This window comes from Lathyrus oleraceus, chromosome 5 (assembly GCF_024323335.1).
Source record: "Lathyrus oleraceus cultivar Zhongwan6 chromosome 5, CAAS_Psat_ZW6_1.0, whole genome shotgun sequence".
NCBI classification, from domain to species: Eukaryota; Viridiplantae; Streptophyta; class Magnoliopsida; order Fabales; family Fabaceae; genus Lathyrus; species Lathyrus oleraceus.
Window position 1 is genome coordinate 93,420,413 of NC_066583.1, and position 72,089 is coordinate 93,492,501.

Consider the following 72,089-nt stretch of genomic DNA (forward strand, 5'->3'; position numbering starts at 1 on the left):
TGGATATACCTTGATTGCTAAGGTGCCTATGTCAAAGAATAGAATATTCCTCTTGAACATTCAAAATGATGTGGCAAAGTGTCTCAAGGCTTGCTATACCGACTCTTAGTGGCTATGGCATCTACAATTCAGACATCTCAACTTCGATAGTCTAAAACGTTTGTCAAAGAAGGAGATTATGAGAGGCTTTCCTAGTATAAACCACCTAGACCAACTCTGTGAAGGATGTCTAATTGGGAAGCAATTCCAAAAAAGCTTTCAAAAGGAATCAATGTTAAGAGCGACAAAGCTGTTAGAGCTCATACACACTGATGTTTGTGGACCAATCAATTCAAACTATTTTGGTAAGAGTAAATATTTTCTCCTCTTTATTGATGATTATTACAAAAAAACATGGGTTTATTTCTTGAAGGAGAAGTCAAAAGTGTTTGAAAAATTTAAGAATTTCAAAATCCTTGTGGAGAAAGAAAGTGGCCTTTCCATTAAGGCCATAGGATTTGATCGAGGAAGAGAGTTCACTTCAAATGAGTTCCATAAATATTGTGAAGACCATGGAATCATCTGCCCACTAACAATGCCAAGATCGCCACAACAAAATGGATTGATCGAGGAGGAGAGTTCACTTCAAATGAGTTCCACAAATATTGTGAAGACCATGGAATCATCTGCCCACTAACAATGCCAAGATCGCCACAACAAAATGGAGTAGCAAAGAGAAAGAATTAAGTCATACTTAACATGGTACGAAGCATGCTTAAAAGCAAGAAGATGCCAAAAGAGTTTTGGGCCTGAAGCAGTGGTATGTGCGGTTTACATGAAAAATCATTCCCCAACAAGAAGCGTGCACAAGAAGACACCACAAGAAGCATGAAGTGGAAGGAAACCTGAGATCTCTAAACTCAAAGTGTTTGGAAGCTTGCCTATACCCATGTTCTAGATGAAAAGAGAACAAAACTTGATGACAAAAGTGAGAAGTACGTATTTGTGGGCTACAACTCAAGCTCAAAAGGGTACAAACTCTATAATCCAAATAGTGGAAAGATCATCATAAGCCGTGATGTGGAGTTCGAAGAAGAAGATTGTTACGATTGAAGTGTTCAAGAAGACATGTAAGATTTTCTTCCTTACTTTGAAGAAGAAGACAAAATGGAACAACCAATGATAGAGGAACACATTACACCACTTGTCTCACCGACACTAAGGTTGGATGAAACAAGCTCAAGTGAGAGGACACCACGACTAAGGAGCATTGAAGGGATTTATGAAGTAACCAAAAACCAAAACAACATTAATTCTTTTGTGTATTTGGTTATTTATGGGAGATACTATTTTCACTTGGATGTCAAAGAAGTAACCTATCATCACACTGTCAACTTGTGAACCTGAGTATGTCGCTGCCACATCATGCGTTTATCATGCAATTTGGCTAAGGAGTTTGTTGAAAGGGTTAAAGAAACCACAAGAAGATCCTTTGGAAAAGAATCATGTATTTCATGAAAGAAGTAAGCACATCGACACCCGTTACCACTTCATAAGAGAATGCATCGAGAAGAAGGAGGTGAAGTTGAAGTATGTGATGTCTAGAGATCAAGCTGCCGACATTTTCACCAAGTCACTCAAGTTGGAAACTTTCGTGAAGCTAAAGAGTATGCTTGGAGTCACAAATCAAGTTTAAGGGGGATGTTGAAATATTAAACTTGATTTGGGCCTAACCTTATTATTTGGTTTTTGGGCTTAGTCATTATGGACTTAGTTAATTTTGGGTAATGTTTCTAGAAAACTTTTGTAGTGTTTAGAGTGTCTAGATATTTCTTAGAGTTTTAATATTTTCTAGAATAATCTTGGAATTTCTAGAGTTGAGAACTCTCTAGAATTAGTGTGTTTAGAGTTCTCCTTATAGTACTATAAATATAGATATAATCCTACATTTTTAAATCAAACAAAAATACAAAGTTCTCTCTTCCACAGAGAATTCTCCTACCTTTTAAATTTCTATTCAAGCCTCTAATATTCCCACATACTTTTCCTAAAAACAAAAGACCTTGTTTCCAAACTGAGTCCATTTACCCCTTATACCACTTGAGAGGCTCTTTGGGGTATTCATGTCCATTCTGTCTCGATGGAAAGTTATTTTTCTTCTTCGGTCTAGTACTAATTCCATCTAAGATTAATTATGTGTTGGTGTCGTTAAGGTGATGGGTAGTGGACTTTCAGGTTTCAAATTAGATGGACTCCTTGATAGGGTATGGGGACATGGGACATGAGCGTGTAGATCTGGAGTTTGAAGTGGAGGAAATGCATGTTCGTGTGGGAGCAGAAGTTAGTTACAACCATAATGGGATAATGTTATCCCACGTTGAGGATTCGTGATGGTGGAAGCATGACTTTTCGACCATGTATTCAATTAGTTATACTTATTATGTTCTTGTTGAGGCTGTCTGTGAGGGGATTTTCATTCAGAAGAGGTCATTCAATTTTTGGCAAGTTTGTAGAATATATGGATTCCCACTAATGTTCTAGTTTTTTTCTTGACAATTTCTTTTCTTTAGGATATGATCTCAATGCACCAATATTTTTTTTTAAAGGAAGAAGGCTATTTTAGGTAATAATATTGTTAATTTGTGTGCATTTTGCGTTTCTAAGGTCGAATAAGATGATCATCATTTTTGTCACTTGCAAGTTCGCAATCATTGTTTGACTTGGGATTTTTAGATGGTAGGAGTGAGAGTAATCCTCCCGTCGAGAATTCACACTCTTATTGATAGTATTTCTTTGTCTTTTTGCATTGGGAGGATTTTTTTAGATATAGTTTAGTCTTGTGAAGCACGAGTACTCCATTTTAGGCAAAGTACCGGTACCGGGTACTGGTACACGTACGGTTCTCGTATGGTACGTATCGACACCGTACCTATTTATTTTTTTATTTTTTTTAAGTCGGTACTCAAACGGGTACATATGAGGTACACGAACAAATTTTTTTTCTTCTATTGGTATAGTTTTAGACTTTTTTTAATGGGCTTTTCAAGTGCCGATGTAGAGTTTGGCCGATTTGATTCGTTGCAAGATCGGTGGATCTTGAAACCAAAGGAATGATGGATAACTTATGGATCTTAAATCCCTAAACTTCAATCCATTGCATTGAATCTCCTTTCATAACCAAGTTCTTCATCTTTTGCTGAGAGAAATCGAAGCACATATGGATTTCTACTCGTGTACCCGTACCTAATTTTTTCTAAAAATGATGTATTCTGTACCAGTACCCGTATCCTTGCAACACATGTTTAGTCTTTATTTAACATTTGATTGAGATGCTCATTTCGAGGTCACATATCGATCTCATCTTTTCAAGGAATATTTCACTTTCATTGTGGAAGTGGTTCCATGCTAAATCTAGAAGTTATTCATACTTTAATTCTGGATGTGGAGCGTTCCATAATAGGTATCTACTGATGGGGTTGATTTTATTTCTCTCCTCTTTTGTTGGATATCTTTGGCATATGTCTTTGTGACTGCTCCTATTGAGTGATGGAGTTTAAATAGATCGCAAATGTACACATTATTTATTTATAATTATTTAACCATTAGTGTTTGTTTGTAAATAATGTAATAGTAGAAATTTTACACACAAAAAAATCATTAAAAAAAACTTTTTAGAATTTCTTATTCCACCCTATGTGGTGAAAAAACACCTTATGAAAAATTCAAAATGTCCATCAGATTTTGAGATGCATCTCTAAACACACTCTTGTACCATTTTATGACGCACCAAATGAATGTCACTCCAGAGTAAAACAAAATTTTATTTCAGAGATGAATCTCCGGATATTTTTCAACAAATATATTTATATTTGAGGAGTTAAGTGGATATTCTGGAGATGTATCTCCGGAATAAGAGAATATGGCCGGAAATGCATCTCTAAAACCTCCACTGATACAAGATAGAACTTTTGAGGTTCATATTTGTCTACAACTACTATAAATATAAGATCTTCTATGATGTCTTGTGCAAACAGAAAATGTCGCGAATGAACATCATTTGGTATGTCGCAAATGTCTCATTTTTAGCGCGACACCCAGACGAGAATTTAAGATCAATTAGTACACCCCTTTTGTAGATTAGTAATACGGAGTGCATAATCTCCTACCTTACAGAGATAATCGAAAAATATGAAACTCGAGTACCGTTCACCGTCAATTAACAACGAAGCAAGATTGAGTTCAACAACTATGAGCTCAAGACGAATGAAGATGCAAGATCTATATGAAATACATTTTTCTGTTTCGAAACAAAAGTTTCGATTGAGGTGGAAGCGACGACTTCAAGATCGATCGAAAATATTGTGAAGATGTTGAAGCGTCCACCTAGATATTGAAATGTAATGTTTGATTTTATGTTAACATCACCTATTTAATGTTGATTTTATGTTATGAATGGTAATTTTATTTTGTCAAAATACAACTTTCTGGTTTTCTCACTACTACGAAAAACACCTATCACAACGGTTGGAAAAAGGATGCCACCATGCTGAACTAATTGTTGCGAGGTAAGGTGTGATTGTATGTATGGTGCTTTCCACCACGGTTGTGCAACCGTGATTATAAGTCAAGTAGCACGCTACCTACCACAACGATTACTTTAAATAACCGTTGTTGTATGTCTCAACCTATCACAACAATGACTTTAAACAACCGTTGTTGTATGTATCAACCTATCACAACAATTACTTTAAACAACCGTTGTTGTATGTCTTTTAATAAAATAAAAAAATGCAATAGTAGAACAACAACAACAACAACAGTAAGAACAACAAGAACAAAAATAAGAACAACAAGAACAACAATAACAGGAATAACAAAAAAACAACAATAATAACAACAACAAGAAGAACAACAAGAACAAGAACTACAACAAGAACAACAATAATAATAACAACAACAAGAATAACAACAAGAACAAGAGCAACAATAACAATAACAACAACAACAACAAAAAGAATAACAAGAACAACAACAACTAATATTCTTAACTTGAATCCATGTTTTCCTTGTCTCATTCAAGTTAGAGAAGAGGTGATGAAGTTCTGAAATTTGTTAAAGAAAGAAATGATGTTTTTAAGTTTTATTTATGGAAGAAATGATATTTTCAAGCTTGGTTTAATGGAGAAATAAAGTGTAGTATGTGAGTGCAACTTTCCGTTTAGATGTGTTTTATGATGTCAAAACTAGGAGAAACTTTAGTGTTTTTGTACATTGGACGATATCAACTGATTCTAGGTGTGAATTATGCATTTTAGCAGTAGGAAGGATGTCAACATGTCTGGAAAAGGTCTAGAAAGGATTCATGCATCAAAAATTGAGTTTTTGTGTGAAAACACTCTATAGGTCGACACATACGACTATAGGTCGACCTATATAAGATTTTCTTCAGCATAGGTCGACACATAGAATGCATAGGTTGGCACCTTCCATTTGCTTCCCCTTATAGGTCAACCCAAGACCTTTATAGGTCGACACATAACTTTGATAGGTCGACCTATAGACCTAAAATCTTGAATTTTTGCGTTCTTTTCAATTTCTTTTGCATCCTTTTTGCTTCATACTTGCATTCATATATATACTTGATACATGCATAATAATTAACAGGGTTTTCTAGTGAGTAAAACCTATACGAAATCGGGATTTCAAAGCATTCTCATCATCTTCAACCTCTTTTCTATGCATACGCACAATCAAACTACACATAATCATTTTTTCCTTGGGTGACCATCTAGATTAGAGTTCATAACGTCCAATTAGGTTGTTCTACCAAGAATATTGGGTTTAAAACTTTCAGAATTTCAATGAAGAAAACTGTGCTGGGTTTTTTCTTCAAGATTATTGAGGACTTGAAGGTTTGGGACAAGATGATGCAATTCGAATCTGATCTAGTGAAAGCCTTGGGACGAGGGGTGTCTTGTAAGGGAGTAGCGTGAGAAGGTGGATCATTTTGGTAAATCTTGGGTTTAAACAATTGTGCACTTGGGATTAATTCGAACGAGTGAAAACCTTGAGGCAAAGAGTGTCTTTCAAGGTAGTAGTAAGAACCGGTGAATTGAAGTGGCATTGTTGGTTACTTGTTCATGCGCTTGAGATTAATTCAACCGGGTGAAAGTCCTTGGACAAGGGGAGCCTTGTAAGGAAGTAGCAACAACGGGTGAATTGAAGCGGCATGGTTGGTTACTTGATCAAGATTGATCAAGGGTTTTGGAGGTGGTAGAATCAACAACAAACCTATGGTTTATAGGGTTAACGTTCTTTATCTCTTGTATACAAACATTTTGCAAAGTAAGATTTATTAAAATATCTTAATTCTAATTCGAATTGAGGGCACCCGTACCCATAGAGAGGTCGAATGTGAAACTTCCTAAACAAATCATTGTGTACTCTCTCTCTCTCTCTCTCTCTCTCTCTCTTTCTCAATCTCTTTTAATTTTGTGTTTGCAAATTACTGAATTCATTATTCGTTTGATCAATTTGTTTGGGAATTATTTTTGTATAAATTTTGAAATAAGTCTTGTTGGTATAATCATAATCCATTTGATTGTGATTGGTTTTTAACATCAACAAAACTAAGAAATTTTCCAAGTGTTATCGATTGCATACAAGGTGTTCGATAAATTTCATTATTGTGTTTTTGTTGTTTATGATCATTGGAAATAAGAGTTACGTATAGCGTTGCATTCAATTGTTTGTGATTAATCATTGTTGAAAAGTTTGTGTTCATTATCATACGCTTGTGTACCTTTACGCATATCCGAGCTTTTCGATAGAGGTTCGGTTAGACAATTTGATTCAGGTTGTTTCCGTTGTGCCATAAAAATTTTCAAAATATGTTTTTGCCAAAAGTTTTAATTTGTGATCCATTCATCCCCTCTAGATCGAAGCTTATCGTCTAAGAAGTGGTATCACGAGCTCCGGTTAATTTTGTGCTTAAGATTTTCTTTTTAGAAGAATGAATACCGAACCTAAGGGAGCATACAATAGATCACAAATTTTCACCGGCAAAAACTATGTCTATTGGAAAGCTTGTATGCATATTCATGTCAACTCGGTTGATAAGGGTATATGGAACGCCATCATGAATGGTCCTAATGAAATTACTATGACCAATGGTGAAGGCGTTACTGTACCTAAACCGAAAGCACAATGGGATGCTAATGATAAGAAATTGTGGTCACATGATTGGATGGTACAAAATATTTTAACATCTGCACTTGGTGTTGATGAATATTACTGTGTCTCTAACTGTGAGACCGCCAAAGCTATGTTATCAAATCGATTGAATGCACTAGGTAAGCCTATTTCCATTGATATTTCTACTAATAAGGTTTTGATATGCCTTAATAGGGAATGCAACCCAAGGTCACCACTATCAAAGAGGCAAGTGATCTTAAACTACTTGATCTCACTACTTTCTTTGGAAAATTGGAAGAACATGAGGAAGAACTCTCTTGCTTAGAAAAACATGAAAAAGAGTATGAAAAGAATGTGAAGAAGGAGAAAGGTAAAGTCAAGGAAGTAGAGATGAAGTCTATTGCTCTAAACACTTCAAGATCAAAGTCCTCAAACCATTGAGCAAAGTGATTGTGAAACGAGAAATGACAAGAAATCCGATGATGACGACATGGGGTAAAACTTATCTTGTCATTTATTGTTACAAGAAAGATTACACTATTGAAAATGCAATTTTAGGAGATTCTTTGTTTCTAAAGATGTTTTATTTTCCAATGATTGCCTAAATGCAACCAAGGTTTCAACAATCCTCAAGAACCCAATGAAGATTGGGTATCTAACACTTCTTGTTGATCTTGCAGGATAAATGTCTTGGCTCTATGAAGAGAGTATGTGATCTCTATTGTGGAATCTCAAGGCATAACATGGCTGACATCTCCTTATTGCTTTAACTATGTGGCAAGCAATATGGATTTTGTTATCAAGGAGGTTAACTTTTAGTGTTTCGTTATTTGGTAAAAGTGTGTTGATTATTATTAATGTTTTCTATCCGAGAAATTTTGGGGTAGGTGTTTCTTTTCATGATATATGTATATCTTCAGAAGACATTCTTAAAGAAACCGAAAAAGGAATTGATTAGCCTAGTGCGGTGGAATATCAGAAATGAGAAGATAACAATTGTGAAAATGGGAAGGTTGAAAGTCCAGCTGTAGTGGACTATCTTCTTTTCACTTGGAAAATCTCAAATGATCATATAATCAATAATCTTCTTGAATATATTATTAATCGCACTTTCAAGTACTTGTACAAAGAGAAAAGTGGTAAGAGTGTTTTGGTTTCGATTGTGTTTATGGCGCGTTTTGCATTCATTCCAACTTTTGCTCGAGAGTTCCTTGTGGAATGCAACTGCATCCTCTGTCATTCGTACGATGAGGTAATATCGTTTCAATCTTTTTCTTGCTTTGTTAATAAGTATTTCTTTTACCTGTTTATTTATTAAAGGTATATGATGTGTTATGTGTATTATATATGTGATAAGTGTTCACTTCCGAAAATTTCAAGTGTAACCAATGTGTGTTTTCATTTTACATGTTTATAGTGATCTTATTCTAATTTCTTCACATTTGATCTATATCTTTTATAATTTCATGCCTACATTTGCATGTTTGCAGGATTTTAGCTATCAAACCATGAAAATTATCATAAGCATGTGTCTCTCATCCAATTATTAATGCATGAGTAAAATTGAGCCCTTAAAGTCATTCCAAGTTCACAAGTGTCCAATTTTCCAAGTTTTGGATATTATGTGCCGACACGAAATTCGTATAGGTCGACTCATGAAATTAAGGTTTTGAATTTGTCAAAATTCCTTTAGTATGCGTCGACACATGAAATGGATAGGTCGACACATAAAATGATTTTCTGAATTCTCGGCTTTTCGCTTCAGTACGTGCCGACCTGTGTCTTTGATAGGTAGACACATGAGTCCATAGGTCGATTTATAACCTCATCTTTTGGTCATTTTTTCTTCATTTCCTTCACTCTTATACATGCACAAAGTTTCTCAAAAATATTCATTTCATCTTGAACCTTGAAAATCCTTCAATTCTCATTATATCTTGCTTGGTTAACTCACTTCATATCATTACCACTCAAATATTCCACTTTCATAAATCTCTTTCACAAAAACTCATAAAAAATCCTTATTCGCCCAAACTCACCAAAAATCCAATTTTTCACTTGTTTGTAGTGTATTGTCAGTTTTTTGTGTGTTTATGTGATTGTGTGTCTTGCTTGAGTGTGTGGGTATTCATAAATCTCTCATACTCATTCACTTTTCATTCAAACATTTCATCAAACACATGGTATGCACAATTCATTTAAACAATTTCCATGGCTCATATGCTCTCCAAGATCAAAGTTGATGCTAAGGGCAATGGTAAAGCTACCACGTCTGCAACTGCTATTAGAAATCCATTTACTTTGATTTCAAACAAATATGTCAAGGATTTTGAGTTGAAACTTAAAAACCGGATTTTTGTGAAACAATATCTTTGGAAGTTGATTTACGGTTGGATGTTTGGATATACCTGATGTTGTTAAGCTTGTTGAGCATCAACGAATTGATTATTTCCCGCAGTAGGCTCAGGATTATAATGAGGATCTTATTCCTGTATTTTATTCTGGGCTACATGATATGCAAGGATCTTGCTTCAAGTTCTCTATAAGTAACAAGGTTTATTAGTTTACTAATGATCTATGAACATCCTTATTTGGTATTACGGTGGTTGATCTTGACGATGATGATGAGGCTAACCCGTTTATAACGGATGGTAACACTCATGTAAATTTTTATTGGGGTATTCATTTGAATGAGCTACCCAAGGCTCCTCACTCCGAGGAATATTATGATCCTATTACGACATATCAATTGAAGATGGTGCCAAGAATTCTGTTATGGGTGGTATCTCATACCTTGTGGCCTAAGAATGGAAGATTCTCGCGAATTGACTTTGCTAAGATTCATTTGGTATACATTCTGTTGCACAAGGTCAAAATAAATTGGCCTCACTACTTTGTATCTCACATGTTTGTTGTCAAAGAATGCAACAAAGGGACTTTATTGTGCTATGTCTCTATGATTGCTAAGATTCTGAGCCACTTCGACATTGGCATGATGGATATCACCTATAAATCTCCTGGTCCGTCTCAAGAATTTTCTCAACAAACACTGACTAACATGAACTACTTTTGGGACATCAATCGTCGGGTGTAGTATCTACGCATGGGTAAGCATGGCAGAAAGGTTTACAATTTTGATGATCTAGTTGAATGTGGTAAGTATACAACTGAAGCTCATATGGATGATGAGCAACCTATGGGAGTTCATGATGATGTTCCTGAGAGAGATGCTACAATGCAAGATGCTCCTCAAGGAGGTGATCATGGTACCGATTTTGGTATTGATTTTGCTGATATGTACTCTATCATGACAATGCTTCAAAATATGCAAATGAGATAAGACGGGAGGTATGTTGAAAATTGTAAAAGGCGAGATGCCTTTGAAGCTGCACAAATGGAGAAGTTTCGTCTGATGCAGAAGCATATGTCCACTAAGGATTCCAAATTTGAGGCTTTTGCTTCATATGTGACAGAGAGTCTAGTGTCCTTACTGACTAATACGAACGAAAGTCGTGTTGTTGTTTTGGCTAGGATTAATCACTTGATCTCGGCCTAAGAAGCGGATTATGGTCATTATGAATTTTTTTACCGTGATATGTGTGACTTTTTGGATTCTCACTATCATAATGAAGGCCAAGGTTGGTATATGGGAGAAAGACCAATGCCAAGAGGACGTGGAAGGAGATGAAGTGATGATTGGTTGAAGTGTTTTGAATTATCTCAGATTATGTCTGTTGGTCTCATGTGTCATCATGCATTTTGTTGAATCATACTTTGAGTCAGTATGCATCTTTATTTTGTTTGGTTTGTTTTTGCTTTTTGGTTTATGGATTGCAAATATTACTTATCTGTTTGAATTTCAGATAATGATTGTACTATGGTTATTATTTTTGAATGATTATGGTTATCATGTAATATTACTCTGTTTATTAATATAGTGTATTCTCATGTGTGATAAGTTCTCATGTATGATAAGTTCTCATGTATGATAAGTATATGTGAGTTCACCTCTTATCTTTGCAATTGCATATGTATTGTAGATTGAATATGTGATACTGCTAATAGTGTGTCTTGTCTCTTTTTGATGTTGTCAAAGGGGGATAAGTATATGAAGTTATGATGCACACATTCGGGGAGAGCTTCTCATGGAAAAGAAACGCATCGTCTCATCTCAAGTTTTGCCATCATAAAAAATGGGGAGCATGTGAGTGCAACTTTCCATTTAAATATGTTTTGTATGATACCAAAACTAGGAGAAACTTTAGCGTTTTTGTACATTGGACGGTATCAACTGATTCTAGGTGTGCATTATGCATTTTAGCATTAAGAAGCATGTAAACATGTTTGGAAAAGGTCTAGAAAGGATTCATGCATCAAAAATTGAGTTTTTGTGTGAAAACACTTTATAGGTCGATACATACGACTATAGTCGACCTATAAAAGATTTTCTTCAGCATAGGTCAACACATAGAATGCATAGGTTGACACACATGCTTCAATATTGAAGCCTGTAGGCACTATCCATGTGCCGCCTCTTATAGGTCGACCCAAGACCTTTATAGGTCAACACATAACTTTGATAGGTCGACCTATAGACCTAAAATCTTGAATTTTTGCATTCTTTTCAATTTCTTTTGCATTCGTTTTGCTTCATACTTGCACCCATATATATACTTGATACATGCATCATCACTAACAGAGTTTTCTAGTGAGTAAAACCTATACGAAATCAGGATTTCAAAGCATTCTCATAATCTTCAACCTCTCTTCTATGCATATGCATAATCAAACTATATATAATCATTTTTTTTCTTGGGTGATTATCTAGATTAGAGTTGATAACGCCCAATTAGGTTTAGTACCGAGAAAATTGGGTTGAGAACTTTGAGAATTTCAAATAAGAAAATCGAGTTGGGGTTTTCCTTCAAGATCATTGAGGATTTGAAGGTTTGGGACAAAATTATGCAATTCGGATCCGACCGAGTGGAAGCCTTGGGACAAGGGGTGCCTTGCAAGGGAGTAGCGTGAAAAGGTGGATCGTGTTGGTAAATCTTGGGTTTCAATAAGTGTGCATTTGGGATTAATTTAACTGAGTGAAAACCTTGAGGAGAGGAGTGTCTTGCAAGGTAGTAACAAGAATTGGTGAATTGAAGCGACATTATTGGTTACTTGATCATGCACTTGGAGTTAACTCAGTCGGGTGAAAGCCTTGGGACAAGGGGAGTCTTGCAAGGATGTAGCAACAATAAATGAATTGAAGCGGCATGGTTGGTTACTTGATCAAGATTGATCAAGGGTTTTGGAGGTGGTAGAATCAACAATAAACCTAGGGTTTGTAGGGTTAGAGTTCTTCATCTCTTGTATACACACATTTTGCAAAGTAAGATTTATTAAAATATCTCAATTCGAATTCGAATTGAGGGCAGACGTACCCATAGTGAGGTTGATTGGGGAATTTCCTAAACAAATTATGCGTACTCTCTCTCTCTCTCTCTCTCTCTCTCTCTCTCTCTCTCTCTCTCCGTCTCTGTCTCTTTTAATTTTGTGTTTGTAACTTGTTGAATTCATTGTTCATTTGATCAATTCATTTGGGAATTATTTTTGTATGAATTTTGAAACAGGTCTTGTTGGTGTAATAATAATCCATTTGATTGTGATTGTTTTTTAACATCAACAAAACCAAGCAAATTTCCAAATGTTATCGATTGCACACAAGGTGTTCGTTAAATTGTATTATTGTGTTTTTATTATTTTTGATCATTGGAAATAAGCGTTATGTATAATGTTGCATTCAATTGTTTGTGATTAATCGTTGTTGAACAATTTGTGTTCATTATCATACGTTTGTGTACGTTTACGCACATCTGAGCTTTTCGATAGAGGTTCGGTTAGACGATTCGATTCAGGTTGTTTCCGCTGTGCATATTTCAAAATCTGTTATTGCCAAAAGTTTTAATTTGTGATCTATTCACCCCCTCTAGATCGAAGTCTATTGTCTAACATGTTAAATGGAAGATGTTTGGACGTAGAAGATGAAATTCATCTAAGTTGGAAGTTCATCTAAGTTTTTGGTTTCACGCGGATCACTAATGGTAGTGCCTTGAGCGTTGATATTCATAAAATGAACAATAAAGATTTGTCTAAGAACAGTGAAGAAACTCAATAAACACACTTATATAAAGTGACTTAAAAATAAATAAAAACAAAATTGTAGGTTTCAACCTATCACAACGGGTACTTTAAACAACTGCTGTTGTATGTCTCAACCTATCACAATAGTTGCTTTTAATAACCGTTGTTGAATGCCTGTTAATAAATAAATAAAAACATAACTGTAGGTGCTAAGATTCGAACTTATGATCAAACACCACTTTTCACCATAGATAAAAGTTCCAACCGTGGTGAAAAGTGACTTAATAATAAATAAAAAATAAAACTGTATGTGCTAGAATTCAAACGCATGACCATACCCCACTTTTCACTACGGTTGGTACCTATAATTGTTGTGAAATGTCTTTTAGTAAATACAAAAAAAACGCCCAAAATAAATTATTACCACGGTTAACAAGAAGACCATTGTCAAATGGATGTTACGAAACGTCTATTTTGTAGTAGTGTCTGTTTCTGTTTCTAATTCAATATGCTACAGAGATGCATCTACAGACAGGTCACGAAAATTCATCTTCGGATCTAAAAACACCACATTTCTAGGATATGACTTAGAATTGGTCTAGGTATGTGTGTTTGGAGTGCATCCAAAAATATATCTCTAAAATCTGATAATATTTTTGTATTTTCACGTAATATGTAATATTATAGTAATATACATGGTACTTTAAGAAATGTCATATTTTTATCCTTATTGATTCTCTTTAATTACTTTATTTTATGCATTTTTAAATTTAATAATTCATAAAAAAAAATTGTATTTAACGATCTTTGAACCAGTTAAAAAGATCAAAACTAAACTCTATATAGTTGCAGGATAAAGAAAGTCAGTCATAGTTGAAAGTTTTAATTGATATTGCATAACTTTAAAATTCGACAATAATATATGAAATTTAACAAGATTATGGAATGAAATATATTATACACTTTTAAAATTTTATAAGTTTTATAAATTTATTATATTAAACAAGAACTTTTAATTTAAGAGTTACATTAATTTAATACGACTTGAAGTTTAATGATAAGAAATATATGAATATAATTATCCTGTTTTCTTATATGGATATATGAGTATATATACACACACAGAGACAAAGAGAATGGTTCAACTCAATTTTTGTTGATGAATGAAAGTTAATTTGACTGGATTATGCAAGTTGGTCAAACCCATCTAAAACCCTCTAGGTAATACTATTAAAGTCAAATACGAAAACTATAGTCAAATAATATTAAAATGTCAAATAATAAATCTTATTTTGTGGTTGAGAAATGAAATGTATTGTGTAAGGAATTGGACAGCCAACAAGAACAATCAAACTAATTAAATTTTGTCGTAATGTTTTAATTAAAATTATATTTTAACCTAGAATGTTAATTAAAAGAGAAATTGCTTTGACATAAAAAATGTGATGTAATAGGTAACTGCAATAAGTGAAGTCAAAGTGTAATAGGAAGATAGCAAGTGGCGTAAGTTAATTACAAAAATGTTTTGGAGTATTCACTGCCTCACGTCTCTGCAATGAAGGCTATTAGTAATTACTTGTAGGAATTGATTGATGTATTATCATGCATGACTGACTGCATTGCATTAATGCAAAGGACAGCGACTCCTTGATCTCACATAGATGAACCACCTCATTTTATATCCTTCTTTTATACTAATTTTTTTATATATATTAATGGTAGTAAAGTCAAGTCAACTATACAAGACTACAAACAGTAATGTCAAAACAAAGAAAGAAAAGATAATTGCGCACAAAATTATAGTTGAAAATCAATAACCAAGAAAAACCAAACAAACAAAAGGAGAGAACAGCACGGAAGAAAAAACAAGAAACTTTGTGAAGTCACAAGACGAGAAGGCAAAAGAAAGCATCAATAGATGCGGAGAAGGTAGCTAGTCACCCAACATTTCTTAGAAGTTTAAGCACATGAGTAGGTTATGCTTATAATCTAGAAGAAAGAAGTCGAATTTGAGAGAATGAGAGTAACCTCACTTCAAAGAAAGACATATCATCGTAGTAATTCAGTGATTAATAGATGAATTTTTATGACAAAAAATAACATTACCACGTATGTTCTATATTGTCCGGATCGAAGTTAGGCTTAGTGTCATCCTCTCCCCTTCTCCTTTCTTCTTTACACCTAAAACACCTCTAATGTCGACTCAAGAACATGTAAAGGGTCACACATCCACTTAAAAACCCTATACCAAATAGTATACGCCAACTCACAGAAAACAAACAAATCGTCAACTGACTCCACTTGACTCGGACACACAACACACCTCACCCCACCACTACTCTAAAAGATACTACTCTTACTAATATTTGTGTCTAGTTGCCAACATATCATGCAATAATACCTAAAAAAAACCACAACTTTAGACGGTGCGCGAGACTCCCAGTAACTGGTCAACCCCTGAATCACAAGAGTTGACCTACCATCTCCTCGTAGAGATGGTAGAGAGTCGATCATAGACTAACTTGGAAGTGAAACCAACAATATGATCAGAAATCCAAATCCAAGCATCCTCTTAATCATGTTTAAGCAACCCGTTAAGAGAAATAAGCAAAGCACCCCACAACTATTTCTACCAAAACAACAATATGTGTCTTAAATTGAAATCCCAAACCCTAACATTACCCACCCAAGACCGCATCATAGCCACCTTCTAAGACTTTTGTTCTAAAATGTGAAACATCATTTTAAAAGTCACACACAAAGGAGTCGGCCTAACTACAAAATATTCATCATGTTATCAACCACCTTACACATGAAGGAAACAAATCAATCAGACCACTTGTACTTACCAAAAAGTGTCATGTTAACTTGCCTCATATTGTTAACACCTACCCCCACCCTATAATTTCTTGGCCTTACACACATCAACCCACTTAACCAATCAACCTTGACCACTTCTTCGGAACCACCCCAAAGAAATCGTCTATGAAACCCTAATATCCTCTTCCATACAGATAGTAGAATCTTCATGAAAAAAGGAAGAAAATATTGATAGAGTTCTGACCCGAGTTCAAAATAATCATTCTTCTCCAAGAATCATAAACCTATTTTTTCAAAAAGCAGAACCTAACTAAGGACTCCTAAATGTCCTCCCTCCTCGTATTAGCCCCAACCAAAAACCTTAAATACTTACAAGAAAATGAGTTTATTTTACGGTACAAAAAACTCTCGGCAACCTCCAAAAGAGACTCCAACATTAACACCAAATTAATATTATTTTTTAACACCTAAGAAATAAATGCTTATTATTTTCTAGAGTTAACAAAAAAAATAAAAAAATTCACTTATATTTTTTAAAATTTTAGAGAGAACAACCAATTTGCATACAAAACTATCTCCATTATCCTTTATTCTTAAAATAATATAATGTTTTAGATAGATTAATTCTACTCTAACTTTCATGTTAGATTATTTAAATCGGAATATATTAAAACCTTGTTGAATTTAGTTTTGTTGATGTTGCTACTTGTCAAGATTCGTTATTCCGTTATTAGATGTTTCTGTACTCCATTTCCATTGCTAAGTTCAATCTCTTATATTTTTCACGTGTCAAATAAATTCAGACAGAGATGTAAACGTAGAGAAACCATAAGCATGTAGTTAGAGAGACGAAGAATAATGAAGAGGTGCAAGTAGTAATTGATTACCGTGTGCAGCTGCATTAACAACGTCCCTGTGAGAATCCCTGACGATGATTTGGATTCTAGTTTTGTAGTGAGAATGAGAGAGATAGAAATCTGAGAGGGCCATGTTGATGCAGCTCAAACCTATCTTTCCAACTGTTCCATCGCTAATATCAAGCACAGCTCCAACTTTCACTACACTACTCTCGTTTCTAGTTTGTGCCATTCCACCCAACAAAAGACCTAGACACCAACATGTAACCATGAACTTCACCACCATTTCGATCTTAATTTATGTGAGTATGGGGAAACCTTGCTAGCTAATAGTCATTCAAGCATAATCCTTATTGATTATATATGTGTGCTCATGCTTGAGTCGGTTGCACCAGGCAATCCCAATTATTTCAACTCACAAGCATCTATATAGTCGTCGTTTGAAAAGTACAAACACTCACATCCACACATGTAGAATATCATCTTCTTTCCATGTGAAAGCTCAGTTAGTAAAATTGACAAGAATGAGCTAGTATGAAAAAAAAAAGTCAAATTATAAGTTATTTTTACTAAATAAAAAAATAACAAATTAAGAGAATTAAAGACATCTCAGTTTTATTAGCACCCTTTAACTCAATTTAAAAAATAAACTATCTTCTAATGGCATTAAAAATGAAAATATAATACAAAGAGCTCGGGGAATTAGGTCAACCCAAATAAAAGCATATATACAAAATAAACAAAATGTCTCATTAAAAGCCTTTATATATAAACCACTACAAGATTCAGGTGAAAGGAAAAAGAGTATAGTACTCCAAGAATATACTTAACAGAATCTGTGAGGATAGTACTCTTAAAATATTCTTAACAAAATTTATATTTAAAGAAATCATATCTATTTATTTATATAAAAAAATAAAAAATGTTAGTAAAAATAATATTCCACTATTTTGTGACATAAATGTGTAAATTAATATTAATAAATATATTATCAGTATACCGGTCCCTTCACGTTAAATATGAGAGATAAGCATATAGATCCCTTCACGTTAAATATGTGAGATAATTATCTTTTTAATAAGCTCAACATAATTTAATCACAAATTTTTATCCAATAATAATTATTTTATGAGAGATAAACATATAGATCCCTTCACGTTAAATTATCTTTTTATAGATAGTGGAATATAAAAATAGAGAATCATTGAGGAAAAGAATAATTTCATAAAGTTATATATAATTTTATTTAAAATCACTCTACTTTGAAAGTTGTACGATACGTTTACAGAGAGATTTTTTTTTCTATTTTTCTTCAATTTATATTTTTAGAGGCAGAACCTTAACCTCGACTCAAGAGTTAAATTATTTTAATTTATTATTATTATTATTATTATTATTATTATTATTATTATTATTACTACGTGTAAAATAAATAAATAAATAAATAAACAAATAAACAAATAAATATATATATATATATATATATATATATATATATATATATATATATATATATATATATATATATATATATATATATATATATATATATATATATATGACACCAAAGTGTCAAACATAGTAACATGAATTCTCTAATAACTATTTATCGCATATTCGTATAACAAAATCTGTTGTTGAATTTAAAACTATTATCATATAGATCATATTTATAAAATTTAATAATAATTGGAAATCATTTGGCTTGTTAATAAGGTACATACAAATGAAAGTCTTACCAAACTTCATGAAAACCGTTAATTTTTATCATTCTCTTTAACATATCAAATAATTTTTTATTGATGTAAAATTTTATAGGAGTGATCTATATGATAATAACTTTCAATCCAATGGTGAATTTTGTTATACGAACATAGGATGAAGAGTTATCGGATGTGTCATGTTACTAAGTTTGACACCTTAGTGTCATTTGATCCTAACCCTATATATATTGTGAGTGCAACTTTCCGTTTAGATATGTTTTATATGATGTCAAAACTAGGAAATAACGTTTATGTATATTGGGCGGTATCATCTAAGTCTAGTTATGCATTTTAGTGTTCTTATATTAGGAAGCATGTCAACATTATTGGAAATGGTTTGGAAAAGATTTGTGCATCAAGATATTATGTTATGCATGAAAATTTTGATTTTGGGTGAAAGTTACTCACTATAGGTTGATACATACAATTATAGATCGACCTATATGAGATCTTTTTAAACTACAGGTCGACACATATAGTGTACAGGTCGACACCCATACTTCTTTATTAAAGCCTGTAGGCTCTGTTCCATGTGCCTTCTTGCCAGGTCGACCTATAAGAAGCACATGACATTTACAGATCGACACATGACTTGTATAGGTCGGCGCATGGCTCGTATAGGTCTACCTATAGACTTAAAATCTGGAATTTTTGCATTCTTTTAAATTCCTTTTGCATTCCTTTTTGCCTTCAATCACTCGTGCATATAAATACTACATACATTCATCATTCTCTAGTAAGGTTTCTAGAGTGAGTAAAACCTACATGAATCCAGAATAATAATTTTTTTGATTGGGTGTCATCTAGATTAGAGTTGATAACGTCCAATTAGGTTTGTTTTACCGAGAATATTGGGTTGAAAACTTTGAGGGATTCAAATTAGAAAACCAAGTTGGGGTTTTCCTTCAAGATCTCTTAGGGTTTGAAGGTTTTGGACAAGATTGTGCAATTCAGATCCGATCGAGTGAAAGCCTGGGGACAATGGGTGCCTTGCAAGGGGGTAGTGCGAGACGGTGGATCGTATTGGCAAATCTTAGGTTTCAACAAGTGTGCGCTTGAGATTAATTCAACCGGGTGAAAGGCTTAGGACAATGAGTACCTTGCAAGGAAGTAGCAAGAACATGTGAATTGAAGCGACATTGTTAGATACATGATCATGCGCTTGAGATTAATTCAGCCGGGTGAAAGCCTTAGGACAAAGGGGTGTCTTGCAAGAAAGTAACAATAACAGGTGAGTTGGAGTGGCATGGTTGGTTACTTGATCAAGATTGATCAAGGGTTTTGGAGGTGGTAGAGTCAAGATCAAACTTAGGGTTTGTAGAGTTTGATTTCTTCATCTATTGTATACACATATTTTGCAAAGTAAGATTTATTATAATATCTCAATTTAAATTTGAGTTAAGGGCAGACGTACCCATAACGAGGTTGATTGGGGAACTGCCTAATCAAATCCTTGTGTACTCTCTCTCTCTCTCTCTCTCTCTCTCTATATATATATATATATATATATATATATATATATATATGTATATATATATATATATATATATATATATATATATATATATATATATATATATATATATATATATATATATATATATATATATATATCTTTTATTTTGTGGTTTGCAAATTGTCGATTGAATTGATTATTTGATCAATATTGTTTGGATAATAATTTTGAATGCATTTTGAAATTTGTGTTGTTGTGTAGATCACAAACCATTTGGTTGTGGTTAGATTTCTAAGAATAGCAAACACTACATAAAGTTCCAAACATTATTGATCGCACACTAAGTGTTTGACAAATTGTTTGACTTAATTTTTTGTGTGTTTTGATAATTGGAGATAGACTTTTTCTATTGTATTGTATTAAACTAATTGTGATTAGTTGTTGTTGATTGACTTATGGATTATTATCATTGCATTGACACCTGTACGCTGTAAGACACCAGTTTTGACCCTAAGATTCCTCATGCAATTTCATCATTAACATTAGCATTGGGATCATATCTTGACATCCTCCTTACCCCTTTTCATTGGGTTTGTTTTGGGAGAGATCACCAAGCATTTTGTGATTATATCATACTTGTATTTTATCATTTCACTAACCAAAATACCAAAAATATGTCTTTGCATTTGCCTAACTCTTTTGTAGGTAGGGCATGATCTCATTGATTCATCAAGTCCACATCTAGGGTTTGAGACCTCATGAACAAAGAACACAACCAAGAATTTATTCAAGAATGATTATGAACATTATATATGAGTCCCAATGTTCTCTACATGTCATTGATCAAGTTTTCTTCAAGATTTTGAGGGTGATTTGCCTTGGAAATCCTAGTTTGACTGAGTATCTTGAGTAACTTCTCCAACAAGCTATCTCACCAATTGATCAAATTTCTCAAGGGTCACTTCAAATATCATCATCTTATGCATATATGATCTACCATGAGCCAAGAAAGTCAAGAGAATTAGAAGTTAGCAAGTTAGTTGGTGGCGGTTGGCCAAATGGATTCATCTAATCAAAATTGGGTCTCCCTAGACCCTATCTCCTACAATTTTCATTATATGAAAATGATTCCAATAGCAAACTTACTATAAATGACATTCCAAACAACTTTCATGTTGAGACCTAGAGCTAGTTTTTCTTGGAAAATCATTTTCTATATTGAAATATTATAGGTCATTTTGTCTAAACCCTAATTTGAAAGTCAACTTCCCAACGCCATAACTTGCTCAATTTTTATGAGATGAAAGATTTCCAAGTTGCACAATCAAATTCAATGTGTCTACTTTAACTTTGATGTTTGGAGTAGGATCTAATTCAACTTTTTTGAGCATGTGATATGAGGTTACATTATAGGTCACTTTTGACCTATACCATTGATCAAGTGATTTTTCCAAACATCAAAAATGCATAACTCTATCATAAAATCCAAATGAAATGAAATTGGTGACCATTTTGAAGATATTTTAGAGAGCTACAACTTTTATAAAGACACTTTTCTCATTTGAAGCTTCTATAAAAAGTTAAGCAAGGTGGAATATTGAGACATATGGCTTGACACTTAGAAAATTTTTGATATGTCAAATTTTTCCAAACTTCCACCTCAAATTTCTCCAAGTTCCAAGTTCCAAATTAAAAAGTGTTCAACATCAAACTTGTTCCTCTTGATCTCACCTTTCCAAAGAGCTCAAATTCATTCATTTTAGACTTGAAATGCATAGGCTGCGCATGACTTAAATAGGCTGATATCATTTGGCATGGATCAATCTTCAAGCATCAATGTACATTTGCCTTGCAATCCAATCAATCTTCAAACCATCTGATCTTCAATTTGGACCTTCAGCTATCATTTCATGGGCCTATGCGCGCCCATGCACCATGGCATCATCATTTACCAATTTTGGAAAGTGAAAGTGAGTGTGCAAATATCACATGATTCATCTATATATAGAGCTCCATTTTCTCAGAATTGAGAACACCATTGCGCCAACTTTGACCCCCCATTGGAAAACCCTTCACTCTCATAGGATAAACCTGTTAATTCATTTGAATTTGAGCTTGAATCTCCACTGTTTTGGAATTCAATTCTCTAGGAATCCATTGCTTCTAAACCTTTCCATTCTCTTCCTGCAAGCAATTGAAGTGAGTCCAAGCACAAGCGAGCTCAAGATCCATCAAGTTTAGACCTCCATTGAAGGTAATTTGCAGAAATTTTAAACTCTTCGATTCTCTTAAATTCTTGCTCAATTTCATTGATTCTTTGGTTGTCTGAAGTCCTACCAATGTAGGCAAGGAGATTGAGTTGCTTTGAGGTCAAATCAAAGCAACTCAGTTCATGTACCTCAGATTTTAATTCCACATATCTCTTAATATATTTGGAATTGGAGTAATTGGAGGTCAGATTCGAGCTCAGTGCCATTTTCTCTTTAAGATCATGTCCTTGTTTCTTTTTTTGGTGATGGTTTATGTTGACCAGTCCGGTGAGGTTCATTGGAGAAGATGACCGGAGCTCTGGCTCCGGCGATGACTTGGCGAACCTCTGAACCATAGGATCCATGTCTCATGTTCTAATCTTGATCATCCCTTGTGATTACCTCATCTGCCACGCGGTTGACTAGAGAACATGTGGAGCGCGCGTTTTGGATCATCAGATCTGCCACCTCAATTAATGAGGGAGATCTGATGGTCCACGTAATTTATATTTTCTGACTTTTTATTTTAATTGCATTTTTTTTCAATAATTTATATTAAATTTAATATTGATCCAAAAAATATGGGACTTTCACCAAAAAATTTCAAATATTGTTCTCTTTCATATTCTGAATTAAAATTAATTTTTGGATCATTATTAATATTTTTCATGAATTAATTGATTTTGCATTTGTTTTTAATTGTTTAAAAACATTTTTAAATTTCCAAAAATTATGAAATTTTTTCTCCAAGGTCCTTTGACCTTGTTTGACCTATGATAAACCTCATGGTCATTTCTTTGGTGTTTTGATGAGATTTTAGGAATTGGACAAAACATATTTGAATTAAATGCATTATTTTATTATTTTTTATTGAATAAATGCTATTTAAATTTTGTTGACCATTTGTATTGACTTGTATGAGTTTGATTATTGTTGTTGGGCCTTGGTCAAGGTTGATTTGACTTTGTCAAGTTAAAATCATTGGATTTTTAGGGGATTGATGGAATGTACATTCCATCTCCCAAAATGAATGAATGATATTAATTTGGTATTAGTCCTCCTTTGACCAATTTGTGATCTCATTCATCTCCTTCCCACTTCATCTCATTCCCTTTCTTATTTCATTCATTTCATTTGGCCTATGACATCTCAAAGTCCTAATGCTAGTTGATTGAAAAATTGACATGAGTATGGATGAGATTAGGACACACCTTTTGCATATTTTGTGTGTGTGTGGTATGTTTCATGAGAATAGTCCATTATACTATGTCTCTAACATGCATTAACACTAAAATTCTATTGCCCGACCTCAAATAGTTGTGACTTCTACATAAGTCCAATTACGATTGCTTAACATAGCGCTAAATTTGTGATACAAAGGCATAAGCATTCTAGTTAGTGAGATTGTAAGTCTCCCCCCTTTCATGGTATTGTGTGGAAACTTGTCCTTCTTTCCTTCCTTTGGGAGATGTTTTGGTTCAAGGATCCATGCTTGTGATAAGTGGGTTGAGTGTTCTCCAAAGAATGTCTTGAAAAACCAAAAGCAAAACAAAACTAACCTCTAACCTACTAACCACTAACTTTTAATTTCAAGCTTTTACTTTAATGCAATTTACTTTTAGCACTTTATATCATTTGCCATTATACATATCATTCTAATTGTTTATGTTAATGTAATTTTCACTTTGTCCATTTGGACCATATTGTGTGATATACTTTGTTTGTGTATACTTTGCTTGTTTGTGTGGTCTTTGACCATTAATGTACATAATAAAAAACAAAAACACTAAAAAACTTTTGAGTGGACCGTTGGTTTGATCTTGAGCAAAGGACTTAGAATCTAGGCAACCTCCCTATGCAAATGGACATGACCAATGACAACTTGTTGAAGAACCAAGTGCTTGCAATTTGAATTCATCTAATACATCTTTGAAGATCTCTCTAAGATTCATCTGCAACATGATCATTGTGAAGCTGTTATTTTGAACCTGTGACTTGTGGAATTCATCTGTTACATGGGCCATTTTGAAGAAGATCATGGAATGGATAAGCTTGGATGAGGCCATCTTTATTTGATGCCTCGCTCTTCAAGATAATATAATTGTGCGTTTGTGTGTTGCCTAATTCAAAAAGTCCAAGGGAATTCTGGGTTTCTATTGACATACTTGTCTATTGGATTGCTACCCATTTGGTCAGATCTTTTCAACTCTAAACTTTTAATTTTTGTACATAGGATAGTCTCTTCATCTTCTCCCCATTTCTTTAATTTCAAAATCTCTCCCTCCATTTTCAAAATCTTCTTTGTGTGAACTACTTTTGTTCTGAACGTTGACCATTTTTGCAAAAAGTTAGAAACTTTGGCCTTTTGCCATTGCCTTTTCAAACTTATTTTTCTTTAATCAAACATGTAAATATACTTAACCATACTTGACTTAAACTTTCAAAAAAGCCAAAAAGAACTAACTCATTCAAATCATTTTTAGGCCTTTGTGCCTTTCAAACTTAAATTTTATTAAAATTAACACACTCACTTTGAAATTTATAGCACGAACTACGAGGTTTTGATCCCTCATTTTTATGTTGGTACTTAGGCACAAGACCGAAGGTCTTGTCAAACACAAAAATATAATTAATGAATTCTTTTCTCATCCCCCCATCCTATTTATTTGTAAACATCACTTTGTACAAAATACATATGCACACAAAAAGGGCTCCCTAGGAGTACCTAGGACACTTTGGGTGCTAACACCTTCACTCTGTGTAACCAACCCCCTTACCTGTGATCTCTGACTTTTATTAGTTTTTATTTGAAAACTTCTTACTATTTGGGTTTTGTTCGTACTTTTTTCCCTTTTCCCTTGGAAACAATAAAAGCACGGTGACGACTCTTGTTAATTGATCTCTAGCTTGTCAATAGCTTGATGATCATGAATTTCCCGCTACATACGCATACCCGAGCTTTTCGATAGTAGGTTCGGTTAGACGATTTTTGATCCGGGAAATTTTTGAAACTTGCTTTCGCACTATAAACTTTTTCAAAACCAAATTTGCTTCAAATTTTAACTTGTGATGTATTCGCCCCCTCTAAATCTTGGCCTATCGTCTAACACACCACACACACACACACACATAAAAATATATGGGAGACTAATAATCAACAAAGTAAACACATATCTCCATGCCATTGAATTATGTGAAAAATTTAATAAAAACTTGAGCATCGATCCCTAGGTGGGAGATGACATCTCTTGGACATGGTTATTAAGAATTTTCGTTCAAAAAAGGAAGGATATGAATAAAATTTGGAGATCAAAATTAAGGAAGGATATTAACAAAATTAAGAATGTGGAACCTCAAGTTGTCCTTGCTAGACTTTTAACTTGGACCCTCGACTTGAAACTTGACAATTTGAAGATCACTAATGCACATGCTAATATGAACAAAACTAGATTAATTCATTAAGCTTCAAATGTGAGTTACATATGATACTTATAAATAGTGAGTGGAATATGTTAACAAGCTAGAGTAGTTGTACACAATCATGAACTACAACAAACTCTATCATTAACATTGGTAAAAGCGGAAATCTTACAACTAACAACTAACAACTAACTACCAAGATATAAATGGAACGTTCAACTAACAAGTTAGTTACTTGACATAACTAACTTGTAACTACTTTATCTTCATTATCCTTGAGTGTTATCCCGCAACAAGTTAGAGGATAGATGTCTATCATCCCCAACTTGGATAGTAACATGTGAAATGGTTGAGGTAAGAGTGGTTTAATGAAGAAATATTCAATTTGATCTTTAGAAGGAACAAACATACGTTTGAGGATGCCAACTTTGAGTTTTTCTCGAACGAGATGGCAATCAATTTCCATGTGTCTAGTGCGCTCATGGAACACATGATTTGCAGCAATGTGGATCACATTAAGGTTGTCACAATGGAGAACATATGGTTTTGATGAATTTATTTGAAGGTGTGCAAGTAAATACATAAGTCATTTGATCTCACATGTTATTGCAGCTAATGCACGATATTCAGCTTCTGAGGATGACTTGGAAATAATTAGTTGTTTCTTTGTGCGCCAAGAAATGAGAGACTTGCCTGGGAAGAAACATTGTCCCGATATAGATCTTTTATTCTCCATACAACCTTCTCAGTCAGCATCACAGAAGCCAATGAGATGAAATGAGGAACTTCTTGGAAAGAATAAGCTTTGTGCAGGAAAATATTTGATGTATCGAAGAACTCTGGTTGCTACATTAAAATGTGTGATGGTTGGTTTGCTTAGGAATTGACTAAGTAGTTGAGTAATTAATATAATGTCAGGTCTTGTTGTTGTTAGATAAAGTAACCTACCAATAAATCTCCGTATGAGGGTATATCCTAATATGCAGGACTATCATCATGGAATAATTTGATTAAAGAATTTGTAGAAGTAAAGATTGGTTTTGAGCCAAGCATATCCAAATATGCAGGACAAATCTAAGAAATATTTTCTCTAACACAAGGAAATTCCTGTTTTGGAATGAGCAACCTCAAAATCAAGGAAATACTTCAGTTGGCCAAGATTTTTTGTTTTGAAAGATTGATATGATACGGATTTGATCCTCTCAAATTCATCTAAAGGATTTACTGAAAGGATGATATCATACATGTAAATCAAAAGATTAGTGAAGGACTTAGGATATTTCTTGGTGAACAAGGAATGATCATCATTAGCTTGTGCATAACCATTATGAATGAGTGTTGAAGTTAGATTTTCATACCATTTTATGTTGGCTTGCTTAAGGCCATATAATGATTTTTGAAGCTTGCACACTTGGTTTGGCTTTGAAGAAGTGATGCCTGAAGGAATGATCATGTAAACATCTTGTTGGAGATCACCATGCAAAAAAAATTATTCACATCTAGTTGATGTATGAACCAATTGTTAATGGAAGTGATAGCAATGAAAAGTGTGACAATAGTTAGTTTCGCCACGGGTGAGTATGCATAAAAGTAATCTAACCCTTCAATATGGTTATATCCTTTGACAACCAACCTAGCTTTGAATCTCTCAACTGATCCATCTACGTGGAATTTGGTTTTGAAAACTCATATGCAACCTATGGGCTTACTATTTGGTGGTAGATCCACTAATTTCAATGTACGTGTCTTTTCAAGAGCTACAAGTTTAGTTTGCATTAATTATTTCCAACAATCAAACTTGTTAGCCTCAATAAAAGATTTTGGTTCAGTGATTATGTTACGAGACATGAAAAAGTGATGATGAGTAGGATATAACTTTGAATAAGACATGTGATGAGACAAAGGATATTGAATACCTTAAGATGAGTGATTTACTGGATCAATGAATGAGTTGCAAAGATAATCCTTGAGATATGATGGAGGATGTCTGGTTCTAGGTGGAGGTATGATAGGTTGGTCATGAGGTACAATAGTTAAATCATGAGCATATTCATCAACTGGAATTATTTTAGGGGTGGGAGATGTAGGGGAAATGGGATGAGTGATAGGTTTTGGTGTAACCAAGGAGTGTTAGTTAGGGTCATTGGTCTCAGGATGTGTAACATGTGGACTAGTGTTGGGATAGACACACCAATTATGGTTAGGATTGTTATTGGTTAATTGAAAAGGTAATATATGTTCATGAAAGATGACATGTCTGGATATGAAAATTTCTTTTGAATTTAGGTCTAACAAAATGTAGCTTTTGTAACCTGACTTGTATCCCAAGAAAATAGATTTTCTTTCCCTTGCATCAAGTTTGATTATATGTGCTTGAAGTGTAGATGCAAATGTTAAGCAACCAAAGAATTTGAATGAGTTAATATCATATTCCTTGTCATATAAAGTATAATAAGGTGACTTGTTTCAGAGAATAGGTGAAGTAACTCTATTAATGAGAAAAGTGCAATGGATAAAGGAATAGACCAATATTGTTTTGGTAATTTGAATTGATATAACAATGCTCTTACAACATTGAGGATGTGTCAATGCTTTCTTTCGATTCTCCTTTTTTGTTGGGGAGTTTTAACATATTATTTTTTATGTTGGATTCCTTTTAAGGTATAGAAATTAGTTAGGGAAAACTTAGATTCATTGTTTTATCTAATGATTTTTGGAACAATGTAGTACTAGTTTTCAATCATGGTAACACAATTTTGGACCTCTAATGAAACTTCATCTTTGGATTTAATTAATATAATCGATTTAAATCTAATAAAATCATCAAGAATGGTCAAAATATATTTATGGCCATGAATTGATGGGGTCGCAATTGGGCCCTAAATGTCAAAATGACGAAGTTCAAAATTAATAGATGCATTTGAATCACTAACTGAAAAAGGAACTTTTTGTTTTGTTTTGAAAAGTAACAAATGTCACAAATATATTTATTATCATTTGTTAGTGAGGGATCCAATTTTTCCATATCACACAATCTAGAGTTAGACAAGTGGCCTAACTTAAAGTGCCAAAGAGAATTGTAAGGAATTATACTAAGAAAAGGAAAGTTATGAGTGGTGTTTACATGTTTGTGTGGAAAGGAGACTAAGGAGGCATGCTGAAGTGGAGTAGAAATGGTGGAAGGTTTAGTGTTCATCATGAACTTGTATAAGTCACTCACTTGATTAGCCAAACCAATCATTTTCATTGAATTCATATTCTACATGTAACAATAATCAGGTGTGAATTTGGCTACTAAGTGTAAATATTTACATAGCTTAGAAACATAAATCAAGTTAAGGGTGAACTCTTGGGAATAAACAACATTAGTGATGTAAAGTGAAAATTTTGTTCTTGAGGGGACAAATGTTGGATCAGATGACTGGGACAATAAAACCTATTGATTTATGACAGATTCCTACTTCTGAAGACAAATGACAAACACGATGTTTGAGACATTGTAACTCAGAAACAAAAACCAGTTTGCAAACATATGACAAATTAAATTTTACAAGATGATGAAGTAGAAAAGAAATAAAGAACATAAGAGGTTGGTAACTCAGTTCAATGACACCACACCTACGTCCGAAGGGCACTCTATCCAAGAAAGCAAGTTCATTATTTCTAATTATTACACTTAGTCTTACAAGAACAAACAAATCTTATATTATTCAAAGTCTCTTCCTAATCTTATTGTCTTTCTATTTAAGGACTCTCCATAGATATGAGAACCTACTCTCTTTCTTCTGAATCACACAACTCGTAATTGGTGTTTTTAACTCAATGAATAATGTTGAATATTAAAACTCAACTAAGACAAATGTTTTATGCTAAGTTACTGGAACTTAGAGGTGTACACAAAGATTCAACCCTAATCCGGTTATGGAATTAGCTTCATCAGAAGGTACATTCACATCAATTTGTTCCTTGATATCCCAGGATATGATTTTGTTATAAGAGAGCATATATTTCCACCAATTGAGATATCACACATGTTAAGAACATCATGAATGACTAGTAAATTTTCAACCAAATCATGAGAACTCATTTGTTTCAAGGTTGATTAGCTAAACTGACCTAACCTTTTACGCTACAAGGAGGAATCATCAACACTACTTAGAAAAGCATGCATGGTTGCTTCCACTCTATTGGAAAACTTTTACCTCTCCTTTCAACAATCATTAACTTAGATCCCGAAGGATCTAGAATAATGCATCTCATGTCTTTGAAATCTAATGAATAGTTCTTTTCCGTCATTTTTCTCACACTTAAAAGATTTTGATTTATTTCAGATACAAATAAAATATCTGAAATATATTTGATACCTGAGGGAGTTTCAAAAAATACAACACATTTTCTTCTGACATCAACATGTTCTCTATTGCATATAGTAACTTTATAATAGAAAGACTTATCAAAATTTCCTTAACTCATATTCTTTTATACAAAAGTAGAAATTACACAAGTATTATCACCTTAAGTATATTGTTCAATACACTCTTTCAATTTTTGTAAACTCACTGGTTTTGATACAAATGAGTCCATACCATTAGCAAAACACTCTTCTGCACTCTCTGACAAAGCATTTGCTGTCATCTGCATTCATACAAGGCAGTAATTATTTACTTTTTCTAGTATGATAATAGTTGTTTATATAATGGTTCTAGTCTTCTAGAGCTTACCGCAACAATGGGAGTTCGCTTTGTAGATGGAACAGAACTTTCATAATCTCGATCTAGTAGACTTTGCTTGATTCCAGCATTTTTTGCAGCATCCCAATTGCCTGTTTCCTCGAAAGACCGAATCAGTTTTGTTGCTTGAAGACCATCCATAACCGGCATGCACACGTCCTGTAAAGTGTGACTATCAAATCCTTTGATAAATGCAAAGTAGTTAAAAAAGATACAATTCTGAGATCTTAAATTACCATCAGAACCAAGTCATAAGTACAGCGTTGAAAGGCTCGCACGGCTTCGGCTCCATTAGTGACAACATCAATGTTATGACCCAACTGCTTCATCATAGATTGTGTCACCATGATGTTGATCTTGTTATCTTCCACAAGAAGGACCTTAGGCTTCAATATGGATTTGGTTACTTCTGATTTACTACTTCTACTAACACATTGAGTAGTCGTGTTTACCACCATATGCTGAGAAGAATCTGCACTGCCATTTTGAAACCATGCATGAGAATTATATAGATGATGTTTATTACTAGATGAACTAGCTGATTCAGACGTATCTGAAGCATCAACTACTGAAGACGAATCATTGAAAGAACATGTCCCTTTCAACCCGATGTCACTAGAAGTAGCGGGAAATGAGAATGAACTCTCAGAAAATCCACTGAATTTGTGTGGTAATAGCTTGTGAGTTCTGTTTGTGTGGAACTGGAAGAAACCTTCTGTTGTGGTGTCATCAGAAGCTGCATCGTTATGCTCCATGTCCGAGAGCTCGTCCGAGTAATCAGAACTATCACAAGCTATTGAGACCTTGTATGGAAGTATGAATGTGAAGGTAGAACCATGCTGTTCTTTGCTTGACACTGTTAGACTACCTCCCATCAACTCAACCTATGCCAAGTGCACAAAAAATGGTGGAAATTTAGAAAGTGAAGAAAACAAATGAAATGTGACACTTACCAAATACACAAGAGGCTTACCAATTGTTTGCATATCGCTAGTCCTAGCCCCGTGCCGCCGTACTTTCGAGCGTGGTCTACACTTACTTGCATGTACCTTTTAAATAAACTATGTTTTGCATTTTCTGTTAAGTTGTAACATGGAAAAATTATTCATCTGATGAGTACTTTTTTGTACTTTTTTCTATACATACAGAAGAATAAACATTAAGCTAGATAGAGACAAAGTAGTGATATTCGATACCTGGTATTCCAATGCCTGTATCATATACATCACAACCTATCCACACGGTTGTTTCAGCTGAGAGACGTTGATCCTCTGTGTCTCCATTCATCGAGCATTCGCTTTTAACCGGAGATCTACAATCATCATTAAATCCATGGTTTTGAGGTGTTGAGAGATGTTTTTCTTCTTTCATTACATAAAGGTTTATCCCAACTTTGCCTTCATGTGTAAACTTGATGGCATTGCTGCAAAATATTATAAATGTTAAGTGTATACTATCAACCAATCATAAGTGAAACAATGTTGCAAAGTTTGAGACTACTAATCGCGCAACGTTTAGTACCTGATTAAATTGGTGAGGATTTGTCGAATCCTTAAAACATCGCCAGTAACCTGCAATTATGCACGAATCACTTGAAATCATGCTTAATGCTTCGATGTCATTACCATCTAGCACGCATTGTATCTGTTAGAATTATGCAGCTGTTAAATATCTCCTCACCTCGATAGGTACATCATCTGCTACATGTCCTTCTAAGGTTAATATTTTCTGCAATGATGCTGCAGCTGTCTGAAGCACATGCTTTACTACCTCTCGTGGTCGAAACTTTGTAGCCTCTAACTTCATCACTCCTACATAGAATCAAGATTTTTCGAGGTATCGATTAGTCTATATAATTCTCAAGTTTATATATAAATAATAGGATTTTGTTCGTATACAAACGCTTTTCAATCAATCATAACCATCAGATCATCAAAAACAATCGACTTTAATCATTACAAGTTCGAAAGGCACATAGTCGGTCGTGACTTAATGTACTGTGTAAATTTTTTCACACTGACACTATCGTAATTAATCTGAAAACAAGGATAGATTTTCAACCTGACTCAACCTTGGAAAGATCAAGTATGTCATTTATAAGTTGAAGAACCAAGTCTCCAGACGATAACATGACATCCAAGAGCTGTCTTTGCTCCCTATCAAGTTTAGTGGTGGAAAGAATTTCAGCCATGCTAACAACACCGGATAGTGGAGATCTTATCTCATGCGACATTGTTGCTAGCACTTGTTTTGCTCTCATTGTTTCCTCTATTCACAGGGGAGGAAAACATAATCAGCTTTCGTGCCGCAAAAACAAATTAAAATTTGATAAACGGAGTTGTTAATGGATGAATGAATCGACCTGTAATGTGAATGGTTTTATTCAGTTCTGTTTCCTTTGCTTTTTGAACAGCTATCTCTTCGCGAATCTTCGCCATCCTTTCTCTTTTTCTCACCTTCATTTTCCAAGAAACATAAATATCCATGCAACTAACATTTAAAACCAAAAATTCAACAAAAGAAGAAGAAAAAAACAAGAAATCAACAATAACTTTTACCTGATCTGTTACATCCATTCCCATGTAATTGATTCCAATTGTTTCTCCTGTCTTGCTGAAGACAGGTTCGACGTAAATCAAGAATGTCTTTGAACCAAATAGTTCTGTCTCGAAAGTGATTTCCCTTTTCGCAGGCAATCCTTTTTCTAAAACTTCCATCTTAAAATCTTGAGACTCCCTAACACCAGATCCGGTGAATATTTCAACGTCTGTTTTTCCTATAATGTCCTGAAAAAAGTGATAGAAAATGATTTGAAATTTGAATGAACTTTGCAAGAAAAGCTTCAACAGAAAAAATCATTACCTCCTCTTGTAAACTTGGAAAGTGATTATAGATAAAGCGATATCGCAACTCTTTGTCCTGATGGCCAATAACAACCGGAGCATTTTGGAGTATAAAATGCAGGAAATTATCTGCTCTCTTCAAAATCTGAGAGAGTTCTTCAACAGGTGAGGATTGTCTCTCAAAGTTCTTAATACTTTCTTGCAACTTTTCCTCAAGAGACTCTTCTCTCATCATACTTGCCTCAAGAAGCTTTTCCAAGTGCGCGGCTCGCTGTTTCCAGTACACAACAGTATCATACTCAGCATCAATTTCAATTCTCTTGTTTTGAACCACAACATCGCTTTTCCTACAAGGAACATCCTGTTGCCATATATCATAAATATCATCCAATATAGAAACCGGCCGTTTATCGCCTCCATATCTCTCTTCCTCGAACCTATGCTCTTCCAGTATCTCCAATTTCCTTAGCTCAACATCCTTTCTTTGCTTGCTTAGGTTGTCGAGTTCTTCTCTTAGAAGACGTGCGACGTGGGCTTGTTTATACTCCCAGTGTTTCATAAGGTTTGCTAATTGAGAAGAGCCTTTTTCGGTGAAATTTGTTAGCTCAATGAGACGCTTGAAATCGGCTATAGTTGGTTCTTCTATGATTGTAATCTCTTGTAACATAACTTGGTCATTTCCTGGCTTTTCGATATTGAACTGTTTTCCAACATCAGTTGCAATATCTTCTGGCCACATTGAAGGGAGGACTTCAATTTCCATGATATCCTCAACACACTCTTTCTCCATAATGTGTTCTTTTCTATAATACCCGAAAAGAGAAACAGTTTGAACTAATCATGCAGTTGTGGAGAGAGAAAATGGATTATAATGGAAACATTGGAATTTAAAATTGAGAGGAAGCTATTGATGTTCCCCGCCCTTTCCGAAGTGAATCCCAACGTCAAGATATAGAATATTCTGTCTAAAAATAACGGTTGCTCAATTTGATGAATTCCGCAATAACATTTTAATTGCAAAAACATCCTTGTCATTCTAGGAAAGCGAGGAAATTGAGCCGGCAGACACAATCCAGGAATTCCGTAAACAAAAGCCAAATACATTATGTTAACTTTAGAGTATTATGCAAGTCTTGCTCCTTTAATTTGAATTTCAGTTTTGTTTCTAGAGTATTATGCAACAACATCAAAAGTGGAGGAATTAAAAGACTATGAGCTCTTTGTTTTATGGATTCAAATTTTATTTTAAGAGAAGTCAGGTTATAATTTTTGTATTGGATATGATTTATTGTTATTTTTTATTCTCATTTAAAATGATGAGAGTCTCATATTCATATGAATAAGAGATACCCACCTATAATCTCCCATTGTTATATATTGAAGCTTTGACTCAACAATTGCTCTTAAATATTATACTAAAGATATCTTCATCATCTTATACCGATATTGATTGACATGTAACTTATATTAGTTTCTTAGTGTGTAAGCTACAACTTATTACATCACTTTCCATATTTAGTAGTTAGTTAGGATCAGTTGTGGAAGTAACTTCCTCTTGATTTATCTATATATAGAGGATGATCTTGTGTAATCTCATTAATAAAGATGAGTTTCTTAACTTGCAAGCTATTTCATTAACATGATATTGTGGGCAATTTTCGCGTCTTCTCTTCTTCTCTAATTTCTTTATTCTTCTCCCTTGCATGCCCTTTCCATGACTCTTGTCAATTAGGATTATTTCTCAGTTAATCACTACTACGAATAACATATATCATGTCGGACGCGAAATGGATTTAACCTCGATTACAATGCCGAAGTAATAAATGATGACATGAAAAATGAGAATTTTACCCATCGGTTTAAAAATAACCGAGAGGTTAGTTTAAATGGTCATGGGTTCGAACCACATTCTTCATCGTCATCACCGTCGGTGAAAAACAAATGTTGAATATCTTGGAGAAGAGCAAATGTTGGGGATCCTCGTTTCATTGATCTTGAGGAAGATCAAATATCCGATATAAAACAAAAAAAACTTACATGAATAAAATAAATATTCAGTTAAGAGATTATGTTAGAACACAAACATTTGAGCCATTTTTTTTTCTGCATTTACAATCCATCACATAAATATTTGAAAAAGTAAATATACTCTCACCATCCACATATTAAATAAACCTAAATTTTTTCTGCTCTTACAATTTATCACATTGATACTTTTATTTTGTAAAATCTCATGACGCTATGATTAAACATAGAGGGTTTCACAATAACGTTTGGGTTTCTTGTGGATTCACTACTATCAAATCTTAATATTCAGAACGCTTTTATAATGAAGATTCTAGGTTTCACGAGGATCACTAATGACATTGTCTTGAGCGTTGATACTTATTAAATGAACGTCAAAGATTTGTTTAAGAATGATGACGAAAATGAATAAATATGCTACATAAAAAAACAATAAATATGTTTCAACCCAAGTGTCACATACCTTTCGATTTGTTGAAAACCGAGGGGAAAAAGATTTTTTAATACACAAAATATTAACATAAATTGTTTAAACAAATCAAGATTTTTTTCCCTCGGTTATATGAAAAAACTGAGGTAATGTGTGGTTTTTATATTAAAAAAATAAATAAAACATCGTGCCTTGGAATCATATCACTATAATAGTAATGATCATCTATATTTAAAACATAAGGTATCTTTTGGATTTTCGAGGAGAAGTTTGAGCTTCTCTGATTGTTTCACTTTCATTTTTCCAATTTATTTATACATTATTCAGGTCTCATTTCATTTCCATCTCTTTGTGTCTTCAAATCTAGTTTAAAAGTCTTTTCTTTTTATTCAAAAAATATCAACAAAAACCTTCAACGGAGAGAAAAAATTTTTGTTCGTTATCTATGAAAATTTTGTTGATTTTGATGAGTTGAAACACAAATATTTTGATCTAATGAAAACTATTTTCACACAAAAGTTAAAATGTTACTTTGACATATTTCATGGACTCATTCATCTACACTAATCTTTTATCACCATTACTCTATCACTTCATCACTTATTGCTCAAACAATAAATTGTGAAGAGAAATGTAGTTGTGTTGAACATTATAGATTCAACAATGTCTTCTCAATCCACATTCGCCTAATTTATGCCAACTACAATAAGCTCACCAGTTCTGCTACTCTCATCCCAATCGCAAAAGTTTGGCATCAAGTTCTAGTGTTAAATCTCCGTCCAAGAGAGAAACAACTAGAAATGTTTACTTCAGATGACAAGTATTTTTTGTACTTCCTTATCCACAACATCAAAATTAATCTTCCTCTTACTATTTTTAACTTCTTAATGTAAAGGATTGTGACCTCTTGCGAGTAAATGACTTTCCTCATACCATATGGAAAAGTTTTTTGTGAACTTTTCTCTCAGTTAGAGATAGTTAAAAGGATAAAAAAAACAGGATTAATTGTTGAAGTTGAGTGAAGTCAGAAGTTTGAATATGTGGAATAGCTATCTGTTAGTCCTGTTTTTTTGTAATCTGTAATTGATTATCAATGAAATTTTTCCTTTCCTTTTCAATCGTATTATTGCCTAATCTTTTTTTATGATAACAAAGATTTAGAGTTTTACTAATTAACTTAGAAAAAAATAAAGAAAAAAAGTTTTAACAAAGAACAAATGGAATCTAGAAAGGTGTCAAGTGAGAAATATTAATTAAATCATTGAAAAAATCATAAAAATAAAGTAACCGAGATTCGAAACGACCTCCCTAATATTTATATTCCCTCGGTTTTAAAAAAAGCGATGTAATAGGTTATATTAAAAATAAAATAGTGTTCCCTTATAGATATATTCTCTCGATTTTATGGAAAACTGAGGTAATAAGTTATTAGTTTGATACTACCAAGAACTATACTCTCGATTTTTAGCATGTTTGAGGTGAAAGCTTCGTCATAAAAAGTGTTATTGTAGTAGTGAATTATTCCAATCCTTATTACTTTTACCGTAATGAAAGTTTAGCCCTTATTTTTGTTTTGCCTCAATTAGACAACAAAAATTATCATTCTTGACTCCGTTCAATGCACATTGACTTATCTCCAATAACAAAGAGAAGTTTGTAGATGGAACCCTTCCCAATTTAAATGTTTCAAATCCTCTATATGAACCTTGGATACGATGCAACACCGTGGTTCTTGCATGGATTCTTCATTCCGTCAGTGAATTCATTTCCAAATCTGTTCTTTCGATCAAATCAATAATTTGAATATTTTTATGTTCATTCCGTCAGTGAATTCATTTCCAAATCTATTCTTTGGATCCATTTCCATCTTTATTAAAAAAGGTGTTTTGAATATTTTTTATGTATTTTGAAGTTTTATTGGGAAAATGCACTCGATGTTGATCGATGTTTGTTTATGGTTATGAAAAAATTGAAGTGGTTTTATGGTATGAAAAATGATTTGAATATGGATGGTTGATAAATTGAGATAGTGGAAATTGTTTGAAAAGAAAAGTCAAATGGGTTGATTTTGAAAATAACTTGACGTTGGATCAAGCTTTTGACTTGCCTTGCGAAATAGTTTTGAAAATGATTTGGGTAAGTGATTAGAAATTAATTGAAATCGATGGTTAAATACTACGAATATGAATAATAATGCGAAGGGTGCGAATTGGATCGCAAAGGGGTGCAAGTTCCAGTGTAGTAACACAAACACAAGCACAAGGCATAAATCAAACGTCACAAGAACCGAATGTACATACAAGGTTTCAACAATGATAAAAAATAAATAATAAGAATAAGTACAAGAGCATATACAATATTTACATCACATATCCACAACAAATGATTTAGAAAAATAAAGTGAAAAAAAAATGCACGGACTAAAATCATGACGCAAAGACGCAAATCAAAGTCACGTACACGAAGACATGCAAAGACTACCACAAGAAATTTAATTCGATATAAACATAAGGATGTTGGATAGTTGTTCTTAGCACAAATTGAAACATGCAAATTACTAACGCATAAGCAGTCATTGCAAGTCGAATCAAGAAATAATAATATGATAAAAAAAATCAAATTAAAACATAAAGTTGCGAATCGAAACGCGAATTGGTAAGCGCACAAAAAGCGGTTTGCCGCTATGCTAAACCATCAGACGCGTGTAAAATCAAAATACAACAATAAACAAATATAAAACCGCACATAAACCAATAAAAATTAACCAATGGTTTGCTACACTTAACGTAATCATCACAATATGGATCAAACTCGTACGGATCTAAATTTATCGAAAAGAAACATAACGAATTTTTTTTAAGTGCTAAGAAAAAAACCAACAATGTTGCTAACGCAAAAATACGATCATCGCAACTGGATCGAATTAACACAAATGTCACACATCCTGCACACCAATATGCAAACAGCGTATCGACACGATTTGATCCGAACAATATAACAAAAAACACCGCCATAAACACATACAATACAATGTATATGACAAAATGTTAGTAATATATATGAAATACAAACCTTATATAAAACAAAATCACAAAATAAAATAACATTTACCAACTAGTATTGAAAAACTCAGTTGGTGTGTGTCGGAAAACAAAATGACAGTGACATGCTTTTTACCAAAACTGCAAAGCTTACATATTGGAAACAAGGCCTTTTAGTTTTGAAGCAAAAACAAGTCTTCCCTTTTTAAACAATATCGAACTATTTATCAAACAATATTAATACTCAATTGCCGCAGCCGCATGTGTTTTTTCATCCCTCTCCTCTAAGCTTTTCACCAATATATATACAAGTCAAATTTTTAATAATTTTGAAAATCCACAAATGCCCTTGGTGCTCATTTTAGAAAAAAAATTAAATAGTATTAATTAAGATTAAATCAAATTAAATATTAAAAAATAACTAAAATAAAAATATAATAAAAACACCAATAATTCTATTTAAATTTTCTAGACACTCTGAAAAAAATGCAAAAATAAAAGCCTCTAAATTAAAAAAAGTCGGGCGCAAAAATGCCCGAAAAATAAATTGACTGCACCAAAATGATCAGCATAAAATAAACTTCTCGGATATATACAACGTTTGATTTAATTTTGAAATAAATATTTACCGGTTAACAGGCTCAGACTGATCAAAATGCGGCCAAAACAAGTTAAAAAAATAAAACGAGTACGCCAGGTTAAACTACGTGAAACGTAGATCAATATAATTGACGTCTGCAAGCTCGATTTTGAAATTTTCCGTCCATTGATTTTACGCACAATTGACATTCAGTTTGATCGATCTGTCTGTAAATCTGAGAAATTATTCTGACTGAAAATTTGGATATTATGCATGTTATGATATGCATATGATGTTAAGGATTCGATGAATGCATTGATTTGGCGATTCAAGGTCAAAATTGGGTATGACAGTTGCCCTTATTTAAATAGTTTTACCGAATGGTATGAGCGATGACAATCCTCATAGTATCTTGGTGAAAGATATTTAAATACAGAAGACTCGAATTTTGTCCCTAAATGACGATGACAAGATATGGTATGTTATGCATGCATGAATGATTTTTTTTTGTTCGCTGGGGTCATAATGTGAGATGAACCTTAACATGATTTTTTTATGATGGATGATGGACAAATATGTGGGGAATGATGGAGATACAATGGTGGTGATTCATAGGAAATGTCAAAGGCAATGGGTAAGGACTCACTAGGGATGACAAATTGCTGGGAAAAAGGATACGGGGGAATATTCAAAGTATGTTTTATCAATAGGTTCAAACATGACCCCCACTTTAGAATATATCTGACAGTTCTGGAGATTTCTCATAAGAAATTCACCCAATCGGAGATTTTGGAGATTCCTAATAGGGAATTTATTCAAGACGATAATAAATTGGAGTCTTCTCACTAGAAGATCACCCAAACAACCAGACGTTGGAATTTTTATTAGGCATAGTATTTTTTGACTGCATCAGAGTTCACGGGGTGTGAGAGCTCTTCCTCATCCATAGTTATAAGAATCAGGGCACCTCCAGAGAAGGATTTCTTTACAACATATGGGTTTTCATAGTTAGGAGTCCACTTCCCACGTAAATCTTTGTGCACATGAATTTTTTTCTTGAGCACGAGTTCTCCTTCTTTGAATTCCCGAAGATGGACTTTCTTATCAAACACCCTTTTAAGTCGTTTATGGTACAACTGTCCATGGCACTTAGCGGTCATACGCTTCTCATCAACAAGGTTCAACTGGTTATATCTGTTCTGAACCCATTCAACTTCTTCCAGCTTGGTTTCCATCAAGATTCTCATAGATGGTATCTCTACTTCGATTGGGAGAATTACTTCCATCCCATATACTAAAGAGAAAGGGGTTGCCCCTGTTGAAGTACGGACCAAGGTCCGATATCCATGTAGTGCAAAAGGTAGCATTTCGTGTCAATCCCTATAAGTTTTCACCATCTTCTGCAGGATCTTCTTGATGTTTTTATTAGCGGCTTCAATAATGCCATTCATATTTGGACGATATGGGGAAGAGTTATGATGCTCTTGAGTGACGTGGGCTTGTGCTAGCACTTTCAATAATGCATTCCTATGAGTTGGGGAACACATAAGCAAGGACAAAATGGAAATTTTTGATGGCGTCTAGTGCAACTGATCAACTACTTTGTAATCACTCTTTTTAATGATCTTCAAAAATTCAGAATCTTCATTGGATTGAACCATATTTTTCTCCCTAATAGGGACTGCAGCTGTAGTTTCTTTGGTTGGTGCTTGAGAGGCCACATTAAACATGGGATTGTAAATTCGCCCACTGTGAGTCATTTGGCTTGTCCCTGTGATGTTTGTGACATCGGCACCATCAACCTTCAAACTTTTCTCTTGTCTAACCTCTTCGGACTCTTTGTCAGTGATAATTATATCATATTTCCATGGTACTGCCTTAGTACTTTCGTAGGGGAAAGGACTAGGAATGCAGATAACCACGGGTGATGGGTGATTAACCGGATGAACAATATATTTTCTTTGATAGGTTATCTCAATTGGCTCTGGTAAATTGAAAAATGGCTCAATTACAGCTACTTCATCTCTTCTCACGAGGCTACTAACTTGTAACACTCCTTGGTTCATCAAAACTTGGACATCTTTTCGTACCATCTCATATCCTCCTGGATGAATGGCACATTATTCACAATCTTTATGACAAGCACTAACTAAACCAGCTTCTACTAGTCTCGCATGAAACGCTAGCAAAAGAGTCTTGATATTTGCAACATCTTTGATCACATCACCATCAGATGCTTCTTCAATTGCATTAACAGTTTCATGTGCTGGCAAAGGATTACTCTTGACATTAGGCTCCAAGTCTCTGAATGAAAGAATATTCTTTTCCACCAATTCTCGCACTATATGCTTCAAAGCATAACATCCTTCTAAATCATTCCCATGTGCACCCTCATGTAAAGGGCAATGAGCATTTGGGTTACACCATGGAGGCAAAGGATCAGGAGGTGGACCCAAAGGTCTAGGAACCACTAACCCCTTTTTCAATAGAGAAGGATATAACTCAGTATACGTCATCGAAATCAGACTGAAGGGAGGTTTAACACCTTGTCTTCTATTCTGAGTCGATGCATTATAACGAGGAGCTTGAGCTTTTGGTTACTGATATGCTGGGGATGCATGCGCTTGTTGATATGCAGGAGCAACCTGAGCGGGTTGATAAATTTGTGTTTGCTAAACTGGTTGATAAATAGGTACTTGTTGTTGGTTGAAATTTGGCCCAATTGCTGCCACATATGGTTGTTGAACATACTGCATAGGGTATGCTGGTTGTTGTTGAGTGAATTATCGTTGTTGCTTTCTCCATGATTGACTCCTCCCTCGACTGGACGACACAACATTCGTCTCTCCTTCCTTTTTTTCTTAAAATTTCTGGGAAACTTCTTAGTATTGTTGTTATTAGAAGTTCCAGCAGCACTGATCATTTTTCCATTCTTCAAACCGAGTTCAACTTTAATGCCTACAACTACCAAGTCAGAAAAACTTCCAGGCACACTACCCACCATCCTCTCATAGAACATTGGTTGTACAGTATCCATAAACCAATCGGCTAATTCTTTTTCTGCCAAAGGTGGTTCAACCTGAGAGGTCATCTCTCTCCAGCGTTGTGCATACTCTTTAAATGACTCGTTGTCTTTTTGAGACATATTCAACAATTATTTTCTGTCTGGAGCCATACCCATGTTGTATTTGTGATGCTTTATGAAAGCACCATACAAGTCTTGGAAACACCGAATACGACTCTGATCGAGGCTTATGTACCACTTAGAGGGGGCACCCTTCAAACTATCTTGAAAGAAGTGGATCATGAGCTTATCGTCTTCAACATGGGAAGCTATTTTCCGGTAATACATAACAAGATGTCTCTTAGGACATGTATGGCCCTCGTATCTATCAAAGTCAAGAGTCTTGAATTTCACAGGAATTACAAGACCAGATACTAGGTACATCTCCCTAGAGGCAACACCAAAGACTTGGTCACCTTCCATTGCCCTCAGTCTCTTCTCAAGAATATTAAAATTCTCTTTATTACCCTTTATATCTTCATGCCTTTCTTCTTCTTCATCAGACATTTCTGGAGCATGTTGTTGATATTCGAAGTAAGGTTACACACGTGTATGAACAGTCAAAGATGCAAATGTATGGACCATAGGGTGAGCCTCGGTGGTTAATGGTAGAAGAACAATTTGTTGAGTAGAGTGCATTACACCGGGGACTACTTTTGGTTGAGGTGTGAATCCATAAGGTAGACCAAAAGGAGGTGATGTAGTTGCGGGTTGGGGTTCAAGCGTTGAACCAGCGATCTTTGAAACGACCGTTGTTTGTGTGTCCATCTTGGCTATGATGACTTGCATCATCTCCATGATTTGACCCATGCTCCCTTGCAGGTCCTCAAGTTCTGAGCTAACTCTTTCCATCTCTTGTTCCTGTTCTTCCATTCTTTGTCGAGCACCGGCTCTGGTGTTGTACTGGTGTTGAAGACTCAGTGTAAAACTGGAAGAATACAACAGAATGAGCTTTTATTTGAAGAATGACATGGATGCATGTATGGATGCATATATGGATGCATTTTTTGCAAAGCTCTTAGTTATCTTTGTTATTTATTTCAGCAATGTTAGGACATTTTATTTGCAAGATTTTCGAATAAAAATAACAATAAATGAAATCCAGAATGATAATTTTTCATTAATTCAAATTCAACATCAGATATAAGTGATTTAAATTCAAATTCAAGTGCAAGTGATTCAAATTTAAGTACTGGTGAACTTAATTTCCATCTCATACCTTTTGATCGTAGCAAGATCGGTGGTCAGCTCTTTCACCATTCGCTTGCAAAACTTGACAAAGTTGAAAACTTGAGGAGGTGTGTTCTCTGGGCACATGCTCCAATCAGCTTCTTGGAGTTTCTCTGGAAGTTCCAGCATATTGAGGTTAACAAATCTAGCCAAGTTGACGAATTTTACATTCCATTCAACATAGAGGTCTTGGAGCTTCTTAATGATACACTGATCTTCGTCTAGGGCCACTCTAGCCTCCCTATGCAGCCCCCTCTAATATACACTGTCATTCTTCAAGATCATGTAAGCTGCATCACCTTCTTGGGTTTCCAAACCTGCAATCCTTCTATTAGCTTCTCCCAACTAGTACTCGAGGTGGAGACATTTCCTCTCAGCTCCCTTTTTCTGAAGGACCTTACGAGATAACTTATCTTTGCAATTCTTGAGATTGTCCCTGAGTTCACGGATTTGAGCTTCATAGTCGAGTCTAGCTTCTATCTTCTCCACAAGAGACCTCTTCAACATTTTGTCCAACTCTTGAATTTTGAGGTGGGCTTTTTTGAGTTCTTCATTCTTGGTTTTAAACACAGATTTCGTACCTATGAGAATATCATCAAGCTCATCCTTCTTGTATTCAAATGTTGTTGCTCTCTTGCTGCTAGCTTCAAGGTCTCGGTCCTTCTCTTGACGTTCATCCTTCAGATTTTCATTTTCCAAAGTGGTTCGATTAAGCTTAAGCCGTAACTCAGAGTTTTCTAATTCAAGATCTTCAATTTTGGCATTGAGCTTCTCAACGTCTTCAGGTAGTATAGGTTCTGGCTCGGGAACTGGAGGAAAAATAGAGGGATCAAATGGAAATGAGAGCTTAACCACTTGAACTCTTTCTCTTACCCAACGAGTGTAAGGCTCTTTCACAAGGACATTCCTCTTTCCAAACTCCTTAGCCCTTCTAACAATTGTTTCCAGGATTTCTTAATCTTTTTCGCAATTGGGTTATCTGCATCAATGTCATGCAAATTGAAAGGCTCTAAAGCTTTAGCTTTTTGAGGTCCGTTCATGGAGTAACCATGTTGCATCAGGGATAACATAGGGTTATAGTTGATGCAACCCCTAGTCCCTATCAAAAGTACATTAGGAAAGTCTCCAATGCTAACAATAATATTCGGGGTCTCCCAATCTCTGATATACCATTTGACATGGTTGCCAGTAATGGAAGTTAACTTCTAAGATGGTTTAAGTGTTTTGGAGGTGTAGGGTCCTTCTTCAGGCATGTGAGATATAAAACAAGCATGCAACAACTGTTCGCAACACAAAAAGGTTCCCCCTTTCTTCTCATGAAGCTCATGGAGAGCGTAGTAGATATAATCTAGGAGAAAAGGTACTGGGTTACCAGAGAGGAAGATTCTTACGGCTACATGATCCACGAAACCGTCAAGATTCGGATACAGTACTATCCCATAAACCAATAGGGCTGGCATGACATGGAATGCTTTCTATTTTCCATCTTTCTCCAAATTCATAGCTTGTTCTTCCAAAAACCATTTAGAAAAACCATTGAAGACTCCCTTCTTATCCCAATTACTTATAACAAATTGGACCTCCAGACCCATAACTGAAGTTATTCTCTTGGCAGTGATACATTCATTAAACTTGGGAAATGGATCATGGTCCCTTAAATTCCGGCCCACAATTCTCTCAAACTCTTCCAAAGTAGGAGCTAATTGGAAGTCAGAAAAGGTGAAACAACGTAGAGGTGGGTCGTAGAATTGAGCTATAGTCACAGTTGTCATTGGTTCCATCTTTTCATTCAAAATACTCAGGATCCTCCCATAATCGTCCACGAATTCAGTGAGCTTGATCACTTTGACACTCAACTTCTTCAAATTGTCAAGGTCCACTTTCTTGTACTTGAATTTAAATGTGCTTCTTCTTTCAGAATTCATTTTCTCTTGTAAATGACTTATATTCCTGAAACAAATGGAAGACGACTAAGAGCTTGGCTTTCTATGCATATGCAATGAATGTAGATGAAATGCAATGTTTTTTTTACAGGTTCAAAGGTTCGAGGTAATGAATGAATCTGATTGCTTTCCAAAACAGGTTCTCATCGGGTATGATCTAAGGCTTTTACAAAGGACCCTAGAGTCATGGATCCACAAGAATGTTTGACGATTACGGTAAATTCTTCCTGCGCATCAACTCTTTCAAGGGAATCTATTCTAGGTGAGGTTTTCCTATCGATCCTAACGAGGCATTCACCTCGCGAATCCATATTACATAACCAACGACTTCGGTTCTAGACATGGTTCTCGGAGTCATGAATTCACAAGTATGTTTGACGCTTACAAAAAATTCTTGTTGTGCACCAACTCCTTCGTGAGAATCTATTATGAGTGAGGTTTTCGTATCGATCCTAACGGGGCATTCACCTCGAGAATCCACACCACACAACCATCATTCTTAGTTGGCCAAAAAGGTTCAATGTTCTAAAAGGTCCTTAGAGTCATCGACCCCTTTAAAAACATCAAAGTTAACGAGGTATTCACCCCACGCAATAACATTTTCAAAAGGATCTACTATAAGTGAGGTTCTCATGCTGACCCTTACGAGGTATTCACCTCGTGAGTCCGCACTACTCAATCATCATCCTATCTTATGTTTCCACTCAAGACTCGGGTAGAAAGTCTTTACCTCAAGGTTTTGCAATCAGATATCCAAATACCAATGATCCAATAGAGCCATATAAAAATATAACAATAATGAAAGCATAAGGTAAAGAAAAGCCATATAAGTAAACAAACATGAGAACACACAATAACCTAACTAGGCCTGACTCACTTAGGGATGAGAGGAGTCCCCAGTAGAGTCGCCATCTGTCGTACCTCGAAAAATAAGAACGACCTTGCGAAGTGCAATCACACGCTCGTGGGATGGACTTAACAGAGTCACAATTAATATTTATTTATTCCCATAGAGGGAAAGGGAAAATATTGATAAAACCCCTAAAGAAGGACAAGGATAAGGTCATCGCAACCAATATCAGGGTTCGGGAGTCGGTTACACAAGAGGAAGGTATTAGCACCCCTCACGTCCGTTGTACTCAACGAGAACCATTTGGTTAGTTGTACGCGTTAGTGCTTGTTTATAATTTAGGCTTCTCGAGTTATTAAGAGGGTAAAGAAGATGACAAAAGGTTTATTTTTTATTAGTGAGCCTGACAAGATTTCGCAATCCTGCTCCTATGTATCTCGAAAGAGAAGTCAAGGCACACGTAGTCCTGGGTAAAAAAGGTTTGTTTGTTGATCAATTTTAGCGAAAGCTATCTTATATTAATCGACGGAAACATTGTTTTACCCCAAACAAGTCAGAAGCAGACATTTGCACCACATTGAATGGATTTGCAAATCACATTCACGCCACTTATCTCAACTCAACAGTTGTGGATGAAACATTGATTTTCATCTGCCTAAGACAAAATGTCTTTCGTTTCTGAAAAGGTTTTTGGTTGGCCAAAAGGCAAAAAAAGTTTGAATGAGTTTGATGTATTTTTGGTGATGGCGAGAGCTTGGATTAGCGAGATATCCATCTCGAATCCTAGTCTCAGGAGCTCGTGGTATTCACCCCATTCCATTTCCATCTTTATTAAAAAATGTGTTTTGAATATTTTTATGTATTTTGAAGTTTTATTGGGAAAATGCACTCGATGTTGACCGAGGCTTGTTTATGGTTATGAAAAAATTGAATTGGTTTTATGGTTTGAAAAATGATTTGAATGTGGATGGTTGACAAATTGAGATAGTGGAAACGGTTTGAAAAGAAAAGTCAAATGGGTTGGTTTTGAGATGATTTTGAAAATAACTTGACGTTGGATCAAGCTTTTGACTTGCCTTGTAAAATAGTTTTGAAAATGATTTGGGTAAGTGATTAGAAATTAATTGAAATTGATGGTTAAAGACTACGAATATGAATAATAACGCAAAAGGTGCGAATTGGATCGCAAAGGGGTGCAAGTTCCAGTGTAGTAACACAAACTCAAGCACAAGGCGTAAATCAAACGCCACAAGAACCGAATGTACATACAAGTATTCAACAATGATAACAAAATAATAAATAAGAATAAATACAAGAGCATATACAATATTTACATCACACATCCACAATAAATGATTTAGAAAAATAAAGTGAAAAAAAATGTACGGATTAAAATCATGACACAAAGATACAAATCAAAGTCACGTACGCGAAGACGTGCAAAGTCTACCACAAGAAATTTAATTCGATATAAACATAACGATGTTGGATAGTTGTTCTTAGCGCAAATCGAAACATGCAAATTGCTAACGCATAAGCGGTCATTGCAAGTTGAATCAAGAAATAATAATATGATAAAAAAAATCAAATTAAAACATAAAGTTGCGAATCAAAACGCGAATTAGTAAGTGCACAAAAAGCGATTCGCCGCTATGCTAAAGCATTGGACGCGTATAAAATTGAAATACAACAATAAACAAATATAGAACCGTACATAAACCAATAAAAATTAACCAATAGCTTGCTACACTTAACGTGATCATCGCAATATGGATCAAACTCGTACGGATCTAAATTTATCGAAAAGAAACACAACAATTTTTTTATAAAGTGCTAAGCAAAAAACCAACAATGTTGCTAACGCAAAAATGCGATCATCGCAATCGAATCAAATTAACACAAATGTGACACATCCTACACACCAATATGCAAACAACGTATCGACACGATTCGATCCAAACAATATAACAAAAAAAACAGCATAAACACATAGAGTATATATATATATATATATATATATATATATATATATATATATATATATATATATATATATATATATATATATATATGACAAAATGTTAGTGATATATATGAAATACAAACCTTATATAAAACAAAATCATAAAATAAAATAACATGTACCAACTAGTATTGAAAAACTCAGTTGTTGGTGTGTGTCGGAAAACAAAATGACGGTGACATGCTTTTTACTGAAACTGCAGAGCTTACAGATTGGAAACAAGGCCTTTTAGTTTTGAAGCAAAAGCAAGTCCTCCCTTTTTAAACAATGTCGAACTATTTATCAAACAATATTAAAACTCAACTGCTGCAGCCGCATGTATATTTTTCATCCCTCTCCTCTCAACATCGCCAATATATATACAAGTTAATTTAGGGTTTTTAATAATTTTGAAAATCCACAAATGCCCTTGGTGCTCATTTTAGAAACAAAATTAAATAGTATTGACTAAGACTAAATAAAATTAAATATTAAAAAATAACTAAAATAAAAATATAATAAAAACACCAATAAAAGTCTCTAAAGAAAAAAAAGTCGGGCGCAAAAATGACCGAAAAAATAAATTGACTACACCAAAATGATCAGCGTAAAATAAACTTCTCGGGTAAAGATTTAAATTTGAAATAAATTTTTATCGGTTAACAGACCCAGACTGATCAAAATGCGACCAAAACAAGTCAAAAATTAAAAATAAAACGAGCACTCCAGGTTAAACTATGTGAAACGTAGATTAATATAATTAACGTCTGCAAGCTCGATTTTGAAATTTTTCGTCCACTAATTTTACGCACAGTTGACATTCAGTTTGACCGATCTGTCTATAAATCTGAGAATTTATTCTGATTGACAATTTGGACATTATGCATGTTATGATATGCATATGATGTTAATGATTCGATGAATGCATTGATTTAGCAATTCAGGGTCAAAATTGGGGTATGACAACAACCATAACATAACTACAACATTTTTCTTCTGACATAAAATAATTAGTTACCAATGGTTCCTACATAAACATTCATAATAATAAATAATGACTATAAAATTGATTTATAAATTAAAACACAAATTAATATATACTTACGTATGGTAAAACAATCCCATGTAACAAACTTTATTCTCACTAACCAACTTATTTTGTATGATCATCTTGATAGTGTTTGTTGCATTCCCTTGAAATTGAATGTTCAATGGATCTAAGAAATAATACGTTTTCAACTTCCTTTCAACACACATCTCATGCATGGACCTAATTAAAATTTAATGCAATAAGCCAAATATTTATGTTAAAGTATGAGAACAATGAATATAAGTTGAAATCAGCGTAAAAATTATACTTACAATCACCACAATTGTAGTACGGGTATGTCCAGTCAACCATCTGCCTTCAAAAACTCTATAAGGCAACTCTTATGAAGTATAAAAGATTGATGTGGTTCATCTTTTAATTTAAAGTCATAGATGTCTGGAATCTCTTCTATCATCCTTGATAGTCTCAATATGTTATTGTAGGTGGTATGATCTTAATATTGTGATGTGGGGTAGAACAACTATCTTTCATGCTTGCACCACCCATAACAACTTTCTCAACTACTTTCTCATGTATGCCAATTGATATGAAATTGGATGGTTGAGTACACCCATTGATTTCAATTTATGTATCATAAAAACAACTGAAACACAATGAAAAAATTAAAATACACAAACAATAACAACAATGTACAACACTAATTTTTTTAACATACTTATACCTCAATCATATCACAAGTACACTTTTCTCAGTCAACCTTAGCTATGCTCTCTCGCTCCTCCTAGACCCCCTCCCGCACCTCCTTCAACATGCTCCCCTACTCCTCCTGTGACATCCCCTCTCTTTCCTCTAGATGCACCCTCCTACATTCCTCATGAGTGCATTTCTCAATTGCCTCTTGAGTTCACTTCTCTTGCTCCTGTACTAATACCTCTCGCATCTTTTCAGAAACTATTTCTTCAATTTCCCTCTTATGGTTTACTTCGTTAATTTATTGTGATGGTCTAAAATGTAACTTCATGTTGATGCCTTTTCCAAGACCACATACATGCCCAAGATGCTCCTCGGTTACAATCACTTCTACCAAGATGTTGTGATGATCTCGTGGAACGAAGATACCAACTTTGGATTTTTCAACCAGTAGATCCTACATCACGCATAAAAGTTCATCTTTACCAAATTGAATTAAATAAAACAAGTAATTTTGAAAAAAATATCTCCTTACAATCTTTTCATCCACTTCGCGTGTAGCCTCTAATGTGAACTCACCCCCTGGTCTTTGACATGCCCCTCTTCCATTTCTCATGGCGTGATGGTGGAGGTTGAAGGTGAGAAAAACAAGAAAGGGGGGTTTGAATTGTTTGGAAAAATAAGCGCTTTTTCAAAAAAGAAAACCACACAATAATTTTATACTGGTTCGCTTATAACACAAAGCTACTCCAGTCCACCCGGCCAAGGTGATTTCGCCTTCAACAAGGACTTAATCCACTAATCTTGAAAGATTACAAACAACGTCTAAGATAAAAATCTCTTAGCCCTCTCAAGTATACAGACTACACAGAGTCACTTGAGGAAATCAACAAACAATAGATGAAAGATTTATGTAATCTAGAGTGCTTCTAAGAAAGCAAAATATTACAATGTTAAGAACAAGAGTTTTTCACGTAATAAGCAAAAGCTTCGTGAAGATCTTAGAGAGCAAGAGAGTTTTCTTGTGTTGATGTTTCAGTATGATTTTTCCTTGTATGTGTGTATTGAAAGTTGATTTGCAATCCTTTATATAGATCAATGAGGTAGTAGTTGAAACTGATGGATATTGAGATGAAGTTACGCCATCATATAAATAGCTTCTGCAGGATGACTTTTTCTTCTTGAAATGACTACTTACCACAAGTAGTATTTTCTTTATTGAAAATGGAGATTAACGTCTCTTTCTCTATTAGGAAATCCATTTTGCAAATCTTTTCTTGACTTAAACGTTACTCTTTCATGATTAGCAATTCCACGCTCAGAGTATTTGTGTTTCTGGAGAATCTTGGAGTTTTGTATCTGATGTTGATCTCTTGTGAGTTCAGATAGTTTCTTTAGATAGCGCTGAGAACTTCTGGAGCTTAGAGATAGCGTTGTTCAGAGTCAGAACTTCTAGAGCTACTTCTTGTTCAGATGCTTCTAATACTTGTTGTTTTGCTTAGAGTTTAGACTTTCTTGAACTTGTTTTCACTTCAGATGCTTCTGATACTTTGATGATTTGTATCTGATCTGGTTTTGTATCTGATGACATCATCAGATTTCTTCCTTCTTTCTTTAGAACCCTGCACACTTAGAAACTTTTCGTTAGGGTGCCATTTTTGGTTTCATCCTTTGTTATCATCAAAATCAAGGAATCTGTTGTAGAACAATTTTTGTTCTTACAATCTCCCCCTTTTTGATGATGACAAAACAATCTTAATTAGCAGATGAAACATATAAAATATCAGATCAGATAGACAGAAGCTCCCCCTGAGTTAGTGCTAGGGAGTTCAGAAGTTCTTACCAGAGCTTCTAAGTAAAGAGGTTTCTGAAACTTTCTGCAATTTCTTAAGTCCAAGTTAGATAATTTTATATTAAGAAAAATATGTTGCAGAATGCTTAAGGTATTAGACAATATTTTCATCAGAGCTATTAATGACTTCTCCCCCTTTTTGTCAGAATCAAAAAGACATAGTAAAAAATAAGTAAAGAGAAAAACTTGAATTCATAGATAGAAGCACAAAGGCAACAGAAGCTAGAAAAAAAAACATCAGATTCAGAGAAAATAAAAACAACAGGCAAGCAAAAATAAATCCTAAGTGCCTAAGGGTTCGGAGGCGGAGGCATTCTCTGAAGCAACATTGCAAGCATGTTCTGGATGTTGTCGTTGACAGTATCTTGCTTGTCCATTCTGGCCCGGAGTTCATTCTGATCTTGCTTAAGTTCTTTCAGAGTTTGAAGAACCATAGGGATAGCAGAAGAGGACTCCCCCAGAGTCAGAGCCTGCTGAGCTTCAGCTTCTGCAGCAGCTTGTGCTTCTGCATCCGCCAGAGCCTTGGCTTCAGCTTCCTTTTCCCTTAGGATTTCAGCTTCCTTTGCAAGTCTTTCTTCTTCTAACCTTCTTGCTTCTTCTGCTTCTCTTGCAATTCTCTCTTCCTCCAGCCTTCTGACTTCAGCCTCTCTGGCAAGTCTCTCCTGGAGTCTTGCCTCAGCATCTCTGATGTAGCCATTTCTGACTTGTTCAGAGATACTCTTCAGCCTAAAGGACTCAGAGGTCATCCAGCCAATGACTCTGTTCCAGTGTGTCCTTACAGATTTAGGATCATCACTGATTTCAGAGGTAGTGGTCAGAGACTTGACCTTTTGTACTGAAGCTTCTGCTACCTGCATGATGGCTTCCTCAAGGGTAGGTGTAGAAAGGTCAGGTTCAGAGGTGTGAGGTGGAGATTTTGGAGGGCTGAGATTTAAAGTGAGAGGTTTAGATTCTAATTCAGGTTGGGGTTCAGATTCTGCTTCTGGTTGAGGTTCAGATGTATGGGGTGAAGCGTAAAGAGGGTTTAAATCTAAAGGTTCAGTTTCAGCTTCAGGTGCAACGGAGATGTTTGGTGGGGTGATATCAGAGGTGTGGGGTTCAGAGGGTTGAGTTTCAGAAGGTATGGTGGTTGTTTGTTGTGGTGAAGTTATTTCAGGTTCTGTTGGTTGTTGTGAAGCGAATTTTTGAGCATAGATTTGAGCTATGGTTGGGGATTTGGGGTCAGAGGTTTCTTGGTCAGAGGAGATAGAAAGATATGGGGGTGATTCTGGTTTTGAGGATGAAGAAGAAGAAGAAGAAGTGCTTTGGTGAGTTTGTTTAGGTTCAGAGGGAGGTATGAATGTACGGGCTACATTTAGAACTGGTGAAGGTTGGGAGGTTCTGGTGATTGAAGGTGGGATGTCAGAGGTAGTAAAAATAGGTTGTGAAGAGAGAGGGTTAGAAGAAGCCATCAGAGGATTAGAGGTAACAGGAGGAACAGACGTACCAGTAGAGATATTCAGAGGAGCTGAAGAATTGCTTCTAGAAGCTTCTCCAAGTCTGGCCTTCTTTGCTGGTGGAGCAATCTTCTTCTCAGAGAGACCTCTCTTGTATCTGACGAAGTCTTCCTCTGAATCCAGGCAGTCGTCGAGGCTGAAGTCAGATATGTCAACACCTTCATCCAGCAGACGCTGAAGATAGATGGCAACAGCATCTCTGGGTTCATTCTTGAAGAACCTGGCAAGGCCATGAGGCATCTTCCTCTGATCTTTCAAAGATTCTCAGGATGTGTCCAGAGAGGGTCTGACTTGAATCTTCTTAATTATCCCCATACTCTTGAGGTTTCTGGCATTCAGAGGCTTCCCCACATCTATTGCCAGATCATCCATCAGCTTTGTCTTTTCCAGATGATCTACCAATCCATTCTCAATGAAGACGTCAGATAACAATCTTCCCAGAGGGATGTAGGATCTGGGCTTCATATTGTTTATGGTTTCTCTGACGGAATCTCTCAGATATCTGAAAAGGAGAGCAGGGAGGCAGATCTTTACACCCTTCTGAATGCAGTACAGAATGCATTTCTGGTCTGCATTGATGTAGTCAGAAGAGTTAGAGGCAGGACGGTGGTGAATGGTTCCCAGAATAATCTTCAGCCACACTCTGAGGTTCTGGTGCAACTCTTTGTTCTTTGAAGGATTTCCTTCAACGTTGGGTTTGAAGATTGTTGGGTTGATTACTTCAGTAATGCGCTTTGACCTAGGAGGGATGTTGTAAATCCTTTTACCTCCAGCTTTCTCCATGTTCAGCAAGGAGGCAATAGACCCTTCAGTAATAACAATCTTCACCCCCAGAACATATGAGACGATGAAGTTGTCATCTGCATCTGCATGTCTCCAGAACTCCTTGACGAGAAGTGGGTAAATAGGACCATAAAGCCTTTGGAAATAGTTTTCCCATCCTTGTTTACGAAGCTCTTCAGTGAGATCAACGCCATTCCTCTTCAAGTTTTTGAAATCAACAAGCGATTCGCACAACACATCCAAACCTTCAAAAGGGGTTGAAAGGTTGATATGGCGTTCTCGGTCAAGAACGTGAGGTTCTTTGTAAACAGGGGTGATGGTGACGCCTGTAACGGTTGGAGTTTGAGTGTTTGAGGTTTGAGCGGTAGAACTTGATTCCATTTGTTGTGAAAAGTTAAACACTTCTTGTTGTTGAGCGTCCATGGTGAAGAAGAAGATGAAGATTGAAGAACTTGCAGAGAATGCTTCAGAGAGGGTTTAGGGTTTTAGAGTGAGTGAGAGTGATAAGTGTGTGAAATGTGAGAAAAGTGTTTATATACTCTAAGTAAAACACATGCAAAACGACACACATTCCAGCGTTAGCACAAAAATCAAAATAGCACGCTTGGGGGGAAAAATGATTACAGCTAATTAATGAATGTCTAATCCCAACAGTACGCACACTGCTCAAGGAGATTTCAAACGTTCTGACCTTTGATTTCTTTTGACAGCTGTCTAGAAGTTCTAGGGTTAGACGCTTAGAGCTCCACGTGTTGATGTATCTGGTCTTCAGGAATACCAAAGGATAGGTTTCTGAAGATTTCTAACTCAGATATCTTCTTAACTTGGTAGAAGTATCAGAGTCAGAGGCAGAAATACATTTGCTTACATCAGAGTCTCACTTTACTTTTTCAGAGCCATACTTCATTCAGGACAATTTTTAATGTTCAGATGTTCTAAGATAAAAAGAAATCTATCTTCAGCTAGAGGCTTAGTAAAGATATCTGCCCATTGATGTTCAGTATCAATGAACTTCAATGTTACTATCCCTTTCTGAACATAGTCTCTGATAAAATGATGTTTTATTTCAATGTGTTTGGCTCTGGAATGTAGAATGGGATTCTTACTTAGACAAATAGCAGCAGTATTATCACAAAAGATAGGAATGTTACTCTCAAAGATTTGCAGATCTTCTAACTGATGCTTCATCCAGAGCATCTGAGTTGTGCACAGTGACGCTGAGATATATTCTGCTTCTGCAGTTGATAGAGCAATTGTTGATTGTCTTTTGCTAGCCCAGGATATCAGATTGTTTCCCAGAAGCTGGCAATTTCCAGAAGTGCTTTTTCGTTCTATTCTATCTCCTGCATAATCTGCATCACAGTAACCAGAAAGTCTATACTCTGATGTTTTCTTATACATCAGGCCCAAGTTAGGAGTTCCTTTCAGATACTTAAGAATTCTCTTAACTGCTGTTAAATGAGATTCTCTAGGATCTGATTGGAATCTGGCACAAAGACAGACACTAAAGAGAATATCAGGACGAGTAGCAGTCAGATAGAGAAGAGAGCCTATCATACCTCGATAGAGCTTCTGACAAACCTTGTTGCTTACCTCTTCCTTTTCCAGAATGCAAGTTGGGTGCATGGGAGTTTTTGCAGAGTTGCATTCAGTCATGTCAAACTTCTTCAGAACGTCTTTAATGTACTTGCTTTGATGAACGTACGTGACTTCTGGAGTTTGATTAATTTGAATTCCCAGAAAGAACTTTAGTTCTTGCATTAAACTCATCTCAAATTCTGCCTGCATTAACTTAGAAAATTCTTGGCAAACAGAGATATTAGCAGAACCAAAAATAATATCATCAACATAAATCTGGCATATCATGAGATCATTATTAAGGTTTTTACAGAAGAGTGTAGAATCAACTTTCCCTCTGATAAAATTTTGTTCCAGAAGAAAATTGCTTAATCGTTCATACCAAGCTCTGGGAGCTTGTTTAAGTCCATATAAAGATTTTTTAAGTTTAAAAACATGTTCTGGAAAATTTGAGTTTTCAAAGCCTGGAGGTTGATTGACATACACTTCTTCTGAAATATAACCATTAAGAAATGCACTCTTGACATCCATTTGATATAATTTGATAGAGTGATTTATAGCAAAAGATACAAGAAGACGAATAGATTCTAACCTCGCGACTGGAGCAAAAGTTTCATTATAATCAATACCTTCTTGTTGACTATAACCTTGAGCTACCAGTCGTGCTTTGTTTCTGACAACTTCTCCTTTCTCGTTCAGCTTGTTTCTGAAAACCCATCTGGTTCCAATGACATGAGTGCCTCTGGGTTTAGGAACGAGATCCCAGACATCATTCTTTGAGAATTGATCTAATTCTTCTTGCATAGCTGCCACCCAGTCGTTATCCTGAAGTGCTTCATCACAAGACATAGGCTCAATCAGAGACACTAGTCCCAGAGGAGTATCTTCAGAGGTCCTGAAGGTAGATCTGGTTCTGACAGGTTCGTCCTTGTTTCCCAGAATCAGATCTTCAGATACATTGATACGACTTTTGACTTTCTTTGGGATTTCTGGAGATTTAATTTCTTCAGAGTTCTGAGTGACAGTTGCTTCTGGAGTTTTATCAGATTCTACAAAAGTGATTTCCAAATCTGCAAACTTTTCAACTAGCTTTGACTTTTCAGGGTCAAGCTTATCATCAAATCTGACATGAATTGATTCTTCCACAATTTTGGTTTCTGTGTTGTATACTCTGTAGCCTTTAGAGCGTTCTGAGTATCCTAACATAATACCTTTATGTGCTTTGGAATCAAACTTGTTCAGATGTTCTTTAGTATTTAATATAAAGCAAGAACATCCAAAAGGATGAAAATATGAAATGTTTGGTTTTCTTCCTTTACACAGTTCATAGGGAGTCTTTTCTAGAATAGGTCTTATAGAGATTCTATTCTGAATGTAACACGCTGTATTTACAGCCTCTGCCCAAAAGTGCTTTGCTACATTAGTTTCATTGATCATGGTTCTGGCCATCTCTTGGAGTGTCCTATTCTTCCTTTCTACAACTCCATTTTGTTGTGGAGTTCTAGGACAGGAGAAATCATGGGATATTCCATTGGAATCAAATAATTCTTCAAAATCTTTGTTTTCAAATTCTCCACCATGATCACTTCTGACTCTAATAATTTTAGAGTCAAATTCTTTTTGCACTTTGGAACAGAAACTAGTGAATACAAAGTGAGACTCACTCTTGTGCTTTAGGAATTTTACCCATGTCCAGCGACTGTAATCATCAACAATGACTAGTCCATACTTCTTTCCATTAACTGATGCTGTTTTCACAGGACCAAATAAGTCAATGTGAAGAAGTTCCAGAGGCTTAGAGGTAGAAACAACATTTTTCTTTTTAAAAGATGTTTTTGAAAATTTTCCTTTCTGACAAGCTTCACACAGAGCATCTGAAGAAAACTTCAGTTTAGGTAGGCCTCTGACTAACTCGAGTTTAGTTAGCTGAGAAAGTTTTCTCATGCTAATGTGGCCCAAGCGTCTATGCCATACCCATTGCTCTTCGTGAACTGACATTAGACATTTAACATTTTGATTTTTTAAATCAGAAAGATTTATTTTGTAAATGTTGTTTTTCCTCTTGCCTGTGAAAAGGACAGAACCATCGTTCTGATTAATGGCTTTACATGTTTTTTGATTGAAGATTACATCATAACCGTTATCACTTAATTGACTTATGGATAAAAAGTTATGCATTAATCCTTCTACATAAAGAACATCAGATATAGAGGGAAGAGTACCATTACCAATAGTTCCGGAGCCTCTGATCCTTCCTTTCTGATCTCCTCCGAAACCTACGAATCCAGCATCTTTAAGTTCCAGGCTTTGGAACATAGACTTTCTTCCCGTCATGTGTCGCGAGCATCCAGAGTCCAGGTACCATGACTGGTGTCTGAACTTTGCTGCATAGGATATCTGCAACATAGATAATCTTATCTTTCGGTACCCAGAGTCTCTTGGGTCCTTTTAGATTAGTTTTCCCAGAGTTTCTTATAACTTTGGGTCTTCTAGCATTTTTAAATTTGTGTTCTTGTGTGTGGGTGTAGTGATATGAAAAAGGAGATTTAATTTGGTCACTGGTAGAAGTTTTATCTTCCTTAGGATCATAACCAATTCCTCTTCTATTGTTCTGACTTACTCCATAAATCATGGATGCCATAATACTCCTATCTATCCCATTCTTCAGAAATTCTTGAAAGGCTTCTTCATATTTATAAATAATTTTATTTGAAGTTTGTGGTGCTTGAGACAACGCTTCTTCTAATTCTAAGTTATTTCTCTTAGCTCCATCTCTTTCTAATGTTAAAGATCTAATCGTATCTTCTTGTGCTAGAATTGTCATCTCAAGTTCACTACACTCTTCAAATTTTGCTTTAAGACAGCCTTTAATGTTTTTAAACTTTTGTTTTAATTTCTGATAAGAGGTAAGAGTTTCTGACAAACATGATTCTAAGTCAGATCGAGAAAGTTCAGAAAATACCTCTTCAGGTTCATCATCTGAGCTGCTGGATGTGATAGCCATAAGTGCTACGTTGGCCTGTTCATCAGAGTCAGATTCTGATGATCCAGATTCACTATCATCCCAGGTGGCCATCAATCCTTTCTTTGTTCTGAAGGTATTTTTCTTGAAGCTTTCTTTTCTAGAGTTGTCTTTCTTCAGCTTGGGGCATTCATTTCTGTAATGACCTGTTTCTTTACATTCATAGCAGGTAATATCTTTGTTAGCTTTACCTTTTGAAGTTGACTCTGATCGATCCCCTCTGGGTCTTGATCTTCTGAAGTTGTTGTTGTTCCTCTTTTTCCAGAGTTGCTTGACTCTTCTGGTTAGTAGGGACAACTCTTCTTCATCATCAGAGTCTTCTGGTTCAGAATCGTCAGTATCTTCAGCTTCTGCCTGGAGAGCTTTGGTTCTGTCAGGTTTCCGTCTTTCAGATCTGGACTTTAGCGCTACTGACTTGTTCTTTTTCTGAGGCTCATCCTCCTCTAGTTCTATCTCATGGCTTCTGAGAGAACTAACAAGTTCTTCAAGGCTGATATTGTTCAGATCCTTTGACAGCTTCAGAGCAGTAACCATAGGTCTCCATTTCTTTGGCAGACTTCTGACTATCTTCTTAACATGATCTGCAGTTGTGTATCCTTTGTCCAGCACCTTGAGACCTGCAATAAGAGTTTGGAATCTAGAAAACATAGCCTCTATAGCTTCATCATCTTCCATTTTGAAGGCTTCATATTTCTGGATAAGTGCCAGAGCCTTTGTCTCTTTGACTTGAGAGTTTCCTTCATGAGTCATCCTCAGAGAGTCAAGTATATCTTTGGTTGTTTCTCTGTTGGTGATCTTTTCATACTCGTTATAAGATATAGCATTTAGGAGTATGGTTCTGGCCTTGTGATGATTCTTGAAAACTCGTTTCTGATCATCTGACATCTTACTTCTGGGAACTTCAGCTCCATCCACTGTGACAGGAGGTTTGTATCCATCTGTGACAATGTCCCAGAGTTCAGCATCATAGCCTAGAAAGAAACTTTCAATTCTATCTTTCCATTAATCAAACTTCTCTCCATCAAAGACAGGAGGCTTAGCATTGTAACTATCCTTTTCATTTGTGTGGGCCATAGTTTTTCTCTTTATGGATCTCTCTACACTGTTAAGTGTTTGATTAGAAAATCAATAACAGAGCCTGAGCTCTGATACCAATTGAAGGTGAGAAAAACAAGAAAGGGGGGTTTGAATTGTTTGGAAAAATAAGCGCTTTTTCAAAAAAGAAAACCACACAATGATTTTATACTGGTTCGCTTATAACACAAAGCTACTCCAGTCCACCCGGCCAAGGTGATTTCGCCTTCAACAAGGACTTAATCCACTAATCTTGAAAGATTACAAACAACGTCTAAGATAAAAATCTCTTAGCCCTCTCAAGTATACAGACTACACAGAGTCACTTGAGGAAATCAACAAACAATAGATGAAAGATTTATGTAATCTAGAGTGCTTCTAAGAAAGCAAAATATTACAATGTTAAGAACAAGAGTTTTTCACGTAATAAGCAAAAGCTTCGTGAAGATCTTAGAGAGCAAGAGAGTTTTCTTGTGTTGATGTTTCAGTATGATTTTTCCTTGTATGTGTGTATTGAAAGTTGATTTGCAATCCTTTATATAGATCAATGAGGTAGTAGTTGAAACTGATGGATATTGAGATGAAGTTACGCCATCATATAAATAGCTTCTGCAGGATGACTTTTTCTTCTTGAAATGACTACTTACCACAAGTAGTATTTTCTTTATTGAAAATGGAGATTAACGTCTCTTTCTCTATTAGGAAATCCATTTTGCAAATCTTTTCTTGACTTAAACGTTACTCTTTCATGATTAGCAATTCCACGCTCAGAGTATTTGTGTTTCTGGAGAATCTTGGAGTTTTGTATCTGATGTTGATCTCTTGTGAGTTCAGATAGTTTCTTTAGATAGCGCTGAGAACTTCTGGAGCTTAGAGATAGCGTTGTTCAGAGTCAGAACTTCTAGAGCTACTTCTTGTTCAGATGCTTCTGATACTTGTTGTTTTGCTTAGAGTTTAGACTTTCTTGAACTTGTTTTCACTTCAGATGCTTCTGATACTTTGATGATTTGTATCTGATCTGGTTTTGTATCTGATGACATCATCAGATTTCTTCCTTCTTTCTTTAGAACCCTGCACACTTAGAAACTTTTCGTTAGGGTGCCATTTTTGGTTTCATCCTTTGTTATCATCAAAATCAAGGAATCTGTTGTAGAACAATTTTTGTTCTTACAGAGGTGGACTGTGATCAAGGTTCTAGAAGGATCTCTCAGCTCTAGTTCCCTTTGTTTTCTTTTTTTATTAATAATTTTCTTTTCAAGTTAATCATATCCTCTACGAGACAATCTATATGGATAGCTATTTCTAGCTCTATTCTCCTTTATTTTTTGGATCTTAGCCAAGAAATCAAGAGTAGTGCGAGACTTTATAAAATCCTCTCAAACTTTCTTATCAATATGTGAATACTTCATGTATGGAGTGTTAAGGGCCAAATTGTGTATATAATCAATAGTATTTTGTGGCCCTTTTCACTTGGTTTCATTGGAATTTCATGGAAAAACCTTAACTTTAGTGTAGATAATTAGTTTTTACTTTTATCATATAAATATTGTATAGTTTGATCATATTCATTTTATTTTGTAGGTTTCCTTGCATAGTTGAAGCATTAGGCACTTAAAAGGCAAATGAAAAGCATCAAGATGCATTCTTGATGGAAATTAGGAGTTTCAGTTTAGGCTCAACGCAGTCAAAGCGCACTTAGAGGTGGCCAGGAAGGCGGTAGCGCGCTCAGCGTGACGCTTATCACCGTTTGTGGCAATTTGGTCTGTTTTTTCGTGTAACCGCGCTAAGCGAGCTCTGATGGGGCTTAGCGCGGTCTGCTTTTATAGCCTAGTATATATGCTTTTGTACTTCATAATTTTAAGGGACAATGCCCATTTTGAGAGTAAAATGCACAAAAAATATCAGAGGAACTCATAATCAAGTCTTTGGAGCACCAATCTTCGACTTTTTGACATTGATGTTTATGAATCTCTTATACTCTCTTGTGAAGTAATCTACCATTATATGCAGCTAAACCCCCTTTTGTCAATATTATATGTAATTAATCTAACTAGTATGTATTTCTTTTGATCCATTGTATGTGAACTAGTTAATGATCAATATAGATGATTATATTTGCTTTTATGTTATATTTGTGGTTTGAATCATTATTGAGAAATATCTTCTAAGTCTTGACCTAAGTTTTCATCTATCAAAGACCAAAGTCTAGACATAGATTTGGAGTTTTATATTCACTTGTAGGAAGTTTTAATGTTATTGTATTGTTTAATAAGCTGAGAGATCGTAGATTAAACAATACGGTAAAAATCGCAACACCGGTTAGACATAAGCGGTGTTGATGAGTGGTACGTAATTATATTGATTATAAATGAAGTTCACATGTTAGATTAGTCGAATAAATATGAAATAGGTTAATGAAATCTAATCTTGATATGCCTTTTAAACTGTTAAAGTCTGAATCTTTTATCGTTGTTGCAAATTCTATTGAATGTTTCTTTTCACAATCGAAAACCCTTTAAAATCCTTACTTACAACATTGTTAACTGTAGAATGGAGGTGATCTCACACTAATCCTTGTGGAGACGATATAAAATACTTACCCACCAAAAACACTTTCATCAAAATGGCACCGTTGTCGGGGATTAGCGATTAGATATTGCAAGCATAACAATAATTTGTATTGTTTTAATTCATTTTGTACCATTATAAACTATTCTATTTTTTATCCCTTGTGTTGTTAATTTGTAGGTTAGTGTTTTAGAACTCTATTATGCGAGGAAAGTTACCAAAAGATCATTTTTTTAATCCAGAGATTGAAAGAACAACTCAGAAGCTCAATAGCAAAACCGGAAAGAGAAAACAATTAGCCAAAGAAAGAAACCAACGTGAAGGAACTTCAACTTCTACTTCTTCAACAACTCCAAATGGTGAAGAAGCTATGGAGGAAAAAGTAATCATAAGAGGAAATTGTGTCAATAGCCCAAGAAGAAATGCTCATATTGTCATACCCACACAAAATGCGAGAAATCCATAAATGAAGACCGAATTGCTACAAATATTGTATGCAAATCCTTTCGCCAGGCTTGACCATGAAGATCCATATACTCGCTGTAAGACCCCAATTTTGACCCTAAGATCCCTCATGCAATTTCATCATATGCATTAACATTGGGATCATACCTTGGCATCCTCCTTACCCCTCCTTCATTGGGTTTGTTTTTGGAGAGATCACCAAGCACCATGTGATTGTATCATATTTGTATATTATCATTTTACTAACCAAAATACCAAAAATATGTCTTTGTATTTTCCTAACTCTTTTGTAGGTAGGGCATGATCACCATTGATCCATCATGTTCATATCTAGGGTTTAAGCCCCTCATTGCTAAGAGCACAACCAAGGAATGATCCACAATGTCTCGAAGCATCATATATGAGTCCCAATGATCTTTACATGTTATTCTGATCAAGATTTCTTCAAGAGTTTGGAGTTGGTTTGCCTTGGAAACCCTAGTTTATCTGGGTATCTTAAGTAACTTCTACAACAAGCTTCCTCAGCAATTGATCAAATTTCTCAAGGGACACTTAAAATTCCATCATCTTATGCATATATTATCTACCATGATCCTAAAAAGTCAAGAGAATTGCAAGTTAGCAAGTTGGTTGATGGTGGTTGGCCAGATGAATGCATCTGATCAAAACTAGGTCTCCCTAGACCCTATATCCTACAATTTTCATCATATGCAAATGATTAAAAGATAAAAGTTACTCTAAATGACATGCCAAACAACTTTCATGTTGAGGTCTAGAGCTAAGTTTGATTGGAAAGTCATTTTTTTGTTGAAACATTATAGGTCATTTTGTCTAAACCCTAATTTGAAAGTCAACTTCCCAAGGCCATAACTTGCTCATTTTTTATGAGATGAAAGATTTACAAGTTTCACAATTAAACTCAAGATGTCTACTTCAACTTTGATGTTTGTAGTGAGAGATAAATCAACTTTTATGAGCATGTGATATGAGGATACATTATAGGTCATTTTGGACCAATATCATTGAACAAATGATTTTCTTTAAACTAAAAAATGCATAACTCACTCATTCCAAACCTAAATGATTTCAAATTTGTGACCATTTTGAAGCTCTTTGAAATAGATACAACTTTGATGAAGACACTGTTTTCATTTGGAGCTCACATAAAAAGTTAAGCAAGGTGGAATAATTGAATATTTAGAAATATTTCCAACATGTTGAAATTTCCAAACTTCCACCTCAAAATTCACCATGATACAAGTTCCAAATGGAAAAGTGTTCAACATAAGAGTTGTTCCTCCTGATCTAAGATTTCCAAAGAGTCCTATTTCATTCATTTTTGACTAAGTTTAAGGGGTCTGCGCATGGCTTAAACAGGGTTGTATCAATTGGCAAGATTCAAGCTTCAAATGATCAAATAACTTTGCCTTGCCATTCAAGCTTCATTCAGACTTCATTTCATTAGATTTTGGATCTAATTGAGATGCTTCATGGGCCTGTACATGCCCATGCACGCGTGCCATTCACATTGCCAAATTTGGAAGCATTTTCAAGTGTGCAAATAACACTTCATTTTGCTATAAATAGAGATCCTTTGTGCTCATTTCAAAGAACCCTTGCGCGCCAGCTTTACCTCGACACTTGAAACCCTCACATTTGAAAGGTAAACCTGATAATTTTCATTTTAAATTTGAGTTTGAATCTCACTGTTTGGAGATTCAAAAACTCCAGGATCCAAAGCTTTGTACCAATCCTAATCCACTTCTGCAAGCTACCTGAGAAAGATCAAACACGAATTGAAGCAAGAGAGATCAAGTTCTGCACAACATTGAAGGTATTTTCCATATTTTTTATTCTCTTCCTCTCTCAATTCTCATCAATTCTCTTGGTTCTTTGGTTGTCTGAAGTCCTACCAATGTAGGCAAGAAGATTGAGTTGCTTTGAGACCAAATCGAAGCAACTCAGTTCATGTACCTCAAATTTCAACTCCATGTATCTCTCAATATACTTGGAGTTAGGATGAATTGAGGTCAGATTCGTGATCAGTTCCATTTTTACTTTAACATACTGTCCTTCTTTTTCATTTTTGTGATGGTAATGAGAGAACTAGTCCGGCCAAGGTCGCCTGAGAAGACGATCGATGCTTTGCTTCGGTGATGAGTTGGATAGGTTCTGAGCCATATGATCAAGTCATTTTGTTTTAATCACAAGCGTTCCTTTTGAATATCATTGGTGTGGCACACTGACTCGAGTGTATGATAGAACGCGTGTTTTGGTCCACTTGATCTGCCACCTCAATTAATGAGGGAGATCAAGTGGTCCACATTTTTTCTGATTAATTGATTTTCATTTTATTTGTTTTATTTTCATTCATTCATATTAAATTTAATATTGATCCAAAAAATATGAGTGTTTCACCAATTTTTTTAAAATACTTTTCATTTTTTCTGAATTAAAATTATTTTTTGGATCATTATTAATATTTTTCATGATTTAATTGATTTTGTGAATATTTTTAATTGCTTAAAAGTACTTTTAAGTTTCCAAAAATTATGAAAATTTTTCTCCAAGGTCCTTTGACCTTGTTTGACCTATGATAAATATCATAGCCATTTCTTTGGTGTTTTGATGAGGTTTTAGGAAATTAACCAATCATAATTTAATTTAATGCATATTTTTATTATTTTTAATTATTTAAATGCCAAATTAATTGTGTAGAGCCATTTTAATTGACATTGTGAGTTTGACTTGTGTTGTTGGGCCTTGGTCAAGGTTAATTTGACTTTGTTAAGTTAAGATCATTGGATTTAGGGGATTGATGGAATGTACATTCCATCTCCCAAAATGAATGAATAATCTTAATTTGGTAAAAGTTCTCCTTTGTCCAATTTGAGTTTGATCCATTTCTTCTCCCCTTCATCTCATTCCCCTTCTTTATGTATTCATGTCATGGACCTATGATATCTCAATTTCCTAAGGCTAGTTGATGCAAAATCAACAGAAGTACATATGAGATTGGGCTCCCACTTTTGCATATTCTTTTTCTGTGTGGTATGTTTCATGAGCATAGTTCATCATACTATGTCTCTAACATGCATTAACACCAAAATTATATTGCCCGACCTCAAATAGTTGTGACTTCTATATAAGTCCAATTACGATTGCTTAACATAGCGCTAAATTTTTGACACAAAAGGTATAGCATTCTAGTTAGTGAGATTGTAAGTCTCCCCTCTTTCATGGTATTGTATGGAAACTTGGATTTTTTCCCTTCCTTTGGAAGATGTCTTGGTTCAAGGATCCATGCTTTTAATAAGTGGGTTGAGTGTTCTCCAAAGAATGACTTAAAAAGCAAGGCAAAAGCAATACTAACTTCTAACTCATTAACAAGTAACATTTAATTCCAAGTCATTTACTTTTAATGCACTTTATTTTTAAGCCTTATTCATTTTCCATTATTCATACCATTCTAATTGTTTATGTTAATATCATTTTCACTTTGTCCACTTGGACCATATTTTGTGATACATTGTGTTTGTGTATATTGTGTTTGTTTGTGTGGTCTTTGACCATTAATGTACATAATAAGAATAAAAACCCTAAAAAATATCTTGTGTGGACTGTTGGTTTGATCTGAGATAATTGGACTTAGAATCTAGGCAACACTCCCTATCCAAAGGACTTGGCCAATGCCAACTTTCATGTAACCAAGTACTTGTAGTTAGAAACATCATATGATACATCATTGAAGATCCATTTGAGTTCATCTGCAACATGATCATTGTGAAGCTGTTACTTTGAACTTGTGACTTATGGCATCTTGAAATTCATCTGCTACATGAGCAAATTTGAAGAAGATCATGGAATTGCTAAGCTTGGATGTGGCTATCTTTATTTGATGCCTTGCTTTTCAAGTTGATATATTGTACATTGTTTGTTGCTTGATTCTAATGTCCAAGGGTATTTGGGTTTCTATATGACATTCTTGTCTATTGGATTGCAGCCCATTGGTCAGATCTTTTCAACTCTCAACTTTTAAATTTATGCTTAGGATTAGTATCTTCATCTTCTCCCCACTTCTTAAATTTAAAAATATCTCCCTCCTTTTAAAAATCTTCTTTACTTATGTCTCTTTTTAAAACTTTGACCATATTGCAAATTAGAAACTTTGGCCTTATGCCATTGCATTTTCAAACTTCTTTTCTTAATAAAACTTGTAAATAAACCTAACTATACTTGACTTAAAATTTTCAAAATCCAAAAAGAATTAACTCATTCAAACCATTTTTAGGTCTTTGTGCCTTTCAAACTAAATTTTTTGTTAAAAGCAATGCATCCACTTTGAAATTTATACCACGAACTACGAGGTTTTGATCCCTCATTTTATGTTGGTACGTAGGCACAAGTCCGAAGGTCTTGTCAAACACAAAAATATAATTAATGAATTCTTTTCTCATCCCCCCATTCTATTTGCTTGCAAACATCATTTATACAAAAACACATATGCACACAAGAAAGAGCTCCCTAGGAGTACCTAAAACACTTTGGGTGCTAACACCTTTTCTCTGTGTAACCAGCCCCTTACCTGTAATCTCTGGAATTTTATTAGTTTAGATTTGAAAACTTCTTATTCTTGGGTTTTATTCGTACTTTTTCTCTTTTCCCTTGGAAACAATAAAAGCGCGATGGCGACTCTTGTTATTTGATGTCTAGTTTATCCATAGCTTGACGATCATGAATTTACTGCTACAGAAATTAAATGGCGACTCTGCTGGGGAGTAGTCTCCAGTGGGTTTAGCCTACTTTGTTGTGTGTATATAATTGTATATTTGATGTATGTATATTTGTTTGTATGATGTAATCTGCTTGTTGTGCTTGGTGATCTCTGAGTGGTGAGATAAGTTCTAACCCGAACTTGAGTGCAATTAAGATAGGAGGATGGTATAGTCATATTCGACTTGTGTGGAGTAGTCCTTAACAAGTTGGCTTGAGATCCATCTACTCAATGGAGACCCTTTTGGATTTGGAAATGTCACACAAGTATTTGTGGTTAGGCATTACTATCTCTAATTTGGGGTCCGAGAGGCTGAGGACCGTAGAACATTTAACCCCTCTTGGCCTATTTAAGACGTAGTGCGGAGACTGTCCAAGTGTAGACTTGATCGCAGTTGTTACGCGATACTACACTTAGACGAGTTTCTCTTGAGAATATTATGGGTTGATGAGTCAGTCATTCTATCCTGTAATATTCGATAGATGGAATTAAGACTCTGGGGACTTTTTTAGAACATGATTTATAGGTTAATATCCTTAGTTCAATCCTTTGGGATGGTTCTTACCCAGACTCCATGCTCGTGACTCACAACAAACCCTTGATTCTTGGTTGATCCAATCAAGTCTTGTCAATATTAATGGAACTTGGGTGTTGATAAGGTGTAAACCATAATCCACCAAAATGGATGATTGATCTTGACAATGACTTGATTCATCCCTTGACCTTTATTTGTTTTCCTTGTGTGTGATCCCTTATTTTTGATTGTTGCATTCATGCATTCATGCGCATCATAACATTCATCACAAGAAAATTTCAAGGAACTGAGGTGTTTTTGCAAATACTTCCAGACCATGGATTGTGGGCGAAGGAACACTAAGAAGTACAGTTTCAGATGTCCAGATTTTAAAGAGTTAAGGAAGCTAGCATCTTTTGTATTAGATCCCTTGGACTTCAAACAACGTCATCGGAAGCTTCTGTCCATCTTGTCTGCTGATGTGGTTGAAGGACTTTTGAGTGTGTTAGTGCAGTTCTATGATCCTCTCTACCGTTGCTTCACCTTTCCTGATTATCAGCTAGTGCCTATGTTGGAGGAGTGTTCTAGCAAAGTGCCTTTTAGTGGATTGGAAGAGATTCCGAGATCTCATCTTATTGCTGAAGCTCGTCACTTGAAGAAGTATGAGATAGAGGCTCATTGGGTGAAGAAAGGAGGGTTGTTTGGTTTTCCATCTAATTTCCTCATCAAGGAAGCTACTGTCTTTGCTCAAGCCGGTAGTCTAGACACTTTTGAAGCTATCTTTGTGTTGCACATCTATGGTTTATCTTTGTTCCCTAACATTGACGGTTTTGTTAATGTTAACGCCATTAGAATTTTCTCAATTGGGAATCATGTGCCTACGTTGTTAGGTGATATGTACTACTCTTTACATCTAAGGAATTCTAAGAGTGGTAGAACTATTGTCTGTTTCATTCCTCTTCTGTACAAGTGGTTTATTACGCACTTGCCCCAAACGCCTGCTTTTGTGGAGAGCAAACAATGTCTAAGGTAGTCTCAGAGACTTATGTCTCTCACTAATGATGATATAGTTTGGTATGATTCTTCTTTGAGAAGTTTGGAGATTATTGATTATTGTGGTGAATTCTATAATATGCCTCTCATTGGTACGCAAGGAGGAATTAACTACAACCCTGCTTTGGCTTGTCGTCAACTTGGGTTCCCCTTGAGAGACAAATCTAATAACACTTTGTTAGAAGGTTTTTTCTATCAAGAGGGTAAAGATCCCCAATGTTTGAAGCAGAAGATTGTGCATGCTTGGCATAATGTGTACAGGAAAGGAAGATCCAAGCTTGGTCCGCGCAATTGTGTAGCTTTGGAAGCTTACACTCTTTGGGTGAAGAAGAGAGCTTTGGAGTTGAAGATGCCTTATACTTGTGAGAGATTTATGTCTATGGTTGTGGTTGAGCCATTAACTCTCCCTAACCAAGATGTAGAAGAGTTGGAAGATGCGCTCGTTAAGATGAAGCGAGATAAGGATATGTGGGAAGAGCGTTTCCATGCTTTGAGCAAAAAGCATAAGGAGTTGCAGTTAGAGTCTAAAGACAAAGATGCACTTATTGAGCTACTTGAAGATCGAGTGACAAAGAGACAGAGAGAGCCGGAGGTTTCATCTTCCTCTAGCATGCCTGAGCCTTCCGTTGCTTGGAAGAAGATTGTTGATCAGCTTGTCCTCGAGAAGACTCAGATGAAGGCTTCTTTTGAGACCGAGATCCGACGCATTCGAAGGAAGTACGCGCCTACAGCCAGATCTTCTGACGTTGTTGTTAGGGATCCTTAGGATGACTAGTCTCCTTTTATCTTGTATTTTTCATTTGGTTTCTAAAATTGTACTCAGTGTAATCCTTCCAATTATTATGAATAAAAGAGATTTTTATTGTCATATCAAATTGTTGCAATTGTTTATATATATATATATATATATATATATATATATATATATATATATATATATATATATATATAATATATATATATATATATTATATATATATATATATATATATATATATATATATATATATATATATATATATATATATATATATATATATATATATATATATATATATATATATATATATATATATATATATATGCAAATAATATAGTAAGTTCCTTGAAAATAAAAATAATCAAGCATTGCATTTCATGCATCATTTGCATAAGCAGGTTTCTCTTTCGCCAGATGTCTCTTTGGTGTTTCTTCTGTGCTTCAGTCAAGATGGCTCATCGGTATAATACTCGCTCCAATCACTCCAGAATCATGGAACATCTTGAGCAAGAGAATAGAGACTTGAAGGAGGAGATCGCCCGCCTGACTGCCATGATGGAGTCAGTTTTAGCTGCGCAGAGCTAGTCTTCTCCAACCTCGTAACTCCTCCTCCTTAGAGGACTGTCATTTCAGAGTTGTCTACCTCTACTATTCCTGCAATTGCTGTTCACTTCACGCCCAACATGCATGTCGGATTCCCGTGGGGAATGCCGCCAAATTTTGTGCCTGAAGGCTTTGCTCCTACATTTTCTTCCATGTCGGCATCTAGCCCGGTCATGTCTGTGCCACCTCCTATCGTGCATACTGTCGTACCTCGAAAAATGGGAATACGACCTAGCGAAGCGCAATCGCACGCTCGCAATGATGGACTGAACAGAGTTGCCACCGAACTTTATTTATTCCTAAAAAGAAAAGGGAAAATATCGATAAAACCCAAGAAAGAACGACAATGGTATTGGTCGTCGCAACCAAATCAGGGTTCGGGAGTCGATTACGCAAGCGGAAGGTATTAACACCCCTTACGTCTGTTGTACTCAACGGGAACCGTTAGGTTAGTTGTGCGCATTAGTGTTTGTTTGAAATGTTAGGCTTTTCAAGTCATTAGGTGGGAAAGAAAGAATGGAAGAGGGGAGAATATTTTTGGATTTTCGACGAAGGACTAAACCTAAGTTTTTTATTAGTGGGCCTGACAAGATTTACAAATCCTGCTCCTACGTATCTCAATAGAGAAGTCAAGGCTTACGTAGTTCTGGGTAGAAAAATGTTTGTTTGTTGGTCGATTTTAGCGAAAGCTACTTTGTGTCAAATCGACGAAAACATTGTTGGACTATCCAAAACAGGTGGAGAAACATTGCCTTGCATTGTTTTGAAACAAAGTACCTTTCATTTAAGAAAGGATTTGAAGGTTCAATCGCACGGCGGAGAGAAAAGAAATTGATTGGTTTGATGGGTTTTAAGTAATGGCGAGAACTTGGATGGGCGAGATATCCATCTCGAATCCTAGTCTCAAGAGTGTGTGGTATCCACCACGTTCCATTTCCATCTTATTTGCAAAAGTGTTTAATAAGGATTAAGTGTTTTGAATTTGATTAAGAAAGGGTTTGAAGAAAATTGCATTGACAATTTTAAATGATGGCGAGAGCTAAGATATGCGAGGCATCCACCTCGAATCTTAATCTCAGGAGTGCACGGTATCCACCATGTTCCATTTCCATCTTTATTGAAAAAGTGTTAAATAGGAATTAAGTATTTTGAGTTTTATTGTGAAAATGGCTTGATGTTGGATCAAGCATTGATGGAC

General features: G+C 35.1%; 2 protein-coding genes across 2 annotated transcripts in view; both read right to left on the bottom strand.

The window, feature by feature from the left end:
- The window catches only part of LOC127087820 (glutamate receptor 2.8), a 22,457-nt gene extending 5,067 nt beyond the window's left edge, over positions 1-17,390 (bottom strand). Inside the window, exon 1 of the mRNA XM_051028740.1 lies at positions 17,013-17,390. Within this exon, the coding sequence (XP_050884697.1) occupies positions 17,013-17,268 (256 nt within the window). The 5' untranslated portion in view covers positions 17,269-17,390. The remainder of the gene's footprint in view (positions 1-17,012) is intronic.
- Positions 17,391-30,202: 12,812 nt separating this feature from the next.
- Positions 30,203-34,401, bottom strand: LOC127084129 (histidine kinase 5). Its single transcript, XM_051024525.1, has 11 exons — positions 33,463-34,401; positions 33,159-33,386; positions 32,963-33,056; positions 32,662-32,868; positions 32,281-32,411; positions 32,122-32,171; positions 31,797-32,023; positions 31,574-31,677; positions 30,837-31,484; positions 30,592-30,759; positions 30,203-30,505 (listed from the first exon to the last, which is right to left on the bottom strand). Exons 1-11 carry the CDS (start codon positions 34,231-34,233, stop codon positions 30,386-30,388), a joined length of 2,748 nt encoding a protein of 915 aa, XP_050880482.1. The 5' UTR covers positions 34,234-34,401; the 3' UTR covers positions 30,203-30,385.
- Between the last annotated feature and the right edge of the window lie 37,688 nt (positions 34,402-72,089).

Excerpts from the sequence above, each read along its gene's own strand:
- LOC127084129 (XM_051024525.1), bottom strand. The coding sequence starts at position 34,233 with ATGGAGAAAGAGTGTGTTGAGGATATCATGGAAATTGAAGTCCTCCCT. Across the intron at positions 32,024-32,121 it reads ATCCTCACCAATTTAATCAG|CAATGCCATCAAGTTTACAC; the intron begins GTACTAAACGTT and ends AATATTTTGCAG. Across the intron at positions 30,760-30,836 it reads CTTATGACTTGGTTCTGATG|GACGTGTGCATGCCGGTTAT; the intron begins GTAATTTAAGAT and ends CACACTTTACAG.